We start from the raw sequence: 72,089 nt of genomic DNA on the forward strand, positions 1-72,089 counted from the left end.
AGGGGAAGTTGTATATCGGCGGTAGTAGGGTGGACAGGGGAAGTTGTATTACGACGGTAGTAGGGTGGACAGGGGAAGTTGTATATCGGCGGTAGTAGGGTGGACAGGGGAAGTTGTATATCGACGGTAGTAGGGTGGACAGGGGAAGTTGTATTACGACGGTAGTAGGGTGGACAGGGGAAGTTGTATTACGATGGTAGTAGGGTGGACAGGGGAAGTTGTATTACGATGGTAGTAGGGTGGACAGGGGAAGTTGTATATCGGCGGTAGTAGGGTGGACAGGGGAAGTTGTATTACGACGGTAGTAGGGTGGACAGGGGAAGTTGTATATCGACGGTAGTAGGGTGGACAGGGGAAGTTGTATTACGACGGTAGTAGGGTGGACAGGGGAAGTTGTATATCGACGGTAGTAGGGTGGACAGGGGAAGTTGTATTACGATGGTAGTAGGGTGGACAGGGGAAGTTGTATATCGACGGTAGTAGGGTGGACAGGGGAAGTTGTATTACGATGGTAGTAGGGTGGACAGGGGAAGTTGTATATCGGCGGTAGTAGGGTGGACAGGGGAAGTTGTATATCGGCGGTAGTAGGGTGGACAGGGGAAGTTGTATATCGGCGGTAGTAGGGTGGACAGGGGAAGTTGTATATCGGCGGTAGTAGGGTGGACAGGGGAAGTTGTATTACAACGGTAGTAGGGTGGACAGGGGAAGTTGTATTACAACGGTAGTAGGGTGGACAGGGGAAGTTGTATTACGATGGTAGTAGGGTGGACAGGGGAAGTTGTATATCGGCGGTAGTAGGGTGGACAGGGGAAGTTGTATATCGGCGGTAGTAGGGTGGACAGGGGAAGTTGTATTACAACGGTAGTAGGGTGGACAGGGGAAGTTGTATTACAACGGTAGTAGGGTGGACAGGGGAAGTTGTATTACAACGGTAGTAGGGTGGACAGGGGAAGTTGTATTACAACGGTAGTAGGGTGGACAGGGGAAGTTGTATTACAACGGTAGTAGGGTGGACAGGGGAAGTTGTATATCGGCGGTAGTAGGGTGGACAGGGGAAGTTGTATTACAACGGTAGTAGGGTGGACAGAGGAAGTTGTATATCGGCGGTAGTAGGGTGGACAGGGGAAGTTGTATATCGGCGGTAGTAGGGTGGACAGGGGAAGTTGTATTACGATGGTAGTAGGGTGGACAGGGGAAGGTGTATATCGACGGTAGTAGGGTGGACAGGGGAAGTTGTATTACAACGGTAGTAGGGTGGACAGGGGAAGTTGTATATCGGCGGTAGTAGGGTGGACAGGGGAAGTTGTATATTGGCGGTAGTAGGGTGGACAGGGGAAGTTGTATTACAACGGTAGTAGGGTGGACAGGGGAAGTTGTATTACAACGGTAGTAGGGTGGACAGGGGAAGTTGTATATCGACGGTAGTAGGGTGGACAGGGGAAGTTGTATATTGACGGTAGTAGGGTGGACAGGGGAAGTTGTATTACGATGGTAGTAGGGTGGACAGGGGAAGTTGTATATTGACGGTAGTAGGGTGGACAGGGGAAGTTGTATATTGACGGTAGTAGGGTGGACAGGGGAAGTTGTATTACGATGGTAGTAGGGTGGACAGGGGAAGTTGTATATTGACGGTAGTAGGGTGGACAGGGGAAGTTGTATTACGATGGTAGTAGGGTGGACAGGGGAAGTTGTATATTGACGGTAGTAGGGTGGACAGGGGAAGTTGTATATTGACGGTAGTAGGGTGGACAGGGGAAGTTGTATTACGATGGTAGTAGGGTGGACAGGGGAAGTTGTATATTGACGGTAGTAGGGTGGACAGGGGAAGTTGTATTACGATGGTAGTAGGGTGGACAGGGGAAGTTGTATATTGACGGTAGTAGGGTGGACAGGGGAAGTTGTATTACGATGGTAGTAGGGTGGACAGGGGAAGTTGTATATCGACGGTAGTAGGGTGGACAGGGGAAGTTGTATATCGACGGTAGTAGGGTGGACAGGGGAAGTTGTATTACAACGGTAGTAGGGTGGACAGGGGAAGTTGTATATCGACGGTAGTAGGGTGGACAGGGGAAGTTGTATATCGACGGTAGTAGGGTGGACAGGGGAAGTTGTATTACGACGGTAGTAGGGTGGACAGGGGAAGGTGTATATCGACGGTAGTAGGGTTGATAGGGAAAGTTGTATTACGACGGTAGTAGGGTGGACAAGGGAAGTTGTATATCGACGGTGGTAGGAAATACAGGGGGACAAGGTGAAGCGATGGTTACAGTTAAGAATGGGGACATTGTGGCATAACATAAAGGTTCTCAACCTTGAACCTTTCTGAGAAAGACCCACTCAGATTCTGTGTAAGTTGCGGGTCCCCTATAACAGTCTTTACCCTTTAAAATGCTATATAACCACATTTTTTGTAAGAATGGTACTGTTGAATCCCACAATGTTTTCCACAGAAAAAAATTAAGCATGGCTCAAGGATTTTCTTAAAAGTAGCATGTCGAACAAGTAATTTTTTTTGCATAAATTGTAAAACTTTTTGCCTTGCTCCCGCACATTACTTTAAAAAAACAGCTCATTTTTTCTTGTCCTTGCCATTTCATTACCACTTAATTAAAAAGGACACATTCACTCCATATCTATTAACACAAATCAAGCCGTAAATGATGCCCTTATGTCACAATACACTGTCCCAACTCAAACATACAATGGTCTTTGATAGAAACTAAAAAAGACTAGAAAAAACAGGGGTGAAAGTAAACCTGTACCGTCCGGCAGAGCGTCCCGGCAAAATAAATAGTAGGGGTAGCCTACGCCGTACCGGTAAAACATGAGCCTATAACAATAATTAAAACAAAAGGACACTGTAGGATTTTACAACATTATTTATCATTATCATGTCAGCCACATGAAACATTTGCGAATGGACTTAAACAGGTGGTAGCCTATACACTCCAAAATGTATTGTGGTTAGATAAGAACACTGAACATTTTCCAAGGCAGAGCCCAGCTAGCGCATTTGGTTCATTGGAAGTTATGCGAACATATGTTTTTGGTTTCCCATTGGTTCTGCGAACGAAGCCATAACTTTTCTGATCTGTAAAACAGAATTTTTTTTCAATGTTCTGAGAACGGAAGTGAAAATTGTACCTGTTCTGGTAATGTAAATGTTTAGGTTGCAGGGAGGTTCTGAGAACGTTTTACTGTGATTCCCTGAAAGTTTTCCTGGGAGTTTATTTATTAACACAGAACAGAAATGATAGGTTATTTGAAGGTAATTTAATAACATTCTGAGAACGTTTCAATAAGATTTTTAATAATTGCTAGCTTAGTTTAACTGTTTTGAACTCCAAGTACAGATAGGACACATTCATATGCTTAGGCAATAATCATACAAACACATTTCTTTATTATGGCAGTGAAATTCAGTGAAATTGAAAACAATGAACTTCTGTCCTCTATCCATGGAATTAGTCCACCATGCCATGTTTTTTTAACTCATGCAAAGCTGTTCATTTGAGTCTATTCATACAGATCCCTTTCAAAGGAAATAAGGCCAACACACTTAACAAGACAGAGGATGAAGAGAGTTTTGTTGATGCTGAGAATGGAATGTATATGTTTTTAAACAACATTCTTAGAACGAAACATTCTTAGAACGAACGTTACTAATGTTGGGTTTTGAGAACATGACTTTAAATAGAACCATGAGGAAACCTATAGGAAACGTTATGCTGAAGTACTGAAATTCCCACAGAAGAATATTCTCTGAACTATTTGAGAACATTCCCAATGTCAAACCAGTTGGAGAAGGTTCCTAAAACATTACGAAAATTGAAATGAAATGTAACCATGTTTGAACTTGTATGAAACGTTCTGTTAAAGTAATGAAATACCAAGAAGAAAAAAAGTTCCTTAAATATGCTGAAAATGTACCAAAGCTAAGAAAACTATCCTGCACCATTCCCAGAAAGTTGTGGGAAGGTTGTATGCAAAATAACCATAGGACAACCATGCTCTCACCAAGCTCTAAGAAACATATGGTTCTCAGAACGTTATGTGCTGGCTGGGAGATGACTGTCAGAGACTGATGCACATGGACAGCAGTAGACACATCAATTCAGGCTACAAGTGTAGGCATAATGACAATCGCTAAAATGTCCTTACACTTTTTAGTGTTTGTTTCATCAAATGGCAGGTGCACAGAGCACTTTTTGTCTGCTGGAATTAATTTGTGAGTGGACAAACGTGTGCGGGTAGCCTACATCTCACTGGGCACAGACGTCAGTTCAACGTCTAGTTTAGATTTACATTTGGTTGAGTTGTCAAATAATGTGAATTCAAAGTGAAACCAACAAAACATTTCACCATGTCATTGGATTTAGGTGTGTGTGGGGGGGGGGGGGGGGGGGTATGAAATGCTTTTATGTTGACGACTTTTTGCAAATCCAATCAGTTCTTACTACTTGGCCCACAGAGATCCTTTTAAAATGATAGGTTTTCTAGATGTAATTCTAATTGGCCTTTCAAAAAATATTCACAAGCACATACACACATAGGAGGTCCTGTACCGGGAAGAAATTAAATCTACTTTTGGCCCTGAGAACAAGTAATACAAACGTACATCTGTAAAGAGACCAATTTTAGTCCACAAAAGGTCCACGCGTTTAACATTAAAACAGTGTGCGGACAGTATTCTTACAGAAAAGTCGGTCCCCACTGGGCAAAAACTGGTTGAATTAGTTGTTTCCACGTCATTTCAACCCAAAAAAATGTGACGATGTTGAATCAACGTGAAAAACTGTTCGGATTTGAAAAAAGTCATCAGCATAAGGGAATTTTATATTTTTTCCAACAAACTTTTAACCTAAATCCCATGACACGGTGACATTTTTTTGTGAAATCTTTGATAACTCAAACAAATGTAAATCAAAAGTAGACGTTGAACTGACGTCTGTGCCCAGTGGATCCTCAGTGTTGCGCATAAACAAGCAAAGGAGCCTTTTAAGAGTCTGTGACCACTCCTAGGTCCTCCAGCAAGTGTTTAGAGGACGGGTGTAATGAGGGAGAAAAAAAGAAAATAAGCAGAGATACCCATACAAACACGGGAGGGGAAAGTATTCAGTGCAAACTATGTGCTGATTACTGCTGAGCTCAACCAACGGACCTTAATTCTACCCTTTGTAATGTGAGACGCATCATAAACACTGCCAAACTCAGCAGGATTAGGCACACCTGGCTACTGATATTTACCTCAGCCTGTCACTTAGTACCTGCCTGGCCGACACACTACTAAAGCTAAATGTCAATGAACTCTGGGCAATGTGATTAATTTTGTGATTAATTTTCATTCAGACATTTTTTTAAGTCATTAGATTTCAGTTATTATATTGTTTAAAGGCCCAGTGCAGTCAAACAATGTGATTTATATATACTTCCACACTATGAGGTTGGAATAATAGTGTGAAATTGCGTAAATTATGATAATGCCTTTTTAGTGTATTAGGTGTTTGAAAAGACCGCCTAAAATTTCTGCCTGTTTTGGTGGGATGGAGTTTTGGCCTGCCTGGTGACATCACCAGGTGTTAAATTAGTTAATAGACCAATAAGAAAGAGTTCCAAACCTCTCTGCCGATAACAGCTAGTTCTCAGTTTTCCTCTCCCCACTCAGACCACTTCCAGACAGTCCTAACTAAGTTCTTGCTTGAGAAATTGCTATTTGCTAAGAAGCTATTTTAGTACATTTTTTACAATTTTAATTGAAAACGATTACATCTAGTTTAGGGGTAATTTACAGATTCAGAGCTGAACTAGGACACCATTGAAGTATCTCCCGGGTGGCACAGCAGTCTAAGGCACTGCATCTCAGTGCAAGAGGCGACACTTCAGTCCCTGGTTCGAATCTAGGCTGAATCACATCTGGCTGGGATTGATTGGGAGTCCCATAGGGGGACGCACAATTGGCCCAGTGTCGTCCGGGGTAGGACGTAATTGTGAATTTGTTCTCAACTGACTTGCCTAGTTAAAAAAATTATAATAATACAGATATTCAGGAATAAATGTTTCCGAAAGCAGAAATTAAAATCTATCCTAAAACATCACTTCTTATGCACACAATAGCATTCTCAGTTTGTCCTTACAAAACGGATCTAAAATTGTAGCGAGAGGTATAGTAAATCCAATGTTTGATAAACAATGACTGTGTGAACCAGTGACACATAGCTACTACAGTCACAGCCATGTTAGATATGGGGGTTTAGAGGTCAAACGGAAAACGCCTCGGGATATAGACCTTGAGAGCTCTATTCCCACGGGTGTGTGTTGAAAACCCACTAGGATCAGCGCTTTTGGATCCAGTCTGACACGCACTCACAAACACACATATTCACTGACGCAGTCACACACACTCACACAAAAAGCCCCACGCAGCTGTGGAAGGCCCACTACTACAGGCGGGTGGAGGAACTGGGTGATAGATAAGAATCGGGCGGGGGCTATTCTTCACCACTGGTGTGTGCTGTCAACTGCAAGCAGAGGCCTTTGAGCGCTGTAGAGTGTGAAGTGCTTGTCACTGAGCCCTGAGAGTGCTTCCCTTGTGGGTAATAACACGTATCTCAGGTGTTACCCTCTGCAGCGGTGATCTTTACCCCTTTACCCCAAAAAACAGCCCCCCCAATCTCCCTCTCAAGTCAAAACCTTTACTTTCTTTCATCTTTTTGGGGGGTTTCAGCGGGTGAAAATGTGGTAAGTTTACACTTAAGTTCTTGTCACATATGGAGATTAAAGTGGGAGAAATGTCCACCTATTCCAAACAATCTCATTGTTAATGTATTCGTCAACCGTCTTTATTTTACTTGATGTCCCTCAGACCATTACATTTGAAAGTGCCAACATTGGGAAAGTTGTTTTTTGGGGACAATTGTTCATTTTTATTATGATCCGTCCTGTTCGTTATTCACTGAGATGGTGGATAGATAACCTGTTTCTGGGGTACTGCAAGTCAAACACTTCTTGCGGAATATGCACTAGGCCTATAGGCTGTAAAATGCAGACACCTTCTCACTGCATGACTTTTGTTGGGGAAACAAACGTGGTCCATTTCATGCTTGGAGATGTTGACTTATTATGAACCAAACACCAAACACTGTTTGCTTTGCTTAAGGTGCTGTACCTGTTGCTTGAAAGTCATCCAGGTCAGTGACCACCTTGCCCCGCTGGGTGTCAAGTGCCGTTGGAATCACTCCGTCTCCTCTCCTATGCAAGTGCAAAAATCACCTACGGCAACACATCATTACTTTTACTGTGACAGTAAATAAATACCCCACCAGATTTCCACTAGTCTAATTATTTATGGTCATGTGTGATGCCTTTTTTTTAAATAAGAAACACAAGAGTTAACCAATTAAATAAATCCAAAATAATTTAGTGTAAGTAAGTGTTATTCACCATTAGAAGACTTTAATCAAATTAGTAATACAAACACTACTAAAAACTATTTTCACAGACTGTCCCTTTCCCTATTTGTCATCCAATCCAGATTTGTATAAGCTACAGTGAATTTACATGTGAGTTCATCTGATCCTTTGAGCATGGAAACAAAAAAGGGAACTGTAGGTTCCATGTAAGTCATGCTAAGGTTACGTTGTGTGTGTGGCCCTTAAAACCCCAGTGTCTCATGGAGGTGCCCAGGAAAAGTATGCCCCTATGAAACCCAATCCTCACATCTGCAGGATATCCCCCCCTTGACTGTAATGGTTAATGAATACCAATGCAAAACCAAATCATGTTGAACATTTCCCCGATTGATGGATTACTCCTGCATAGAGAAAAAGCAGATGAAAACGTGCTCATCCTTTTATTCACCCCATGCAGCTCCGGTGTTTGCCAAATTGCATGCTGGTTAATAGAGTGTTATGGAGGCACCAGGCTTATCAGAAGACAGATTAATCAACTGTTTAAGTAATCTAATATATGTTATTAGTTAGTACATATGTAGGATCTTAATTTGAGCCAGTTTGTTACAGAAGGAAAATAATCCTGAAGCAACAGGAAATGTGAATTATTACGTGGATTATAAATAATGGACATTTTTGTAGGGGTTGCTACATTTTTCTTAATAAGGGAAAATCAAGTGTGAAATGTCAAAGTGTAAATTACAAACTGAAGCCTTTTTAAACCTCAAATACACTACATGTTTTCAATTTCCTGCATTGCAGTAAAGTTATGCTGCAACAGGGTGATCAAATTAAGATCCTACAGCTGTAGCACTAAGTAGAATTCACAGGTGTATGCTTGCCAAGTTGTAATTTAAAAACCATGGTAATAATATCTTTGAGAGAGAATAGTTTTTGACTGCACCCCTTTAAATTTGAACAAAACTTTCTATACATATTTGCCCATGGTAGAAGTGGTCAGAAAGTTACTTTTTGGACCTGAATGCCCAAACATAATAGATAAAGGTGCTCAATGGTGACCCATTTTACATACCCCACCATACCATGAGACATCCATGTCTTCATCACTTGAAAAGATGAACTGTTGAGTTTTATTTCATTTAAAAGCTTACAAACAAGGTTGTCAAACAATTTTATAATTCCATGAAAAAAATATTTTAAAATCAAAATTAACATTTTTTACCTCAAATGTAAATTATCTAAAAACATGTCAACTAAAACACGCATATGTTGTATCTTATGTCGTAGTTTAGACCCTATTTAATATAATCTGAGGTGTTTGTGTTGTGCCCGCCATCAGTTGAGACACAGCATACTCTTCAATATAGGGTGGGTGTCATGTTTTGGCTGATAAATGTACTAAAATGGGGATACAATTTCAATTTCAACGTTCAAATGGTAGCACAATGAGGGTTGAAGACCCACACATCAGAGAATGTTGACATGAATGGGAATATAGGAGTCGTTTTACATTTTTACTGTCAATCTTCCATAGGAATGATAGAAATATAGATCATCGATTTTTATTCAATTTGAATAATGTCCCAGCTAAATTGTAGTGGTCTGAAGGGATATGTCCATTTCTATTTATTTGATTGAAATGACACCCACCCTTTATTCAAGAGTATGCTGTGTCTCAGCTGATGGAGGGCACAACACAAACACCTCAGATTATGTAAAATATTGTCTAAACTACAACATATACCAGGGGTGTCAAACTCATTCCATAGAGGGCCTAGTGTCTGCTGGTTTTTGTTTTTTCCTTTCAATGAAGAACAGCAGGTGAGGGGAGTTCCTTGCTAATTAGTGACCTTATTTCATCAATCAAGTACAAGGGAGGAGCGAAAACCCGCAGACACTCGGCCCTCTATGGAATGAGTTTTTTCACGTGACACATGTTAACCCCCAAAAAATCGGAGTTTATGCTTTTTTATATAATTGACGTTTAAGGTTAAGACAACCCTGTTTGTAAGCTTTTAAATCATATAAAAGTGATGAAGACATTGATATCTGATGGTAGGGTGGGGTATGCAAAATGGGTCAACTTTGAGTACCTCTATCACGTAAATGTTTTTGCATTCAGGTCCAAAAAGTAACTTTCTGACCACTTCTACCATGGGCAAATATGTATGGAATGTTTTGTCCACATCGAACGGGGTGCGGTCAAAAAGTGATTGAAATCAAATGGAACAACCCAAATAAGTATTTAAACTTTTCTTGAAATCCAGGATATATCTTGTTATTATAGATGTTTAAATTCGATTACATTTTTCACTTTGTTTCAAGCATATAAGATGGAAATAATATACAAGTGAATAGAAAAACTAACAACACATGCTTACATAGACACCCTTATCAGAGGTGTTGTTTCATGGGGGTGGATGGGGAGTGAGGGAAGATTTCTCCTAGGGGAAAAAAGAATATCAGGGGAGTTATACACTGCTAATAAATGTTACGAAAGGTATCATAATACTCAATAATAGCTCTGCACAGGTATATTGTGCCAAAAGGAATAGATTATCAACAGTAGGCAAAAATATTTTTAGGTGAGGATGACCCATGACCATCTCTCCCAAGAAGTGTTATTACAACAACCTCATTAAATCAACAGTTTGAACAGCATTCATCAATTAGTGTCAGTATGTGACACTTATTACAAACACAGAGATACTGAAGTGTTGCGGAGTTACAACAATTCTCCCAATGTCGCCTTGACCGGAGAACCAGTATAGAGGGGGACTATACACTGAGTGTACAAAACATTAGGAACACCTTCCTCATATTGAGTTGCAGCCTCTTCAGCCCTCAGAATAGCCTAATTTCATCGGTGCATGGACTACAAGTTGTCAAAAGAATTTCACAGGGATGCTGGCCCATGTTACCTCCAATGCTTCCTACAGTTGTGTCAAGTTGGCTGGATGTCCTTTGGGTGGTGGACCCTTCTTGATACACACGAGAAACTGTTGTGAATGAAAAATCCAGCAGCGTTGTAGTTCTTGACACACTCAAACCGGTGCACCTGGCACCTTCTACCATACCCCGTTCAAAGGCACTTAAATATTTTATCTTGTCCATTCACACACTGAATGGCACACATACACAATCCATGTCTAAATTGTGCCAAGGCTTAAAAATCCCTCTTTAACCTGTCTCCTCCCATTCATCTACAGTACACTGATCGAAGTGACTTCAATAAGGGATCATAGCTTTCACCTGGATTCACCTGGTCAGTCTATGGCATGGAAAGAGCAGGTGTTCCTAATGTGTTGTTCACTCAGTGTATGTCCACTGCACCTGAGTCTTATAATAAAAAGGCAGACACTCCATCTCCAACCACTAGTCAAATAAAGGATGAAACTTCAATCAGTAGAGTGCTGCTGGTAGTCAGCTGGTGCTTCTTACTCAGAGAGCTCAGTCCATGCTAGAATCACTTAGAGGATGGGGATGTTAAAAAATCAATTTCCCTGTGCCTTTCCTCCTTGTCCTTTTTGACTGGTCTGTCTGAAGTGTTACTTTGGACACTAAGTGCCTCAGCCTGAGACAATTGGGTCCCTTGCTGCCACTGTCAGAGCCGTGTTACTCTGTTTTGCTATGATAGGTGAAAGAAACAATGGAATAGTGGACAAATTGATAAATATAATGTGACTGAAAATGAATGCTTTTCTAGAGGTTCGTTTTGAAAAGTATTATAGGAGGGTCAATATTTTCTTTGTTAGATTAGACATTTTAAATTATTTATATTGGGTCAGGAAACTGGCTCCTGTATTCCTTGTATTGGAAAATGTTACTGTGAATTTCAATTTGTGTATCACAAACCCTTGTGGATTGAGAAACAAACAACCGGTATACATTATTTCAGTACAGTTCCACTCCATGCCAACGACTGTATAATTATTTGGGTCCAAGCACAATGACTAATGATGTGATTTTTACAAAATAGTTGTTTAAAGCTAGAGCCCTTAATTGAAACAATAACAGTCGTCACCCCACCTTCGTTTCAGGTAAAAGCTGAGGAATGGGCCTGGAGAAATGTAACCACTTTCAAATTCATAGACAATCTATGATATCAAAATTATAGTTTTAACCATTAGGCTATAAAGTGTTTGTTTACATTTGCATTGTTTAAAAACAAGCTTAGGTTGGGTTTTGATGAGGTACGACAGTTGAACTAAGCACATGAGGCATTTCTAAGTTATATTCTTCAAGAATCAATGGGTAGGCCTACCTATCATAAATTTAGAAGTCCAAAAAATGATGTAGCAACTAAGGATTTAAGGACTCCGATATTGCGATGAGCGAGGTGCAGTACTTCGCTTTCACACAGTATCTGCGCAGGTACATGGATTTGCTTCACGCTGTAGGGCGTGGTATGTACAGCACCAAAACAGCTGATAAGTTTAGCCTTGTGCGTCAACGTTCTTTAGTTGTTGGTGCATTGCCGCGTTGAAAACAACTGGGAACTCGGAAATCTCTGACTTCCGACTTCAGTGTGTTCAAGACACATGGAACTCGGAGAAAGCACCAACTGGGAAAAATCGTTTTCAGCGTTTACTACAATTAGGAAGCTGTGTTTTAAAGTTTAGAAAAGTTAATCATCATTGCTTTCAAAACGGCGTTCGAAAAACATATGAAAAATAACGTGCATATCAGAGAAATAATCTTTAAAATAAAAAATACACACGTACTGTGGCAGTTTTGCACAGATCCACAAGCTGCATGCCTTCAGTTGATGCACTACACTTCCTCCCCAGTTACACTTACACACAGTTGTTCGGAGAATGTTAGATCGCTAATTAGCACAGGTGGCCGCCACTGAGTAGGTCTACATGCCCACTAATAATTAGATATCGAACTGACTTTGGTAGTAGGCAGATTATGCAATAGTCATGTAAATGCCTTTCTCTTTCTGAGCAATCTTTAGAATTATTAAGACAGTAAACACCTTAATCGGTGTTCCAGCAGTGTATTTGATCTGCGCATGTGCTAGCACCAGCCGAGCTAGCCTCCCTCTTTAGCTGCGTTTTAAAAATAATTTTCACACGCAAACTTTATATGTCCGAACTCCGAATCAAATATACTTCAGAAAAATAACATTTTCGCTGTGGTAGAATGTTTATTTTGATTGGTGATTTTCTGCATTTATCAGGTTGCCTGATTTCAGAGGTGTCCATGTAAACAGGATTATTGGGAAATTGTTATTCTTGCAAAGCATGTAAACGTTTTAAATGGAACTATTATATAATCTGACAATACACAATTATCACATTATTGTGTGCATGAAACCGCACTCTGTCTTCCATCTGTATTCAGTAAACAAGCCATGTAACATGGAGATATGACCCTGTGGGAAGACTAACCCTATAAAGGTGTGTAGTAGTTTAACCTTTTGTTGAAAAATATATATTTATTGCTGATCTGAAATATACGTTCCTTATGTTTCCAAAAACGTACAGAAAATTTTAACAAAACTCCCCAGGTCAGGAGATAATTTCATCAATAGGTGCTAAAGAAGTTAGCCTACAATAATGCAGTAGCATCTTTCTAAAGCTCAAAAGATCACTGACGTCATGATTTGACCTCGTTTTTTTCGACTTCCCAGTTGTCTTGAAAGCACCAATTGACACACTGGGAACTCGGAAGAAAACGAGCTCCGACTGGGAAAAATAGTTTTGAGCGGTCATCCAACTCGGAATTCCAATTCGGAAATTCGGGCATCTTTCTAGAGGTCTGGCCTGAAGATCAATGACGTCATGATTTTACCTCGTTTTTTCTGCAGAGTTCCAAGTTGTCTTGAATACGCCAATATAAATTAAACAGCATCTATGCGTCTAATTGTAAAACACCGTGCATGATGAAGCCTACAGAAAATAATACGGCCTTCTATATTCTTTCTGAATATTGGCATTATTAAAAATAATTCAAACGTCGGGAACGAACTACACTTTTGTGCGCAATGGCTGGCAATACTTACCCGAGGGAACTGAATGCGCAGAGATAAGCCTGCAAGGTTGCCTACGTATCCTGCTCTGCTGGTGACAAAATATGTAAAGAATAATAGCGCCATCTGGTGGCAGCGAGGCTATGGTGAGGACTATTTTACTGGTATTTGGTTGACTACTTGTGTACTGTGTGCCATGGTTGACAAAAATAGGAAACTAAAAGCTAACGCAAATATAGAAGCCTATGGTTTTGTCCGTCCCTTGTTAGCCTTGGTGGTAGGCCTCGACTCTGAAGACACACTCAGGCACGCGACAATAAGTCCCACAAACCATTGCGTTTCCACCTGACATCGTTGGTCTGTGTACGTTGCCAAGGAGAAGCGCCACACACCTTATCGGAACACTAATGACGCAACTTGCATTTTATCTCAAGAAACTTCAGTGCTATCTACAAGCTCAGAAAACAGTGGGAGGAACAACACCCTAAAATGGTGAGTTCCGAGAAAATATTTAAAAAAGAACGACAGGCAAGAAGAAACGTTTTGCCCAAGAAAGAGGGACAGTTGAGAGGACTGTTATTATGGGCATATGTCAACACATGTCCACACATGACAGAACATGTAACGTTACTGTTGTGTAGGTTAATTCTAAGCCAAAAATAGACCTGTATAATAGGCTATAATAATTAAGAGACAGAAGTTTGTCAAATCTAATATTATTCAAGGCCTAAATATTCTTTAATCATAGAAATGTGAAACACTTGATATCAGCATAGCTTCAATTTAAGGTTAGGTTCTAATATAATTTGAGTTTTATTAATTTGAAATGTAAGGCATCCTGACATATTGGGCCGGTGTCCAATTTTATCATGTCGTTTTTTACCCAGAAAAGACTGTCTCCCAATTCAAAACTCTAATTCCCCTGTGGTTGTTAGGTTATCCTAGCACTTTTGGTATCATAAAACGTGTGCGTATTTCAGCTTCATCATCGACCTTCAGGAGCTTCTTAATGTCATGTGGCCTTAATACATTTTTGTAATTCCTCCTAACCCCCTCTCTAACAGATTACAATACTGTGAAAGCTTAGTGGACTCCAGCAATCTGTTACAGAGGCCCTTCCTTGCTCACCATTCCCTGCCTACTTTAGACTGAGGCATATGGTCTTAAGAAAGGGAGTTTTGTTATAGACTGGAGCAAGTTATTCAATTATAGAGAAGATAGAACATAATACTTTTATTCAGTTTTCTCTGTTTTCAGTTCTTTTATAAAGTGATTTATGGCAGACATTTGTCTACTACAAGAAGAGTGCAAAGTATTTTCAAAATATTATTTTCATATTTGATGGAGAGCAGTCTCTTTCCTGTCTTGAAATTCAATTGAGTGGACCAGTCTTATTTAATCCTAGAGAATAATCTAATTCCGTGGCCTTGAATCGACTAGCCTAAATACAGACAGTATACACATATAGTGGTATTATTATTTACCCTAGATGTGCCCATTTTATTGTGCAAATATGGCTGTTTAGAAAGCTGTTGGCGATATGAGTATTCAAATTTCCACTCAACAATGATCACCTAAAACTGCATTTGAAATCAGAATTAGCCAAAGAGACCAAATGGCTTCGTCAAGTCTGCATTGTCTAATCCAGATAAGAAATCTGCTTTGAGATGTCCGTTTTAGTCTCCTTTATTGAACAAACTCTAGTTTGAGGTAGACTTATAGTATAGCCTCTCTGTCATTTTAGTCTTTTGATAATGGTTTGCTATATTTAGACTATATTGTATCGGCCCCTCAGAATATAACACAAAGCAACTGGGGTCATAGCCTACATGGGCAATGCTGTGTCCCTGTCGTAAGCATGACATGACATGTTTACCTCAAACGAACCTCTGTACTATAGCAGCCAACACTCTGATTACTGTTGCTGTGCCCCTTGAAATCCAATTGCCAGTCATGCAGGGTTGGGAGTTGGGAGCTTGGGATAGAGTGAGTGCTGGTAAGTGAGCATGGTGGTGATGTAATGCCCTATTTATATCCCAGTGGACCTAATCACCGGCAGGCCACGCCTGGCCACGGATGTGTCATGTCCCTGGGTAGTGTGACGACGGCGTCAGCTCAGGCTCAAGCCCTGCTGTCACACACTTAATCCACCTCCTCACCTCTTTCTCAATGAGGAGGAAGAGAGGACGTTCTCTACTTCTTTACTTTCATTTAACAGCCCTTTCATTGAGATATTTAGGACTATACTTTGGGAGCTTCCACTACTGAAGTCCTGTTTTGTTGTTGTTTTATGATTTCCTGTAGGCGACTGGTTACCTTAAAGTTGACAGTATTGTATTTTTTCCTGTGTTGTTGAAGATATGCCAGCATCAGGAAGGAGTGTAACATTTGGCTGACCTCCAGTGTGGCGATCAGGAGAGAGCAATGGCACTGTTCCTGTGTGACCTATTGTGAATCCCACCCATGAAGAACGTCACATATTGACATAGTGAGCGAGAAAGAGAGGACTGGTAGAACTATCATTTAGGAGAGAGAAGCACCCTGCAACTCCCCCAAGCTGATGATTCTGAGACAATGAATCGCTACACGCAGCTGAAGCAGTTGGGAGATGGCACCTATGGCAGCGTGCTGATGGGGAAAAGCAACGAGTCGGGAGAACTGGTGGCCATCAAGAGGTACGTATAGTCCTACACTGGTGGCCATCAACAGGCACGTATAGTCCTACACTGGTGGCCATCAAGAGGTACGTATAGTCCTACACTGGTGGCCATCAACAGGTACGTATAGTCCTACACTGGTGGCCATCAAGAGGTACGTATAGTCCTACACTGGTGGCCATCAAGAGGTACGTATAGTCCTACACTGGTGGCCATCAACAGGTACATATAGTCCTACACTGGTGGCCATCAACAGGTACGTATAGTCCTACACTGGTGGCCATCAACAGGCACGTATAGTCCTACACTGGTGGCCATCAACAGGTACGTATAGTCCTACACTGGTGGCCATCAACAGGTACGTATAGTCCATAGTCCTACACTGGTGGCCATCAACAGGTACGTATAGTCCTACACTGGTGGCCTTCAACAGGTACTTATAGTCCTACACTGGTGACCATCAACAGGTACGTATAGTCCTACACTGGTGGCCATCAACAAGTACGTGCGTATAGTACTAATAAACTAGTCTGGGTGGTTTGTTTACTCACATGGCTTTGTTCTGAGAGGCTAAAGGTGTCAGTATGCTTCAGTTTGGCTTCGGCTAGGCGAAACCGAACGAGTGTGCTCACATACTCCCTTAAAAGACTTTCGCTTGAAAAACAAGAAAAATGCAGCAATAGTACTGTTTGTCAATTTTGAGACTCCATAGCCTATATACACTTCCTCAAAATAGTCAGAATTAATCTAATATAACTCAAGAAATCTGTCATTAATTTTGACGTTTTTGCAGAGGAGATCTTAGTCGCATAATTTTACATTAAGATGTTTGGTGCAGTATTTCTCAATTAAAAAATGTGCATGAAAACGAGTCGTCTCTTGTTGAAAGAATTTATTGAAGAATCCTTACTGTTGACCTATCACTGACGAAGGGGTGTCGACTTCGGCTACCAACTACAGCCTGCCTCGAGAAAAAATGTTGTGTGCCCGAACAGCTGAAAAAACCCTTACCGAAGTCTAAAACTAACAAAAACGTCATCATAATATATGCACAAACTCTTCCGTACTGTTTCGGCAGGGAAGCATGCAGACGCCTTAAGTGTTCTCACAAGCAGCCATTTTGAAGCACATAAGTGCACTACCATCCTAAAATACACCTTCATGATGACTGAAACACCTTCATGCCTGGCACAACGTAGTAACAAGGAAGTGTATATTCAGCCAACAGAAAGGGAAGGGTTAAGCATAGGGATCAATATTGGTTAAGTTCAGGATTAATGTTAGGCTTAAGGTTAGGTTTAAGGTAACCACACTCCGGAACCATGCACAATTCTCTGGCTGTATAATGCCTAACTACAAACAAATCCGGCTGAAGTCTCAATTTAGGTTTCCCCATGTCTAAGGCAAACCAGCTTACAACTCTGCCTTTCATCATGGAGGGTAGGTTGAATAATGGATACGGGGAGGGGGGTGAACACTTCGTTACCATGCAAAGTGATAGCCATGGTGACGGTGAAAGGAGTGAAAGTAGTCTGCAGTGTTGTGTTGCCGCCGAGAGAGGCATTGGCGATGCACGGGAGGAGGAGGAGGAGTGTGATATCTGCAGGTCCCAGTGTCCAGTTACATAATATCAGATGGGAGTGTCAGAATAAAGGTCCTCGACGGATTAGGTTGTACTAGAGTGTCAGTTATACCAGGTGGTGGACCTACTATCTACCAAGCATAGCAACATGTATTAGCTGACACGTAATGGACACCTCCAATGTTAATTGGGAATAAGGTTTCATTTCATGTACAGTACATCTGTAAATGACGCCTCGACGATGCATTAACGCCTTGTTTTACAGTCCTGTTTCAGTTAGTGTTTACCTAGCATTTATTGAAAAGATGTGGTCACTATATAGATAGATACATTTTTGGCACTTTTACTTAGAATTAGGCCTAATAATAATATCTTAGGATTACAAATTTAGTAGTGGTGCTTGTATAGATTACAAAGAAACTGAAATGTAACGATTAGGATATTCTTATGTTATATATTAGTGTGGGATTTCTATGTAAATAGTGGGCTGCAGAGTGAATAATAAATATAGGATAGTATGTTCTTGTGTGAAAAAATGGTATTGAAACTGTAAACACCATGTCGTTTGTCTCGTTTACAGAATGAAGAGGAAGTTTTATTCGTGGGAAGAGTGCATGAATCTGAGAGAAGTAAAGGTAAAGATTGGTACACAACACATGATTAACAGAATGTTTTAGGTACATTTCATGTTTCGTACGGGATGGTATCAGCACCAACTGGAAGTGCTTACAATTATCACTAACAACAATGCCATCCGTGTCTTGCTTATGGAATTCAATGATTCAATTTCAGTTTATATTTTATGATGATTATATTCTAGAGAATGTTTGTCACTATATTTAATTTAAAGACATGATCATATTTCATCATCTCGGTCCATCCCATGATGTATTTCCACAGTCCCTGAAGAAGCTGAATCATGCCAACGTGGTGAAGTTAAAGGAAGTCATCAGAGAAAACGACCACCTGTACTTTGTCTTTGAATACATGAAAGAAAATCTCTATCAGCTCATGAAGGACAGGTAAGGGCGACGAAACCCTGAAAATGGTTTAATAGATAATGCTTGTTGGGCAAGTAATTTATTTAAGAGTGGGAAACAACAGGATTGTGTTCATTAGGCACCAAACTGAAGAAAATGGAAAAGGCCGTATTTTCGTTTTCCGTTACAAAACGTTTTAAAATGTTTTTCGTTCCGTGCCCTTATGAATACAACCCAACATTTATTTGAAGTTTCATATAGAGTCTTATCAGTTGACAATTCTATCAATTCTTCATTTGCAGAAATAAATTGTTCCCTGAATCAGCGATCAGAAACATAAGCTTTCAGATATTACAAGGCCTATCATTTATCCATAAACATGGTAGGTCTCCCGCATAAGAACCACTTGACTCTGTCCTCTGACACACCAAGGACAACTGGGGCTACAGAGGTCTCTGCTGTCACGGGCACTCCCATCATTCATAGAGTTGGCTATTGTCTGTAAACACTGACAAATATTTAGCTTTTCACACGCTAGCTAGCTAGCACCTGGCTGGCTGTCACCCTTGGTTAGACCTCTGTTGTCTTGCTGTTTCGGTGAACGGACATGTGGATACCTCACTTGTGCAACCCAGCGTTGAAAAGCACTTTAAACTCTGAGGTAAACAGGTTTCTAGTCCATCTGGCCTGTTAGAGCGTGAGTGACTTGGCAAGAGTTGTTATTTTCTCACACCACGCTAACTCAGTCTGTGCTTGTCCAACACGGCCACGGTTTCCACTAGTCCTATGGGCTGCATGCATCCTGGGGGCTGTCTCCTTATCTCCTCTCTCTCTCTCTCTTCTTATTTTGTCTCTTCTCCTCCCTCCTTTCTTTTTTCCTCTTGTGTGCCTTTCCTTTGCGCTGCCAGGGAAAATAAGGTGTTCACTGAGAATGAAATTAGGAACATCATGTTCCAAGTGCTGTCTGGTATGGCGTTTGTGCACAAGCATGGTAAGATGCTTTGTCCTCCTGCTGCTCTTTTGTCTATTGTTTGCGTGACATTGCTTTTTGTAAATTAGCATACTACTCCATGTCGCAAAACCCCATATGATGAATATTAAAGAGATGGTTCACTCCATTGTCTTGGGATTAAAGGGATGGTTGGTTCAAAGTTAGTCTGATATTTTCCTCAAAAGTGGTCTTAAGTCAAGCAAAATCCTTATTGTATGCTTGTTGTGTGTAGATCCCAGTATATTAGAATCAATCTATAGATCTCAATCCCAAATAAATGTACTGAACTATCAATTTAAAGCCATTTGAATCTATTTTTACTGAATGATTCATGTAAAACTAAAATCCATAACAGTAATCAAGTATGAAATGTGGTCTTCACCTAAACACTCCATGATCAATATAAATATTTAAAACGTCCTTCTGGATGACTTGTGAAGAGGTTGAGCTGAGTGTTCGCCATGACCCCTTGCGTAGGATTCTTCCACCGGGATATGAAACCTGAAAACCTGCTCTGCATGGGCCCAGAGCTAGTCAAGATAGCCGACTTTGGATTGGCCAGAGAGATCCGCTCCCGCCCCCCATACACGGACTACGTGTCCACAAGATGGTGAGGTACCCTCCATAGTCTAGTGGGAACATTTGGTCCCCTCTTATTTTAAACAATGCATAACGAAGTTGAAAGAACGCTGCGCTGTCGTCGTGTCCAGGTATCGCGCCCCAGAGGTGCTGCTCAGGTCGTCCATCTACAGCTCTCCCATAGACATGTGGGCAGTGGGCTGCATCATGGCTGAGCTCTACACACTTAGGCCTCTGTTCCCCGGGAACAGCGAGGTGGACGAGATCTTCAAGATCTGCCAGGTTCTGGGGACAGTCAAGAAGGTAAGAGAGGGAAGAGCAACCAATCCTCTGTCTACAGAGAGATATAGTACTAGTGTGTTATAGTTTAAATGATGGCCTGGTGAAAATGTGTGTGTTGGAAGTAATCCAGTAAACCAGCTATTCATGCTCATTTAAACTGATTAGAATAATACCGTTTTCTATTAACATTTGTGTAATGGAATGTGTTTCTAATCAAAATCTATTAGAATTAGCTCTAATGGGTATGAATAGTTGACATACTGTATTGCTTCCAATATACACAGATATTGTGAAGCATTGAGAGAGTTCATGAAACGTCATACAGTATTATTTCTCTAAATTAACTTTCCTCTCCTGTTCTACCAGTCTGACTGGCCGGAGGGATACCAGCTGGCCTCGGCCATGAACTTCCGCTTCCCTCAGTGTGTGCCCACCCACCTGAAGACCCTCATCCCCAACGCCAGCACAGAGGCCATCGCCCTGATGAAGGACCTGCTCATGTGGGACCCTAAGAAGAGACCCACGGCCGTGCAGGTATTCAGTCATCACAGTGCTGTAGCCTGGTCCCAGATCTGTTTCAACTCCTATATGTAACTGATGGGGCATGATAAAAACTCATTCCTCAGCTTGAAATGTCTCTATCCACGCCACCGGATTTCTAGCTTTTTGGTGGCATAGCTGGCTAAGATGTTGTCAAAAGACGGAGGTTCTGAGTTCCAGTGTCTGTGTTAGCTGGTGAGGAAGGAAGAGGTACGGTTAAGCAGCACCGTAATGCCTGTTACATAGTCGTTGGCTAGGTGTGCTGTGAGTCATGCCCTACAAAGAATGATTACCCCAAGAGCCTCATGGGGCTCTTCTGTGTGCTGCTTACCCAATACCTGTTTATGGCTGGTCAACATATTATGTTCCGGAGTCATTAATGATAAGTAATTCATCCTATTCATATCCCCATTCTGTGTTCTAGGCTCTGCGGTACCCTTACTTCCAGGTGGGTCAGGTGTTGGGGCCTCGGCCCGGGAGTGAGATACGCAAGGCCACGGTGAGGACTCAATCCCGAGGCTCATCAGAGCCCAAAGGTGAGCTGCAGTCCTCTTCAGGAGACTCTTCTGCCCGGACGTCTCAGGGCAACCACCCCAAAGCTTCCAGCAGACACCACCAGGCCCCCCAACAGCCCCTCCAGCAGACAGACCATCAGATTGACCAGACATCTCCACATGGCCAAGTCACTAACTCCAACACGGTGAGTGGCAGAACTGTGTCCATACAAAGAGATCTGAGGAAACATGGAATAGCTGCTAAACATGTTAAAAACAGTAGAAGTTATATAACATTTGTAACATTATTACACAGTCCCCCCTTGAAATCAAACTCTGAGACGTCTGTGTATCTACTTGGACTTGGACATATACAGTTGAAGTCGGAAGTTTACATACACTTAGGTTGGAGTCATTAAAACTCGTTTTTCAACCACTCCACAAATGTATTGTTAACAAACTATAGTTTTGGCAAGTCGGTTAGGACATCTACTTTGTGCATGACACAAGTCATTTTGCCAACAATTGTTTACAGACAGATTATTTCACTTATAATTCACTGTATCACAATTCCAGTGGGTCAGAGTTTACATACACTAAGTTGACTGTGCCTTTAAACAGCTTGGAAAAGTCCCGAAATGGCTTTAGAAGCTTCTGATAGGCTAATTGACATAATTTGAGTCAATTGGAGGTGTACCTGTGGATGTATTTCAAGGCCTACCTTCAAACTCAGAAACTCTTTGCTTGACATCATGGGAAAATCCAAAGAAATCAGCCAAGACCTCAGAAGATAAATTGTAGACCTCCACCACAAGTTTGATTCATCCTTGGAAGCAATTTCCAAATGCCTGAAGGTACCACGTTCATCTGTACAAACAATAGTATGTAAGTATAAACACCATGGGACCATGCAGCCGTCATACCGCTCAGGAAGGAGACGCGTTCTGTCTCCTAGAGATGAACGTACTTTGGTGCGAAAAGTGCAAATCAATCCCAGAACAACAGCAAAGGACCTTGTGAAGATGTTGGAGGAAACAGGTACAAAAGTATCTATATCCACATTAAAACGAGTACTATATCGACATAACCTGAAAGGCCGTTCAGCAAGCAAGAAGCCGCTGTTCCAAAACCGCCATAAAAAAGCCAGACTACGGTTTGCAACTGCACATGGGGACAAAGATTGTACTTTTTGGAGAAATGTCCTCTGGTCTGATGAAACAAAAATAGAACTGTTTGGCCATAATGACCATCGTTATGTTTGGAGGAAAAAGGGGGAGACTTGCAAGCTGAAGAACACCATCCCAACCGTGAAGGACAGGGATGGCAGCATCGTGTTGTGGGGGTGCTTTGCTGCAGGAGGGACTGGTGCACTTCACAAAATAGATGGCATCATGAGGTAGGAAAATTATGTGGATATATTGAAGCAACATCTCAAGACATCAGTCAGGAAGTTAAAGCTTGGTCGCAAATGAGTCTTCCAAATGGACAATGACCCCAAGCATACTTCCAAAGTTGTGGCAAAATGGCTTAAGGACAACAAAGTCAAGGTATTGGAGTGGCTATCACAAAGCCCTGACCTCAATCCCATAGAAAATCCGTGGGCAGAACTGAAAAAGCAGGTGCGAGCAAGGAGGCCTAGAAACCTGACTCAGTTACACCAGCTCTGTCAGGAGGAATGGCCCAAAATTCACCTAACTTATCGTGGGAAGCTTGTGGAAGGCTACCCGAAATGTTTGACCCAAGTTAAACAATTTAAAGGCAATGCTACCAAATACTAATTGAGTGCATGTAAACTTGTGACCCACTGGGAATGTGATGAAAGAAATAAAAGCTGAAATAAATCATTCTCTCTTCTATTATTCTGACATTTCACATTCTTAAAATAAAGTGGTGTTTCTAACTGACCTAAGACGGGGCATTTTTACTAGGATTAAATGTCAGGAATTGTGAAAAACTGAGTTTAAATGTATTTGGCTAAGGTGTATGTAAACTTCCGACTTCAACTGTAACTGAATGACTCATGACCTATGAAATGTATTGCGTTTGGCAGAAGCCATCTGTCGTGGTGGGGACTGGGAGTGAGAACAGTGCAGCGGTGGGTCTGAAGAGCGGGCGGAGGCGCTGGGGCCAGACAGTGATAAAGGCAACAGAGAGCTGGGATGAGTCAGAACCTTCTGAGACCTCCGTGTCCCACTCCAAGAAACCCAGCCTGGGATCAGAGGAGGAGAAGGGCCCAAAGGACCATAGTAATCCACAGTAAGATCAATGATTATATTACAGCAGGGGACCATTTCCCCTTCCTCCCTGCATAGACTTCTCCTTGTATTGATTTACCTGTAACCTTATGTTTACATTTCATGTATTATGGCACAAACCAATTCCCTTTCTGGGACAACCGTTATACTATTTGTGCAAACGATGAGAAACAAAAGTGGCCTTTACAGTTAGCTACCCTATTATAGGTTGATTTACCTGTAGGAGGTTCATATTCAATCTAACTGAAATATTCATTGGCTGAGATGAATCGTCTGAGTTGTTCCTACTGTTTGATTTTCTGCCTTTCTTATATATCAGATCCAAAGAGCAAAAACCGATATACTCGTTCAGCACTGTTACTAAGTTACCAAGCAATATTAAGAAGGGCCAAATGGACTCCAGTCTCCCGGGCTCCTCAGCAAGACAACATTACCTTAGTCAATCAAGATATCTGCCTGGTAAGACCATCTGAAAATTTGCTTATTTGTTTGTTTGTTTTAAACAAGAAGAATGTGTGATAAGCAAGTCATTTTTAGGACGTATATTTTCTCATGTATCAACTGGTTCCTCTTATGTCGGTTTCAGCTATCCACATTTTCAGACCCAGCTCTTCTTTCCTTTCAGGGTTGATCGGCAAGAACTCTGTAGACAAGGAGCCCGGTGGGCCGACACTTCGAGATCTGTGGGACAACACCACCAATGTCAACAGTAAACCCCTCGGCCCCATTGGAGCTGGTTTGTCCGTCACCAGAGTCAACGCAGGTAACCCTTTGTCGCTTTATATTACACGCTTGCCCTCCTACTCTTATGCCCCCATATCACAAAGGGCCTAAACGTCATATGCTTTAGTTCCACAATGCTCATTTCCTGATTCGCCCTGATCTTTTAGTGTTGGCTCGGCACAAAAAAGGCAACTGTTTGGAGTATGCTACTGTGCTTAAGCGTCTGGGCCACTTTGGAGACGGGAGCCTCCATTATTCATTTGTCATGTAGACAGACACACAATATGTGCCTCTGTGCTCTCCCTCTGCCCCCCACTTTCCTTATTCATGAGATTAGAGGACTATTAAGACAGTTGCTTAGGATCAAGTGTCTCCAAGCCCACCCTCCCACCCTGCATCTTGAGTTTATGGACTGGATGGCCCAATTTCTCGCAGAAATCTACAGCAGCCTTCCTCATCTTCCTCTCTATTTCTGACTTATATTTCACTGTGCTTCTCTAATGACTCGATAAATTGTTGCTTCATTTCACCAATTTCTCTCCTTTCCGCTCTCTCTTTTCCCTCTGCTTGCATGTGTGTATTGTCTTATCCCCCTGTCTTTAACTGTGGGAGCAGAAGACACTGATAACCCTTCTGATAAATCTACGGATAAATCTGTTCTAAAAGAAAGAATATCTGATTCAGCTAAAGGTACTTTAATTGTAAAGACTTTTAGAGTTGAATGTTCATGGATTCCTACTGTTGACCTCTGCTGACCTCTAGCTAAGATCTATAGTAAAATTAATTGAAGTGGTTTATTATTAAGTATAATCAATTTTCATAAACATTTAGTAACATGTTGTTACGTATCTGTTTTATGGTGGCTATACTAAAGTTAAATAAGTGTTTCTGCTTATGCAACCATTTTCCTAATACTGTGGGTGTGGGTTAACATGTTGATGAGCCCAGCCAATTATGACACAGCAGGAGAGAGAGCCCAAACACACACTGCTACACGAGAACCACGCTCCAGATTACTAAATAGATTAAGGTTGCTGGAACCATGGTCATTTTTATGACCAAACTCTAAATAACAAATGAACTGCTGCTAAAGATGTACAAGTGAAGCGTTATTTGTTATGAATAGAGTTTGTCTGTATTAAATCATTGTGATGAATAACATTTGTCTACATTTAAATCAATGAGTTTTTTTGTCTTTCAGGAAACTTTGTCAGTACAAAGTACAATCTGTCTGGAGGTTATGTTCCCTCCTTTCAGAAGAAAGAGGTCGGCTCTGTGGGTCAAAGGATCCAGCTTGCTCCTCTTGCCGGCCAGCACACAAGTAAGATCCTATAGTTACCATTTTAATTGGCATAAAAATGCTCCGGTCTTTGGACTAGATGGCACAGCAACCAGCAGACACAGATAAGGCCACTTGGAAGGGATTGATACCATTACATGCTTTCTCTTTTTCTGCCATTTCATCATTCTTTACTCTTTTTCTATCCATTTGTTTTTGCATTAAACTCATCTCTTGCTGTCCCTCTCAGTTGATCTTGCTACTCCTGATAACAAAAATGTCAAACCAAAACCTTCAAAGACAAAGTCCACCTCGCCCATGAGTGAAAACACTGAAGGTAATGCAGTGTTTCAGTCCCAGGCTAATAATATCAAATACGCCACTTAGCAGAGGCTTTTATCCGGAGCAAATTATACTACAATGAGTGCATACAGTTTGTGTGTGTATGCGATCCCTCTGGGAATTGAACCCACTACCTTGGTGTTGTTACCACCATGCTCTTAATACCGACCCACACAGGTACTGATGTAGGTGCCATTTGAAGTCTATTTATTTTAGCAATCCTTTGTTCGTCAATAGCCTGCCCTTAAACCTGATAAGAAGCCTGTGATTCTTTGTTAGGCCACAGTTGGAAAGGGAGCCCAAATACACACCGTGAACCGGGGATCTGCATTGCTAAAGATCTGAAGCACTTAATCAACATTTACATTAATCTACATTACATTAACTAGAGCCATTCTGATGCATTGTTATGAGCACTTATTGGGCTCAGTCAAAGTGACCAGATGGTCTCCCAGGGATATCTGTCTCAAGTAGACAAGGGAGGCGGTTACATTGAGGCTGGTGTAGACACGCTATATCCCTGTCCAGAAACACCCCCTCATACCAGTAGACACTATATCCCTGTCCAGTAACAACCCCCTCATACCAGTAGACACTATATCCCTGTCCAGTAACAACCCCCTCATACCAGTAGACACTATATCCCTGTCTAGTAACAACCCCCCTCATACCAGTAGACACTATATCCCTGTCTAGAAACAACCCCCCTCATACCAGTAGACACTATATCCCTGTCTAGAAACAACCCCCTTCATACCAGTAGACACTATATCCCTGTCTAGAAACAACCCCTTCATACCAGTAGACACTATATCCCTGTCTAGAAACAACCCCCTCATACCAGTAGACACTATATCCCCTGTCTAGAAACAACCCCCTCATACCAGTAGACACTATATCCCTGTCTAGAAACAACCCCCTCATACCAGTAGACACTATATCCCTGTCTAGAAACAACCCCCTCATACCAGTAGACACTATATCCCTGTCTAGTAACAACCCCCCTCATATCAGTAGACACTATATCCCTGTCTAGAAACAACCCCCTCAAACCAGTAGACACTATATCCCTGTCTAGTAACAACCCCCTCATACCAGTATACACTATATCCCTGTCTAGAAACAACCCCCTCATACCAGTAGACACTATATCCCTGTCTAGAAACAACCCCCTCATACCAGTAGACACTATATCCCTGTCTAGAAACAACCCCCTCATACCAGTAGACACTATATCCCTGTCTAGAAACAACCCCCTCATACCAGTAGACACTATATCCCTGTCTAGTAACAACCCCCCTCATATCAATAGACACTATATCCCTGTCTAGAAACAACCCCCTCATACCAGTAGACACTATATCCCTGTCTAGAAACACCCCCCTCATACCAGTAGACACTATATCCCTGTCTAGAAACAACCCCCTCATACCAGTAGACACTATATCCCTGTCTAGTAACAACCCCCTCATACCAGTAGACACTATATCCCTGTCTAGTAACAACCCCCTCATACCAGTAGACACTATATCCCTGTCTAGAAACAACCCCCTCATACCAGTAGACACTATATCCCTGTCCAGTAACAACCCCCTCATACCAGTAGACACTATATCCCTGTCTAGAAACAACCCCCTCATACCAGTAGACACTATATCCCTGTCCAGTAACAACCCCCTCATACCAGTAGACACTATATCCCTGTCTAGTAACACCCCCCTCATACCAGTAGACACTATATCCCTGTCTAGAAACAACCCCCTCATACCAGTAGACACTATATCCCTGTCTAGTAACAACCCCCTCATACCAGTAGACACTATATCCCTGTCTAGTAACAACCCCCTCATACCAGTAGACACTATATCCCTGTCTAGAAACAACCCCCTCATACCAGTAGACACTATATCCCTGTCTAGAAACAACCCCCTCATACCAGTAGACACTATATCCCTGTCTAGAAACAACCCCCTCATACCAGTAGACACTATATCCCTGTCTAGAAACAACCCCCTCATACCAGTAGACACTATATCCCTGTCTAGAAACAACCCCCTCATACCAGTAGACACTATATCCCTGTCTAGAAACAACCCCCTCATACCAGTAACAACCCCCTCATACCAGTAGACACTATATCCCTGTCTAGAAACAACCCCCTCATACCAGTAGACACTATATCCCTGTCTAGAAACAACCCCCTCATACCAGTAGACACTATATCCCTGTCTAGAAACAACCCCCTCATACCAGTAGACACTATATCCCTGTCTAGAAACAACCCCCTCATACCAGTAGACACTATATCCCTGTCTAGTAACAACCCCCTCATACCAGTAGACACTATATCCCTGTCTAGAAACAACCCCCTCAAACCAGTAGACACTATATCCCCTGTCTAGAAACAACCCCCTCATACCAGTAGACACTATATCCCTGTCCAGTAACAACCCCCTCATACCAGTAGACACTATATCCCTGTCCAGTAACAACCCCCTCATACCAGTAGACACTATATCCCTGTCCAGAAACAACCCCCTCATACCAGTAACAACCCCCTCATACCAGTAGACACTATATCCCTGTCTAGAAACAACCCCCTCATACCAGTAAACACTATATCCCTGTCCAGTAACAACCCCCTCATACCAGTAGACACTATATCCCTGTCTAGAAACAACCCCCTCATACCAGTAGACACTATATCCCTGTCTAGAAACAACCCCCTCATACCAGTAGACACTATATCCCTGTCTAGAAACAACCCCCTCATACCAGTAGACACTATATCCCTGTCTAGAAACAACCCCCCTCATACCAGTAGACACTATATCCCTGTCTAGAAACACCCCCCTCATACCAGTAGACACTATATCCCTGTCTAGAAACAACCCCCTCATACCAGTAGACACTATATCCCTGTCCAGTAACAACCCCCCTCATACCAGTAGACACTATATCCCTGTCTAGAAACAACCCCCTCATACCAGTAGACACTATATCCCCTGTCTAGAAACAACCCCCTCATACCAGTAGACACTATATCCCTGTCTAGAAACAACCCCCTCATACCAGTAGACACTATATCCCTGTCTAGAAACAACCCCCTCATACCAGTAGACACTATATCCCTGTCTAGAAACAACCCCCTCATACCAGTAGACACTATATCCCTGTCTAGAAACAACCCCCTCATACCAGTAGACACTATATCCCTGTCTAGAAACAACCCCCTCATACCAGTAGACACTATATCCCTGTCTAGAAACAACCCCCTCATACCAGTAGACACTATATCCCTGTCTAGTAACAACCCCCTCATACCAGTAGACACTATATCCCTGTCTAGAAACAACCCCCTCATACCAGTAGACACTATATCCCTGTCTAGTAACAACCCCCTCATACCAGTAGACACTATATCCCTGTCTAGTAACAACCCCCTCATACCAGTAGACACTATATCCCTGTCTAGAAACAACCCCCTCATACCAGTAGACACTATATCCCTGTCCAGTAACAACCCCCTCATACCAGTAGACACTATATCCCTGTCTAGAAACAACCCCCTCATACCAGTAGACACTATATCCCTGTCCAGTAACAACCCCCTCATACCAGTAGACACTATATCCCTGTCTAGTAACACCCCCCTCATACCAGTAGACACTATATCCCTGTCTAGAAACAACCCCCTCATACCAGTAGACACTATATCCCTGTCCAGTAACAACCCCCTCATACCAGTAGACACTATATCCCTGTCTAGAAACAACCCCCTCATACCAGTAGACACTATATCCCTGTCTAGAAACAACCCCCTCATACCAGTAGACACTATATCCCTGTCTAGAAACAACCCCCTCATACCAGTAGACACTATATCCCTGTCTAGAAACAACCCCCTCATACCAGTAGACACTATATCCCTGTCTAGAAACAACCCCCTCATACCAGTAACAACCCCCTCATACCAGTAGACACTATATCCCTGTCTAGAAACAATCCCCTCATACCAGTAGACACTATATCCCTGTCTAGAAACAACCCCCTCATACCAGTAGACACTATATCCCTGTCTAGAAACAACCCCCTCATACCAGTAGACACTATATCCCTGTCCAGTAACAACCCCCTCATACCAGTAGACACTATATCCCTGTCCAGAAACAACCCCCTCATACCAGTAACAACCCCCTCATACCAGTAGACACTATATCCCTGTCTAGAAACAACCCCCTCATACCAGTAAACACTATATCCCTGTCCAGTAACAACCCCCTCATACCAGTAGACACTATATCCCTGTCTAGAAACAACCCCCTCATACCAGTAGACACTATATCCCTGTCTAGAAACAACCCCCTCATACCAGTAGACACTATATCCCTGTCCAGTAACAACCCCCTCATACCAGTAGACACTATATCCCTGTCTAGTAACACCCCCCTCATACCAGTAGACACTATATCCCTGTCTAGAAACAACCCCCTCATACCAGTAGACACTATATCCCTGTCTAGTAACAACCCCCTCATACCAGTAGACACTATATCCCTGTCTAGTAACAACCCCCTCATACCAGTAGACACTATATCCCTGTCTAGAAACAACCCCCTCATGCCAGTAGACACTATATCCCTGTCCAGTAACAACCCCCTCATACCAGTAGACACTATATCCCTGTCTAGAAACAACCCCCTCATACCAGTAGACACTATATCCCTGTCTAGAAACAACCCCCTCATACCAGTAACAACCCCCTCATACCAGTAGACACTATATCCCTGTCTAGAAACAACCCCCTCATACCAGTAGACACTATATCCCTGTCTAGAAACAACCCCCTCATACCAGTAGACACTATATCCCTGTCTAGAAACAACCCCCCTCATACCAGTAGACACTATATCCCTGTCTAGAAACACCCCCCTCATACCAGTAGACACTATATCCCTGTCTAGAAACAACCCCCCCATACCAGTAGACACTATATCCCTGTCCAGTAACAACCCCCCTCATACCAGTAGACACTATATCCCTGTCTAGAAACAACCCCCTCATACCAGTAGACACTATATCCCCTGTCTAGAAACAACCCCCTCATACCAGTAGACACTATATCCCTGTCTAGAAACAACCCCCTCATACCAGTAGACACTATATCCCTGTCTAGTAACAACCCCCTCATACCAGTAGACACTATATCCCTGTCTAGAAACAACCCCCTCATACCAGTAGACACTATATCCCTGTCTAGAAACAACCCCCTCATACCAGTAGACACTATATCCCTGTCTAGAAACAACCCCCTCATACCAGTAGACACTATATCCCTGTCTAGAAACAACCCCCTCATACCAGTAGACACTATATCCCTGTCTAGAAACAACCCCCTCATACCAGTAGACACTATATCCCTGTCTAGAAACAACCCCCTCATACCAGTAGACACTATATCCCCTGTCTAGAAACAACCCCCTCATACCAGTAGACACTATATCCCTGTCTAGAAACAACCCCCTCATACCAGTAGACACTATATCCCTGTCTAGTAACAACCCCCTCATACCAGTAGACACTATATCCCTGTCTAGAAACAACCCCCTCATACCAGTAGACACTATATCCCTGTCTAGAAACAACCCCCTCATACCAGTAGACACTATATCCCTGTCTAGAAACAACCCCCTCATACCAGTAGACACTATATCCCTGTCTAGAAACAACCCCCTCATACCAGTAGACACTATATCCCTGTCTAGAAACAACCCCCTCATACCAGTAGACACTATATCCCTGTCTAGAAACAACCCCCTCATACCAGTAGACACTATATCCCTGTCTAGAAACAACCCCCTCATACCAGTAGACACTATATCCCTGTCCAGTAACAACCCCCTCATACCAGTAGACACTATATCCCTGTCCAGTAACAACCCCCTCATACCAGTAGACACTATATCCCTGTCCAGAAACAACCCCCTCATACCAGTAACAACCCCCTCATACCAGTAGACACTATATCCCTGTCTAGAAACAACCCCCTCATACCAGTAAACACTATATCCCTGTCCAGTAACAACCCCCTCATACCAGTAGACACTATATCCCTGTCTAGAAACAACCCCCTCATACCAGTAGACACTATATCCCTGTCTAGAAACAACCCCCCTCATACCAGTAGACACTATATCCCTGTCTAGAAACACCCCCCTCATACCAGTAGACACTATATCCCTGTCTAGAAACAACCCCCTCATACCAGTAGACACTATATCCCTGTCTAGAAACAACCCCCTCATACCAGTAGACACTATATCCCTGTCTAGAAACAACCCCCTCATACCAGTAGACACTATATCCCTGTCTAGAAACACCCCCCTCATACCAGTAGACACTATATCCCCTGTCTAGAAACAACCCCCTCATACCAGTAGACACTATATCCCTGTCCAGAAACAACCCCCTCATACCAGTAGACACTATATCCCTGTCCAGTAACAACCCCCTCATACCAGTAGACACTATATCCCTGTCCAGTAACAACCCCCTCATACCAGTAGACACTATATCCCTGTCTAGTAACAACCCCCTCATACCAGTAGACACTATATCCCTGTCTAGAAACACCCCCCTCATACCAGTAGACACTATATCCCTGTCCAGTAACAACCCCCCTCATACCAGTAGACACTATATCCCTATCTAGAAACAACCCCCTCATACCAGTAGACACTATATCCCTGTCTAGAAACAACCCCCTCATACCAGTAGACACTATATCCCTGTCTAGAAACAACCCCCTCATACCAGTAGACACTATATCCCTGTCTAGAAACAACCCCCTCATACCAGTAGACACTATTTCCCTGTCTAGAAACAACCCCCTCATACCAGTAGACACTATATCCCTGTCTAGAAACAACCCCCTCATACCAGTAGACACTATATCCCTGTCTAGAAACAACCCCCTCACACCAGTAGACACTATATCCCTGTCTAGTAACAACCCCCTCATACCAGTAGACACTATATCCCTGTCCAGTAACAACCCCCTCATACCAGTAGACACTATATCCCTGTCTAGAAACAACCCCCTCATACCAGTAGACACTATATCCCTGTCTAGAAACAACCCCCTCATACCAGTAGACACTATATCCCTGTCTAGAAACAACCCCCTCATACCAGTAGACACTATATCCCTGTCTAGTAACAACCCCCTCATACCAATAGACACTATATCCCTGTCTAGAAACAACCCCCTCATACCAGTAGACACTATATCCCTGTCTAGAAACAACCCCCTCATACCAGTAGACACTATATCCCTGTCTAGAAACAACCCCCTCATACCAGTAGACACTATATCCCTGTCCAGTAACAACCCCCTCATACCAGTAGACACTATATCCCTGTCTAGAAACAACCCCCTCATACCAGTAGACACTATATCCCTGTCCAGTAACAACCCCCTCATACCAGTAGACACTATATCCCTGTCCAGTAACAACCCCCTCATACCAGTAGACACTATATCCCTGTCTAGAAACAACCCCCTCATACCAGTAGACACTATATCCCTGTCCAGTAACAACCCCCTCATACCAGTAGACACTATATCCCTGTCTAGAAACAACCCCCTCATACCAGTAGACACTATATCCCTGTCCATTAACAACCCCCTAATACCAGTAGACACTATATCCCTGTCTAGAAACAACCCCCTCATACCAGTAGACACTATATCCCTGTCCAGTAACAACCCCCTCATACCAGTAGACACTATATCCCTGTCCAGTAACAACCCCCTCATACCAGTAGACACTATATCCCTGTCTAGTAACAACCCCCTCATACCAGTAGACACTATATCCCTGTCCAGTAACAACCCCCCTCATACCAGTAGACACTATATCCCTGTCCAGTAACAACCCCCCTCATACCAGTAGACACTATATCCCTGTCCAGAAACAACCCCCTCATACCAGTAGACACTATATCCCTGTCTAGAAACAACCCCCTCATACCAGTAGACACTATATCCCTGTCCAGTAACAACCCCCCTCATACCAGTAGACACTATATCCCTGTCTAGAAACAACCCCCTCATACCAGTAGACACTATATCCCTGTCTAGTAACAACCCCCTCATACCAGTAGACACTATATCCCTGTCCAGTAACAACCCCCCTCATACCAGTAGACACTATATCCCTGTCCAGAAACAACCCCCTCATACCAGTAGACACTATATCCCTGTCCAGAAACAACCCCCTCATACCAGTAGACACTATATCCCTGTCCAGAAACAACCCCCTCATACCAGTAGACACTATATCCCTGTCCAGAAACAACCCCCTCATACCAGTAGACACTATATCCCTGTCTAGAAACAACCCCCTCATACCAGTAGACACTATATCCCTGTCTAGAAACAACCCCCTCATACCAGTAGACACTATATCCCTGTCTAGAAACAACCCCCTCATACCAGTAGACACTATATCCCTGTCCAGAAACAACCCCCTCATACCAGTAACAACCCCCCTCATACCAGTAGACACTATATCCCTGTCCAGAAACAACCCCCTCATACCAGTAACAACCCCCCTCATACCAGTAGACACTATATCCCTGTCTAGAAACAACCCCCTCATACCAGTAGACACTATATCCCTGTCCAGAAACAACCCCCTCATACCAGTAACAACCCCCTCATACCAGGGCACTTGCCTAGATCTGAAAGGATTGGACAGGTATAAAAATATATTTGTTGCTCCACCTTGCCAACTGATAAGTTGCGTAGAATATTGCATATACCTGCACAATACTCTGATCTACACACGTGCCTATATGGGTGGTAGGGGTGTTGTTTCAGGATTGTACCTGGGTGTCTGTTAATAGAGGGAGTCCTGTAAATATGGAATAGTAAATTCAGCACATGGAGGTGTCACTCACTCAGATCTTTTTTCTTTTCAGATTATGACGGCTGGAAAAGAAGGGCGGACAAGCCTCAAATGAAAGGCCAGGACTACTCTGTCCTGGGGAAAACCTCTGGCAACCTTCTGACTAGAGGCCCACCTGTACAGCCAGTCCATGGGAGGGTAGACTGGGCATCCAAGTACGGAGGCAATCGGTAGTGCATCAAGAGATGCTATTAAACCAACTCACAGGTTTAGCCAGTCTTTGCACTGAGAAGGAAAACCTTTTGTAGCTCTGCTCTGAATTTTACTACCCTCAGTGAATGTACTTCTGAAAGAACTCCAATACATTATTAGAACTAAGTAACACATGTACTGGGATGTTCAAAGAGATACATGTTGTTTGTTTTATACTGGCATCATTGGGTAATGTATGAAGGCAAGACATACGCCAGGAGGCCTGATCCCTGTAACTTCAACAGAAGACCCGGCGCCATCTATTGCAGTGTTTTCCAACTCCAGTCCTTCAGTACCCTCAACAGTACATACTGTTGTTGTAGCCCCGACAAAAATACCTGATTCAACTTGTCAAGGGCTTGATGATTAGTTGACAAGTAGAATCAGGTGTGCTAGTCTTGTGCCACAACAAATATGTACTTGAGGAGCAGAGTTGGGAAACACTGATCTACTGTATGGTAATTGATGATAGACTGGCTGATAGGGCTGCTCTAAAGTATCCCTCAAAGATAACCATGTCCTGATGCCCATTGGGTGTTGTCTGGATTGAGTCTGATGCCGAAACATGACATTCGTCTTACAATCGGTTTTATGATACGATTAGAACCAATAATGGTGGATTTTGTATTTTAGATTTTTATAATGTAGTTATATTCTGTTTATTTTTTAACTTTTGTTTACATTACTCAAATTAAATTATATAAGGAAATGTTTCCTAAAACTTATTGTAAAGGTTTATCACTCATTGTAATCTCTTGAATAGCCACTTACTGTATCAGTGGCTAAAGAAGTGTTGACTTCAGTTATTATGACAATCCACGCTTAAGATGCAGCTATTAAACACTGGCCATTTTTTAAAACCTTTTACACAACTTCACGGTTCATTCATCTCTCGTAACATGTAATGACAATCTGTGTAACAATATGAACAAAAACGCATGCCATCCTTGTCATTTTACAAACAAGATATTATAATCAGTGTTCAATTATACATTTTTACAAAATAACATCCACATATGACTGATGACCGGTTGTTCCTGAATAATACAAGACAATGGAAAAGAGAGAGGATAATGATTTTTACATCAGTGTCTGAAAGTGTTCAATCAGTGTATTATGACTCCTGGGGCTTCTGCAGCAGCATTCCAACACCGAGGTTTCCCACCATAAGGATACTAGACAAAGTAGAGAAAATAACACGTTAAGTACTGTAAGATCATGTACTGTATCATCTACATGCATACCTATGACAAAGTAAGGAGTTGGTCATCTCAGCTACCTTGCTGCTGCCATCATTCCAGCAGGCATAATCTTCCTGGAGCCGTAGAATCTCTTTCCCATCACACCTGCCAGGGCTCCTGATGTGACTGTGATACAGGGGGGAAATGACTCTCAGTACAGTATAGTAGGCCTATTGTAGACCTACTCAATAGGGGACCATCATGCTTGGCTGGTGCGCAAAACCCGCAAATGCAGACAAACAAAAGGTGTAATGGGTCCACACTCAAAGATGTTGCACGTCTGTGTATGCTATCCCCGACGTAGTGAAAATTACAATTGAAAAGTGAAGTAAGCTTTAGGTAACATCTTTTTGAGTGCGGACCCATTACATCTTTTGTCTATTGTAAACCTAATCATCATGAGTATCTAGAAGTTGGTTAGCGGTGATCAAAAGAGGTCTGGGCGATGGGAGGCCTGTTGCAAGCATGCTTTCACATTCATAAAACAGTAGGGGCCAACACCTAAGTTCACCAACCTAGTGACACCCAAATATTTTTGGGATCTTGTGATATCTGGTAGGCACCAACCCCAGCAAGGCCCCCAAATAGAAGACCTGCTGCCAAAGAGGGGACACTGCCTGGAGACACAAAAAGAAGTTCAGGGTGAGTGGTAACATGGTTACCAGTTCATTATCAAGTATGGGCAAGCACAAGAGTAGAAATATGATAGAATGCATTAAACTCACCTGTAAATGGCTGCATAACTATATAATTGAGTAAACCCGGACGGCACAATAATACATTTACCTGCTTTGACATAGCCCATCGTTCCCCCGGATGCAATGAGGGCTGCATACCCATATCCAACCCAATCAGTCATCTAGATTAGAACACATAACGAAGTAATGAGGGAGAACGTTACTATCGCCATTCCCCACACACCCACTGCAGAACAATTGGCAATGGGCACGTGCCGACGATACAAATGTAGCAAATTAGTAATAGAAGATTAAACGATCATTCCGTTGCGCTGTGCATGTCATTTCTTTTTACATAGTTGCAAAACACATAAAAGTACTGTACATACAGTATGAATGTTGTAAAAAACAAAACATGGGCAAATAAATGTTATCTGCAGCTAAACTGTTCTTCCATTCAATAGCCTATCCTAGTTTAGCTGAATTCATCAGGGGAACACCGTGGTTCATTTCCCCAACGTTACTACAATGTTTCCCATTTCAACATTGATCACATATTTGACTTTCTTCGGTACATTTTGTGTGTCGGTTGGGTAACTAGTAGGCTAAGCCAGTCCCACAAGAGTAAGTCAGAGCAACATAGCCTAGCATCAATGTTATGAGAGCAGTGCACCACAGTAGCCTACATGCATACTAGAATCTCGACAAGCATGTATGTTTCCTACCGATATAAATTTATATGCAGATACATTGTTAAACTTTGGAAACATTTGGATACTAAAACACTCGTTTGTGTACAACCTTGCTGCTTTCGATACGTCCTTTACCGCTGCTTCGTAGTGACAACCGAGCCACCAATGATGGCGCACACACAACGTAAATCGTAGCAATGACGCGTTGTCAAATAACTGATGGGAAGTGAAGTTTTTCTCAACATGGTAGCCAGTATACCGTCAGCTGTCTGGCACACAACTAGAACTCGTATCCCATTTACCCAAACCCAAAACGTTTTAAAATTGACAACATAGAGAATGATAGAGGCCTCTGGTTGCCAAAAGGCCAATTTAGCATGGGCAGCGCCATTGAGGGCATCCACCATGCTTCCGCCATTTTAAAGTAGTCAAAGTAGTCAACTGGGTGAAGATTCCCGTTGGTTGTAGCCTCAATGGAGCTGCCCATGCTGTCACAGCCGCTATAATGGCACAGATATAAAGATGATGCTGCGTTCACGTGCTAGTCGGAACTAGGAAACGCTGAAATTTACGACTTGTAAACTGGTTGTAGTAATACACGTGCCACGTTCAACCAGATAGCAAGTCGAACATTTCTGAGTCCCGACTAGCATGTGAACGTAGCATAAGTCCTCTTCTATCTCTAAGACTGACACCCTTTCAAATGGGAGCATTTGAGTTGTAAGGCTAAAGCAACCGATGGTAGATGAATGTGGAGGAGTGAAGTCGGGGGAGGTTTTCCAACAGCAAGGCTCAGATCCAACATGGCAGTGTTGCCATTGTTGATAAAAGTTTTTCTTTATAATGTCGAAATAAACATGTCTCCAACCCCCATATCACACACTCACAAACTGAAATCATACAATATGTGTGCACATTGTACAATCAATTAGTGAGAGAGCCTCAAACATCACATTAATTTGTATGTATCCACTGTATACGTGATTCACAGCAAAGTTGGTTCATGTTTCAATCATGTCTTTGGTCACGTTCGTGTGAGTTAAAAATACAATAAAAATTATTTGTTGACAATAAAGCCTCCCACAATGCAGGCAATGGCTGCAGGATGACATTGAAGAGCAACTGCAGAAACTTGCAGTAGATGCAAATCGGACAAATTTTATACCCATAAAGCAACACACTTTGAAAGGTGGTGACTGACCAGGGCCGGATTACCGGCCCAGATAGCATATGACAGCAAAATTTGTAGAATTGCAGGAAATTTGCTTTAAAACTGCAAAATTGTCTCAACCTCATGGGAAAATATGTAGAATAGCAGGAAATTTTCTTTGAAATTGCAAAATGTTTTCTCAGCCTATTGGCAAAATATGAACAAAAGCAAGAGATGAACTATAAAACCGCAACAACAAAAAATACCTGCCCCATGGCAAAAAGTGTAGAATTGCGGAAATGTTCTTTAAAACTGCAACATTTTCTCTTAGCCTTATGACAAAATGTGTAGAATAGCATTTTAAAACTGCACATTTCTCTCTCTTCACTATGAGTGGGCGCCAAATGCAGTAGTCCGACCATGTCACCGACTTGACAAAAGTGATCTGCCGGAATGCGCCCAATAGCATTAAAGTCACACGAGCTCTGTTAAAAGTCTACAATGAATTGTGAAACCCTACAATGAAAGGACTGTAATTAATTGATGAAAAACTACTGATAGTAGATATATATGTGGGACCTTATTTTCAGTGAATGTATTGTGACACATTAGGCCTACCACTTGTATTTAACAATGCTATGTAATGAATGTATTACTTTTCATAAATATAGGCCTAATACTGACAAGAGTATCCTCAGTCAGAGATACGCCTAATATGAGTTGAATTTGAGTGTTTGTAAGGTGTTTTAGATTGACATATTTTCAGAATGGAGCACTATAGCCAACTAGGTCTTCTGCCAAAACAGAATAGGTCTATCAAGTACCTAAGTGAAATATGTATTAACTGTCCAGGTGAATTGACTACATTTTAGTTTGGGAGAGATATAGTCCCTTTAAATTGTATAATTTCAGCCACAAGATGGCGCCAGAGGATCAATTAAGATTTATGCCTGTTGACGTCTGTGTCCACATTGGGCCAAATCTGAGATGATTATCATTATGAAGGATTTTAGGTTGAGATCAAAGGGTTAATTTGAAAGAAGAATATGTGTTCGATTCCAGTATAACGCATAAATCACTCTTATAGGTTATTGATATAACATAAAGTCATTTTTGGCATATAGATTATTATTTATTTTTTAATTGTCCTTGCAGTGATATGCAAACTCATGTTGCGAACTGCACTGCACAGACATGGTAGACTTTTGGCTTACTATTTCTTCCTGTATTTCCATTTCAATACATTTGGTTTCAATTACAGTTGAATTTGAAACTTTTTTGCCTTTCTGCAGCGCTTTTCTTTCTTTTAGAACTTGATGGCGCCAGACCACAGTTTATTCTTCTGGGGATCATAATTTAAAAACCAACGATTGTTTCATCACTTGAAACGCATAGGGTAGGCCTACACGACCAGAAATCCAGAATTCATAACATTATGTGAGAGGCCTCTCTATAGATTTGCGGAGGAATATAATATAGGCACATTCTGTGTAAATTATGTTTTACTCCTGGATAATGGTAAATACCTTGCAGCGGAGTGATTTTATAGTGATTCAAACCATTAGATATTTCTTTACTTAGCTATACGGCTTAGCGTTTCATCACTCCTAACTTTAAATAATGAATAAAGTAATGCGCCAAAGTTTGGACAAATAAGAATTACGCACGAGGATGCGTTTCTCTAGCCATTGTAATATTTTATGACATGTCATGTTTTGAAGTAGACCATTTATTTAGCATAGGACTAATATTTCAGTAAACATCTGAAATACTACTACTACTACTAATAATAATAATAATACATTTTAGATGTTATTGGAAAAATGCATTGAGCATTATCCTTGCTAAATTGTGAGATATATCAATGCCCAAAAGGTGCAACCAGTCGTTTCAGTATCGTTGCCTATTAAACATCTTGTACGGTTTTATGATGCTTAACTGAAATTGTGCCGGGGGCTCCTGGCAGGGGTGGAAGTGGTTGAAACCAAGCCTTAGACAAACAGGTTGGATATTCACATGGAAACGGATCCTGTCCAGAACTCTTTAACACACTTGCTCGCGTTCCCTGTGCACAGTACTGCAGTAAGCTACACCTTGTTGCTCTGAATATATGTTTTAGATTGTTCTATTTTATCTCTATTCCTGCCTGCACTTTTATTATTTTCAAATCGATTGTCTTTGAAGACAAACATTGAGGGAATATTAAAGTTTCCCAAATATAGTACAAATATGTATAGAATACAAGTTTATAGACCGCACAGTTGCCAAACACCACAGTCAAATGCAAGACAAAAACAAATATGTAATCTAAAATATTTCAATATTTGCCCAATTGTGTGACTGTAATTCAACTGAGCTGTGTTTTCTCAGGAAAAGACCTGTTGTTTAAAATAGGCTATATATCTAGACTATATAGCTTATAATTCACTGTTGAATTTGAAAGGGAATACTTATCGTTATGGTTTATTTGTCATATTTTTATCAACTAAATAATACATCATAATTCAAGCCAGCTATATCTTTCCATTCTGCAATTGACAGTGCAGTGCAACCATGTTGTTGAGCGCCCCATAGGTAGAGTAGACATGCGTGCCGTTAGAATTAGAAAGAAAATACCTTTTCGACCATCATTACCATTAACACCTCGGTGAGCGCACGTGTTGCTCTTTTTATTTTTTGGTGTGCCTGGTGAAGAGCTGAGCTCATTCATTTCTGGCCTGAGGCGTCTTTATAAGTATGTATTAGAAATAAACAGATGATAAATAAACCATGACCCCAATACACGTAAGGGAACCTGGTAGATTGTGTTTAAGTAATGATGTTACAGTTAACCTTCAGATTTTATCTTGACACAGTTTCATTTTTAATGTGAATAAATATTTTATAATCAACTGATATAGCCGACTAATTGACATGATATTGATATTCAATAATATATAGATTTTTCATTTACTTTTGTATTTTACATATATAAATGGCATGCAAATTATATTGTTATATTGTTGTATTCACAACAAACTTTCGTCCACACACTTTCCAGCCATATGTTAATTCACAATTGAACGCAGTAAGCCCCAAAAGCATATTCACAAAAGAGCATTACCTCTACTTCAGGTAGGTTAACACATCCGGTCTATTGCGCATGTGCAACCAGGTGGCCCAGAGGGTTTTTATGGCCAGGTGAGCTGATCTCGTTCACCACAAGTAAAAGCAAAAATTGGCTTATGGACGGAAGCCTCAATGAGATAACACGACGTGTGATCTACCATATCCAGGCAAATTGAAGAAACAATGATGTCAATAATGGGCAAAATGGGGGATTGGCAGGTATGTGCTGTTTATTTCAAGACAAAGAACGTGTAGGCTACTAACTAGTCTACAGGAGTGTAATATATGTCGAATATATGGCCACAATTGGTAAATGCATTGCCATCAACTTTTCATTGTAGAATTAGTAGGCAAGCACTATATTTAGCCTAAATATTATACAGTTATTCAATAGTTTTAATTATTTTTACTTTGACAGTGTTCTTTTTTCTCGCAAAAGTCGATAATGTTCCTATTTACGCCTGATTAACAATAGCGCATTGGCTCTCGTAATAACTTGAGGAAAGCAGGTTTAACTTGCATAGAAGGCTACATCACTTTATATATCATGCAATTTAAGACTATAGAAAACCGTTCCTTATATAGAAGCAAATAGTATCCTTTAGGATATAACACGTATTGTTTTGCTATAGGCTAGTGTTTATTGAAATGTGAATAAAATCAATAAAAATAGAATAAATCATACATAGGATGCTCCAACTTATCATTATAGATGTTAATTCGTCTATGATATGATAAATGGCAGTTATAGCTCGCCCGGAAGTTGTGGTTCTTGTCATCTAAAATGTCAAAACAAATCTCTCCGATGTAGGCCTATTACTTTGGAGGGGCATGTTGGCCTAATGCAATTGATTTTTAAAGAATCATTTCATGTCGATTGTAAAACAGAACTTTCTAACGCGGTGAAACTGGAGTCGGTGAAACAATCCAAGCCATGGTAAGATTGAGCCTTTTGGTTTCACTCTCCAAAAGCACACAACCTCTAAAATCCACACAGCAGCATATAGAAACACATACAGACCCACACACCCCACGATTTATTTTTTAAGGCATCTTTACCCCGCTGATAGTTGTCATTGTGATCTAGATTCATGGGCCCTCTCATTAATAACAACCGGTTGTAAAGGTACCCCACCAAAAATGTAAATCTGAACTAGGAGAGGCCAACGCCTAGGAGTTGGCGACCTGGTTCTTGACCCGCCCAAATACTTCAGACCCTCATTCACATTAAACAAGCTATGTTGTTGTGTTAATTATTTACATTCCAAAAACGTCGCTCTTACATGTCGTCAATGGAGCTGTATACCTACTTTAGAGTGTTTCTTATTTTGCATGACAGTGACAGAATAGCCTTTCATGGTCTCAACTCTCAATACGTCTAAAACAACAGTTTTACGAACATCAGTTTGGCAACAAAGTATGAAGAGAGCACTAGATAGAGTATTTGCGTGTGGCACGCTCTTCAGAGCAAGTTAACCATCCTAAAATGTAAGCACAGACAGATTATACCATAGGCCCATATAGGGTGTGAGATGAGGGAACTTGTTTTTATGAAGCTGTTACATAAACAGTTGTTTTTATGAAACCACGTTTCCTAAAACGAATATGCACGACAAAGGAAGCAAATGAATAGATAACATGTATTATCCAATTATTTGTTTTATCATAGCCATCAAATGAACGTTCACACCCCCAGGTGCAGGGTGTGTTGTTGCCTTTTTGTCATAGAGAATGCTTATAAAATGTACGCTCAATTCCTTCTGTATATTCTCATTGAATGTGGGAGAAGTAAATACATGTGGAATCTCGCTCCAGTGTTGTTACCTGTGTTGTCCATTGGTGTTGGGCAGATGGGAATCAAGCGGCTGTTGATATGCTAATGAGGGAATGCGAATGTTATTACAGTGGTGCGCGAGCCTTTTACTTTCACCATTAGAGGGAGATCTCAGAGCGCAGACAGCCAAGCTCAACTAAAATAGTTTCAGCTAGAGCACAATTCACGGTGTAAAACAAGGAAAGGCGCTCTCAATACCCACCACAACCCATGAAAATGCTTTGGAAATTAACTGATAATATAAAATATGAAGATTGCGAGGTAAGAGGCTCATATTTGATTTATTGCTGTTTTCATGTAATTAATGGGGTATACTGCTTTATTTTCATTGTCAAATCTCAAATTGTTTTGACAGTTGTCTGGGAACATATTTAATTCATTGAAGGATATACAGATGCATACTGGTTTATTTCATATGTTAGATATTTTGCTATTTTGATATGGAGTAATGCAAGTTTTAATTGTGTAGAAAAATACATTTTACACAGTTTCAATATTAACAGTGCAAATAAAGTAATAGTAATAATAATAATAATACATTTTCACATCAATAAATTAAAGTAATACATGGCAAACCCATAGGAAAATATATATATATTTATATAATTTAAAACGTAATTGTATAAAATAGGATTTATCAAAACTCACTGCTGAAACATGCTAAATGTACATAGAATGTAAGAGAATGTACTTAGGGAGACATACCCAAAATGCATGTGTTGACTGTATCATCGAAAAAGAAGTATGTTTAAAATAATGTGTTTAAATAATAGGATGCCTATCCCTTACTTATCAAATAAATCGGTGCATTTCGAGCCCTTAGTGGTGTGTGTGCACTGCACACGCTGTGTGATTGTTATTATAGAATAGAAAGTTTGGCAGTCATATCAGGGAGTTGTTTAGGAGTGGCGCAGCCAGTTGAACGTGTTTTAACCGCGTTTGGAGAATACGCATGCAAAGAGCAGGGGAGAAACGCTGGGCTGGATTTCGCTGCCCGTGTTTGAATGTGTGATTCTCTCATTCATGTTAAGTTTACGGTTAGGCTAATAGACCTGTTTCTGTTTTTATCGAAATCAGCGTTAACCGTGTTTTCATAATGGTTACTCTTTTGCTGTTTTGTCAAAATGGTCGCGTGCAAATAGGTTAGAAGTGGAAAGTGGATGTCTTAAGCTTGCGTATCCCTATAATAACTTTTGAATATATTTGCTCGGAGTGAAAGTTAGCTCGGCTGGCGTAGTTTGAATTCAAATAACCGTGGATTAATTCATTCGAGAGACTCGGGAAGGGCCATGGAAAGCGAGGCGTCGGAAACTGAAGTGAAAAACAAAGGGACATGGCGAGCAGACAACCGCCCTCTGAACAGTAAAAATGTGCCAGCCGAGATGCCCTCAGCGTTTGCTGGATTTTCACACGAATCAGAGGTGCACATTGTTTCCTTCCATGGCTCTTCCTCTATCTCTGGTCCCCCCTTCATTCTGTCTTTCTTTCAGTTGTGCTTGCCTTCGAACCTTTTAAAATGTTCCCCCCTCTCTCTGATTCGTCAGACGCAAGAGAATGTCCCTCTTTTTGTCTCCCTCTCTCTCTCCCCTCCTCACTCACTCCCTCTTTCTCTCCCCATCTCTGATTAGATAGATACACTGATTCCTCATTCAATGGACGTCATTTAGTGCAGACTCTGCCTTGAGTTGCTTCCTCGCTTCACGCTCGATTTCCGACCATTCTTCCCTTATTAAGAATTCGTGTAATATTAATAGTCATGAATATCTGCTATTAGGAGTCCAAGGAAAGAAGCAGCTCTTTGCTAATATGAGCTCAGTCGAGGGAACAGCACAGTGATAGAGACAGAAGACGGAACAGGGATACAAGAAACTTTAAACATAAATCCGCAAGACCAAACATTGCATTTTAGAATCGAATGAAGGGCAGTGGGAATTTAACCAAATTCTGATGGATTATCGTTCTTCGGTGGTGCTTATCTGAACATTGGGCTCCGTGATCTTTCAATAGTGTTGTTGCTGGCATTATTTTGTTTCCTCGTAAATTTTCGTTGTTTTATCAACGTTTTTCTTCTGAAAATTCTCTTTTGAATCGCTCGAAAATCTTCGCAGATGTTAGTGCACAGCTTTTCCGCGATGGTAAGTTGGACTCGGTGGCAAAGACTGAGTTATAGCCTACTTCGTGCAGCAATCAGACTCCGATTATTGCCTTTTTTAGTCAAATAGTTTTGCTAAACTATCATACAAAAAAGAATGCAAGATTGCTCTCACATTTCATTTCAGTAGGCCTATCTAAATATTTCAACTGTAATCATTTTCCCCCTGAAAATGATGAAATAGGCCTACGGGTGTGTTATTAGCCTACAGTAATTATCACTGTTAGTATTGTTAGCATTATTATTATTATAATTATTAGGCTATTATTGCTGCGTTCAACAGATAAATGCTGTTGATTTTATTTCAACCAACGACTTTGAATAGACATTCAATTATGGTAGGTGACAGTCCATAAAAGCCCCGGTGAAAACGGGTAAAATGGAGGGTTGGTGTATAGGTTTAATTTCTCCGATTCTTTTTTCCTGCAGGATCGTCACGACGGTACCAGCAATGGGACAGCCAGGCTACCTCAGCTGGGAGGCGTGGGCCAGTCTCCATATAGCGCCCCTCCACTCTCCCATACCCCAAACTCCGACTTCCAGCCACCGTACTTTCCTCCGCCCTACCAGCCAATCTACCCCCAGTCTCAGGACCCATACTCGCACGTCAACGACCCCTACTCCCTTAACTCCCTGCACGCTCAGCCGCAGCCACAACACCCTGGCTGGCCGGGCCAGAGGCAAAGTCAGGAGAGCAGTTTGCTGCACCAGCACCGTGGCTTGCCCCATCAGCTCTGTAGGGAGTACCGTAGAGAAGTGCTCCTGCCGTCGGGCCACGGAATCGATACCGGACTCTCAGATTCTATCCCAATCCATGGAATACCTCACTCTTTAGAAGATGTTCAGGTAATTCAGCATTATTTGGTAATTATATTATTATTACTATTACATTTTTACTATTACATTATTGTTGTTATTATTATTATAATAATTGTTGTTATTATTTTCTTATTATTATTTTCAAATTATTATTAGGCCTACACACGTAGCCTTCTATAGCCTAAGTGTTTGCTGCTGTAAATTGGCAGCTCTGTATGAAATGTCACGGCCTACATTTAATGACTCAGTGCATGGCATGCAATTTTATAAATGCAGAAATGGTCAAAGATTATGGCCATAACCATTGCATTTAATTGACAGAGCCCTTTTATGTAAATGTTCTATCAGAAATACAATTTTACAAAAGGCTCTGGAGTGAAACACTGTATAAAAGCCTATTTGCATGGATTGTTCAGTCTATATTCTCGAGCTGTGTTTGCACTTTATTCGCCGTATTATTTTGTTGACCCCCTCCCTCCACTGAAAAGATGCATAGTGTTATAAACACTTGCCCTAAGCAAACAGATCAAAGCTGAAGCTCTGAGAACTATAATATGATCTGCAACCCCTCTCACAAAATGGATGGTAACCGCGCTTGTTGATTAATATTGCCTGTCATTTTTGGACATGATTCTGGATATCCTCCCTTCATCTTTAATTTAATTGTGCTCATTGAAAATACTCAAGTCCCGATATGAGCGGGAGGCTGAGAGCAATAATAAAATGTCCACTCGGGAGTTTTGCACATGCAGGCACACTATGAGCACCATGTTTTAGATTAAGTTCCATCGCTCCGCAGGTAATACGAATACATCGAATAAGTAAAGGCCTGTACAATGACGCGTTTGTTTTTTTTCTAAAACAAATACCTAATCCCCAATTAGCGTGCACGACGTGTAATACCACCTTTATTCCGAATACAATTTGGTTTCATAGTTATTCGTAAGTATCCACTCTGCGGATGGAATGAGGTCACGATTATTGGGCGACAGAGCTTCATTATTTAAGTCTGATATGCATGACGCGCACTGCCCACCAGCTATAGCCAATATCACCCTCATTGAAAATAATAACAGGCCCATCATATATATTTGGATTGTGGGCTTACATGCCAATCTTTTGCAAACAGCATGACATGTAAATTAATTCCATTGTATTCTATATCAAATAGTGTATTTTGCATCTGTGTGTTGCAGCATGTTGAGGATCAAGGAATTCACATCCCAGATCAGACTGTAATTAAAAAAGGTAAGCAATTTCCTTCGAGATGCCATGTATGTTCCCACAAGCTGCACACCACACCACCACTCTGCTCCGGAGCTTGTGCGGTAGTCAGCGCCTCACTGAACCAAGTGGGTTAATGCGCAGTGTTTTTTATTACGTGAGCTCGAGTGCATCAAACTAACTGCATGCACCTTTTCATCAATTAATGCCAATGTCAGCATTTCAGAGTAGGCCTAGTCAGATGCGAATATGCCCTATATAGGCTATGCTGTTTAGGCTAGTGGTTTTAATGTGTTGACGCATCTTTTCGCTATATATCGTAAATATAGGCCCGTTCGCGAGCAGATCTAACATGGCAGTTGGTAATGCTCTATGTATTAAGTATCAGGATGATACCAGATCCTGCATCAAAGGTGGAAAAAAATATAGGCTGCAAAAATAGGCTAGGTCTTTAAACCATTTATAGAGTCTCATTCCATCAGTGTTTGGCTTCGGTTGATTATGGAATAATGCGTTCAGTGTTGCATTATCATATATGGGCCTAGCATAATTGCGTGTGAATTCGATTGTTTACTCCTATAAGAGCATTTCTGGCGTGCTAGGCCTACTTCATGGTCAGGTTGAACGTTACTCCTCTCGCCATGTGGAGTCTTTTGTCAGTTCAAATTAGATGCGCAGGGGATAAATCTTGAGAGATGCTCTTTCCGCATCAACATGATAATTGGCTCTTATATTAGTAATCTCAAGAGTTCGTTTAACTCCTATCGTCTCTATTAGCCTCCCCTGGGCTATTAATGTCACAAGTGATCTATCCAAAAGCGCTAGTCCCTTTGTCTCCGGTTACTGCACACAAAACGGTAACCCCTGCAAAGTGAAATCACACGCGCGACTGTATTTTTGTGGAGACCATGGATATTTAAAAAAAGGCTTCTCTTCACTTGCTGTGTGTGTGTTTTATGTATTGCAACATGTGTGCGCGCGCGTCTGCAAAAGCTGAGATGTGAGATGTTTCAGAGCTCAAATTGCATAGATAGCCTACCCTAAACAAATATTGGGCCTATACGAGGCCTACAATATTGTACAACATTTAGCAATGGTTAGGCCTTTGTGCGTAGGCCTAATAAGAAAACAATAAATAGGCCTATATTATCATTATTAATGTTTATTATTCGTGTTAATATTATTATTATTATTTGGCCTGTCATACCCTATGCCAATTGTTTTAATTGTGTGTAGGCCTCTACACCCACACCGCGTTTAATATGAATCTCATCTGATTAACGGTCTACATTGAATAATATTCACAGAACTTGTTCTCTTTCTTCCCTAGGTCCAGTTTCTTTATCCAAGAACAACAACGTCTCCGCCATTCCGATAAATAAGGATGGTCTTTTTGGCGGTGTGGTAAACCCCAACGAGGTGTTCTGCTCTGTTCCGGGTCGTCTGTCTCTGCTCAGCTCCACATCAAAATACAAGGTCACGGTGGCGGAAGTGCAGAGACGCCTTTCGCCGCCTGAGTGCCTCAACGCGTCACTGCTGGGCGGGGTGCTGAGAAGGTGAGCCGGACTTTAATGTCGCTCCTCATTCTTTATCCCAGGTATAATTAAAATCGACCAAGCGTGACACCTCCTGCATTTAAAACAGCCCAAAAGGCAGACTGTTAAATTCCATATTAACTTTACACTCACAATGTAGCCCACAAATGAATGTAGGCCTTTTGGCCTTACCCTCAACCCTGTAAGACTAGTTTACGCACATCATATATAGGCCTACACCAACAACAGTAAACTACGTCAGTGTTTAGTCTATAGATTCCAACCTAGACACAAATCCAGTATTTTGGGTATACACTGTGCATTCAAATAAAGTAGTTTCAGTGATTTGAAAATACATCGCCTATATTGACACACACATAGGCCTGTAGACACCGATAGTGTTATATAAGTGTATGGAAGGAAGACGATGCTATTATGGCATTGTTATTTTTAAAATCAAGATAGCTACCTCTTTGATTCAATAATATGATTAATAACATACTTATTCATTCAGACCTTTTTGGATCAGATAGTGTGTAACAATGATAGTAATTTAAAAAAATACATGCCATTTTACAAATTAGCCTATTCATACAACCTATTTTTCTGTTCTTGTCACAGGGCCAAGTCTAAGAATGGCGGAAGGTCCCTCAGAGAGAAATTGGATAAAATCGGATTAAATCTACCTGCAGGTAGACGCAAAGCCGCAAACGTTACCCTGCTGACGTCACTAGTCGAAGGTAAGTTGCGTTGTAAATGATCTGAGTTCCGGTTCCCGGGATAGCAGGTGCTTTGAACGGTTTCAGGGGCGACATTCGAAATCAGTATATGCGCTCATCCATGTAATTTGGACTGACTTTACCTTGCAAACCAGTCATGCATGAAGGATATATGTGTGTTTTTGAGAGAGAGGATGATGGTAATACTTTTAAAAGGCTTTTCGCAACATTGGCCTGTGTATTTAGCCTTCATGTGTGCAATCCTCTCGTGAAAGTGGTCCTAGAATAGGCTACTACAGTGTGAGGTGGGAGTCGGTTAGCCTGGCTGGCCTAGTTTGTGCCAGATGAACTAGGCTCCTTGTTGAAGCAGGGTTATGGGCATTTGCTTATTTATTGTCTAGCGTGAGTGTGGAGCTGTTTCACCTCTGGCAGAGGTGGATCGATTGATTTATTAACCCTATAGTGGCTTGTTATCATGATCATTATTATAAAGCCTATATTAGGCTAGTAGTAGTAGTCGTAGTAATAATCATAGTTATAGTAATAGTAGTAGTAGTAGTAGTAATAGGAGTAATAGTAGTAATAGTAATAATAGTAGTAGTCGTAGTAATAATCATAGTAGTAGTAGTAGTAGTAATAATCATTGTTATAGTAATAGTAGTAGTAGTTGTAGTAATAATCATAGTTATAGTAGTAGTAGTAGTAGTAATAATCATTGTTATAGTAATAGTAGTAGTAGTTGTAGTAATAATCATAGTTATAGTAGTAGTAGTAATAATCATAGTTATAGTAATACTACTAGTAGTAGGCCTACTAGCCAACAGCTACTGCAACTGCTATTAGGCTTCTATTATTTACACATGCAGGGACACTTTCTGTTTCTCTGTGATTCAAGTGGAAGTGACCTATGGAAGATCTATATGTTGTGAGACTATTAAATAATAAATCAGGTAATTGTGGCACACTATGAGGATGCCATTGCTATTGAATAAATCCATTTTGCTTGCAAAGTTGAACCTTATTATTCAGTGCTGTGGTATTTGGTGAGCTGTGGATTTTAAAGGTGAAAGCCTGGGACGGTTCATTGGTTCCTGTTAATCATTACAGCCGTAGAGCGAATGCAATATTCATTGTACTTCATTGAAATTGGGTGCTGTATGGTAATGAGGTTGAAGAAATATATGATTCTTTGCGATAAAGTGTGTGTGTGGGGGGGGGGGGGGGGGGGATATGAAGACACTCGGTTATTTAGCGAAGAGACACTGCGTTTTTCTGAAGTGCTGTTATTGTTTATGATCCGCTCCATTTTATGGAAACGAGTTTACTGGACTTGAGCTTTGATGCTAATTGGCGCATGCGTTCTTCCGGAGTTGAGGCTTATGGCAGGAAGCCCCGCAGTAAAAACCCAACTGTTTCAGGAAATTAAAACCAAATATTTGAAAAAATCTACAAAAAAAGGCAGACCTCAATGGAATGAACCTATAATTCTCATGGTTAAAGTTTGTAGGAGCGAGATTTGCATATAGCCTTTTAAAATTGCTTTCGTTGTATGATCTGCTAGACTTTCAATAATGTTTAGGGATGGCTAAGCAATGACATGGTGATATGCATGACGCTACTTATGGCATTTTATATTGCTTCCCTGATATTTAACTATTCTCACGGAATGGGGGCCTGACTCTTATTGATAACAGGTAGCCTAGCGGTTATGGGCGTTGGGCCAGTAATCGAAAGGATGCTGGTTCGAATTCCCGGGCCGACAAGGTGAAACATATGTAGATGTTCTGTTGAACAAGACACTTAACCCAAATGTCTCTCTGGATAACAGCGTCTGCTAAATGACAACAACAAAAAATACAAAAATAAAATAAGGTACAAGGCTAGCCTATAGCCTACTGATTTAGAAGTTGATGCAAAGACAAGGCCTTCTCTTTGGCGGAAGACGTTCATTAGATGAATCATGTGTTAAATGGAAGTGTTAATTGGTCTATATTTGATGTCCAATTTAGAGCAATATAGTATACACTCAATCCATTCTTTCCTTCTCAGGCGAAGCCGTGCATCTTGCCAGAGATTTTGGTTACGTATGCGAGACTGAGTTTCCAGCCAAGGCAGTAGCTGAATATACAAACCGTCAGCATTCCGACCCAAACGAACAAGTCCAGAGGAAAAACATGTTATTGGCAACGAAGTAAGTGCTATATTATCACATTTCATATGTACATAAAAAAATAAAAAAAAGTAATTATCGTGTTTACATCGACAGTGTTTACAAACACAAATGGATGGTCGTGGTCAATTCTATAAATTCGTTTATATATATTTTTGTAGGCTTTTAGTTAGGTCTATATATTTCACATGCATTTCTAAAGTGTTGATTTATGAACTCATTATTTGTGTTACATTATAGTAGGCTATTGAATGGATGTGACATTAAAACTGACCAAAAAATAATTGGATACAAATTAATCGACTAATGTCAAATTATTTGTCCTTCTAATAAGCCAGATAGGGCATCAGGTGATGTTATGCACACGACAAAATGCCACAATGAACAAACACTTCTTGAATTCGACACTTTCAACTAATATTAGGTCTACTGAATTTGATATCCATGCTCTGTATTCGATTCATGCCAAGCATTTTCGCGTTGCGTAAGCATTGAATAAAACACGTGCACGAATAGCCTATCTGAGACTATCCAATATGGAGTTTACTGTTATTGGTCGATTGAACAGGCCTCAGATTCATCCATATGCAACCATTTTGTTTGCTGTGATTGGGATTGCATTGAGACATAGTTGGTTTTACTCCAACGTCAACCTTTCCCCACTGCATTAAAAGATTTAGACATAGTATGACACTATACTTATACGTCCCTTTGAGCAAATATGTGATAGGCCACATTCTAATGTTGTAGTACTAACTATATAAAATTAATAGGATCTTTGAACATGTCTTGTATAGGCCTATACGTCATATTAGGGGCAGACTGGCATTATGATTGTAATTAACATATATATTGTCTCCCCATTTTAGGCAAATCTGCAAAGAATTCACAGACCTGCTTTCCCAGGACCGTACGCCCTTGGGGAATTCTCGACCACAACCTATTCTTGAGCCAGGGATTCAGAGTTGCTTGACCCATTTCAGTCTCATTTCTCACGGATTCGGGACCCCAGCCATGTGCGCGGCCCTCACCGCTCTCCAGAACTATCTGACCGAGGCGATTAAAGCCATGGACAAAATGTACCTGAACAACAACAGTCACTCAGACAGCGGCACTAAAGGCGGAGACAAAGACGAGAAGCACAGAAAGTGATTCCCACCTGAAAGCCCAATATAAATATTATAAATACATATAAATACTATTGATCAAGTAAACGTGCCACTTCCTGATCTCGCGATGATTTGACATGTTTGTTTTTAATACCATTCAACTTTGGATTCACGGGAAGTGATGCGCAAGATCCCCACAATTATTAAAAAGAAAAAAAATGCTGAAAGGCGCAAAGGAACAGATCCAGAGAGGGAAAGATCTCTGCCACATCTATGACTTTTTATGTACTCCCTCTTTTTATGAGCTGCAACGGACTGAAATCGAGCGACCCTTATATCTCTCAATTTACGATTGTAGCCATGTGACAAAAAGAAGCTAAAAGAGGATGAATTATTATCAGTATTGTGAATAATAAACTTGAAAAAAATCCACAGAGTTCCATGTCATGACTTCAGTTGTAGACTCTCACTCCAAGCGACCAACTTGAACTTTGAATTTCAACACGATTCACGGTTATATAAGGGAATCTGTGTTCATGTATGTATATATTTATTTATGTGTAATTTAATGGGAATTGTAAATATGGTGCGTCTGTTGAAACTTCTTTTTTATTTATCTGGTGCCTCCTGTTTTAGTGGGTTTAAATATTCGGTTAGTTCTTCATGTGGTTTTATGGTTCTTAGAAAACAGAAGTTTGGGGTATTTTTTCTCTGGGATATTTCAATTCAGCCCTCTTGTAGCATGTTGAGGCGACATTGAAGCAAGTAAACAAATTTAATAGAAATAAACATCCATTTCTCTCTAGCTATATCATCCTTATTCCATTCAGTTTTTTAATTGAAACGTGCATAATCGAGACCCCGAAGAGAACTGTTTTGTGTTTCTACTTTCTTGTTTTTATACAAGCTTTTATGTGTTGTGCCAATCAGAATACGTTTCACTTGTTCTTCCCTTGAAGCACCATAAAAGCAATAAATGGATATTGTCTTTTGATTATTTTTTTTATGTTCGAAGTAATTCTAAGCATTTGGGACCATCTGATATCTTGTATGTCCAATGTCCAAATTGGAGGCGGTTTTAGCTGTATTGTATAGACTTGTGCTGGCAATAGTTCCCATGCCTGTCAATGTATTATAGTCCTTTGTTGCCCAGAAAAAAATAAACATTTGATACGCTTCATGTTGATTTTTATTCATATATTTTCATTTTTTATTCAGTGGTTGATACGCCCGGGTGTATTTTCGTTCTTGGCAATTTTTTCTATTCAGCACGGTTACAGTAATTGAGTTTAACTCTCCCCTGACGAGTGTTCCTTGCAATAAGCAGCTGAACCCATTGTTTCCCTCAAGTATAATAAAACAACTTATACTTTCAACTCATAGTTCAGAGCACAGGATCATTCAAAACCGGAGCCGAGCTTTTTTACCATGCCAAATGACACAGAAAACAATGAATTCATTGGTGTTTGAAGTGTGTGTGTGAAGCGCCAGCCCTCAAGCAAAACCGTTCTTTAAAATCAGTGAGATGTATATGGCTGTGTTGAAGGTTATTACATTTGCCTTTCCCTACCACTCTATTGTTTTCTTTATTTCGTTTTTGTTAAAGCTTTTTTAAGACATGCATCAAATATTTGTTATTACTAGCCTGTCTGTAATTATTGGTGTTGTTTGACAGCATTCAGTTGGAATAAAATGTGGGAAACCTATTTCAACTGCATTCAGTTAAATGATATGACAAATAAGTTGGCCTGTGGATATCTCTTATATTTGCTCACATCTCTACCCATAGGCTTCGTTGTAGTCATATCGATGCAAATGATCATGTATGCTTCTAACACACCTGCTGTAGCCTTGTTTTGCGTGCCCAAAGCCACGGGGACGATGCATTACATAAGCGAATTCAAATGGAGTTTTGATTGTGTATTGATGGCATGCACCTCGAAATCAATCTCTACTGAAGCATGGTGGAGTGGAGTCGGTGGATGTATATGCATATCCTGTGTCTGTGCTCTGTTCTATTTTCCACTCTCTGGTTCTAGTCGAGAGCGTTGTGGCATGGGGATGTTGTGACATCGAGATAGATTTAGGGCTACTGAGCAACTTTCAACACGATTTTCAACACAACTTTCAACCCCCCCCCCCCCCCCCCCCCTTTTCTTTTACATTTTCCAAAATAGCGGTTATTTATTATCTGCATATTTTAAGCCCAGATGGTCTGTTTTATTCCGAAGCAGTTGTTTTCAAATAAGGTGAATGAAGCCTAACTGTACACGTCCTTGGCATAATTGCGGTGCAGTGCTGTAGCAGGTGAAGCGAGCCATTGTCTGTCAGGGCTGTTTTTGTTGGCTGCATCTCAGATTGTGTGTGGGATCCTAACCCCAGGCACAATAGCTCACTCATAAAGAGGAATACCCGGCTGCTCCTTCCATTAAAAAAAAGCATAAATAGTCACTTTAAAGGAAACAATCGTATTAAATAGCATTCACTGGTATTAGGAAGCCCCTCACGTGTGTCATTAATGCTAATGTTATTTAATAAATGTATCGGGGGTAAATGAAAGCGTTTTTTGAGAGCGAAACGAAAGCATTATACATGTCTATCACAATGGCAGCTATCGAAAGCACGTGAAGGCTATAGGCCTATCAAGGAATGAACATGCATTTCTGAAGAAAAAAAAACACATTTTCTTTGGTTTGTTTACTTTGATACAAACCTGTAATTTACATAGTCTACTGTTTTAATACGACATTTTTAATTTTGCCATAATTTGATCTTAAACAGGTAGAACTAGTTTTACATAATGCCTTACAGCTAAAGTAATTTGCAACAACGAAGAGGCCTGAAATTTGAAGAGCCAGTCAGCAATACCCAACTGAATTTGGCTAATTCAATCCGTAACCCCTGGTTTCAGCTACATCAATTACACTTGATTCCACTATAATAATTAATACGTGCGTCTGTTGTGTACTGTTCCCCGAGTTGTTATTAAATAGCCTATTCTTAAATGTTAGGCTACAATTTACTTTAAAAAAAAATCTGATCTTCCCATGCATCAGCATACCCTTGATTGCATACACACGAATATGCAGAGATGCATGCGCTCAGGCACGCATAGCCTACACTCCACACGCTTCATTATCTGATCGTAGTCAGAAACTATTTTGATGAGATGTTGTTGGGAGCCATTGGTTGGTGAGTTGACTTCACTACACCACGATCCGTTCTTCAAAATAGACAAGACCAAACTCACAACATCCAACATTTTTAATGGCAATACAATACTTTGAGCTGGCAGATTTGGCAATAGACTAAAGACTGTTACTAGTGGCTATATATAGCGTTGGTTTGATGTGCAGTGCTGGGTCAATTCCATTTCGATACCAGTCAATGCATGAAATAACAGAAATTTAATTAATTGACCCTTCAAGTGTGAATGGCCCCAAATACAAAGTCAAGGGTTAACAAAAATGAAAAATTATGAAATAGACTAACACAGGCCTAAAATTATAAAAAATTAATTTAATGCCATTGCATCAGAATGGCTAGCTAACTAAAAAAAAACAATTTAGTCACGTGCAACTATAGCTTTGAACCGTGCAGTTTCCATAAAGATGGAATACTAGATAGGTTTTTGTCATGTGCTGTGTACACAAGTAACCTTATAATATTGACCTCCGGACTGAAAACCGGTTGTGTCAAGCATACATACAGTGTAACCTTCCATCTGCAACATGCAAACGATGTATAGGCTATTTGGAGAGTATACCATGTAAATCTATTTCTTTATTGTATTCAAGCTACTTTTAGTTCCTCCATGGACACATCTGTTTACCAAATTGCTAATTTCTTTATATCTTATTAATGACGAATTGAAAACTGCAGGAAATTCTACAAGTAGAGAAATATGTGTTCGATGCATATAGGGTTCACTCAAATGACAATTGAAACGCGGACCGGTGCAATCGAATTATGTGACTCTATAAGATTGCAATGAAGCGCAAAATGGCTAATTGTCGTCAAGACTGACATCAACCCTCATTTCGGTCTCGACACCCCTCCACTGACCTCACCCCGCTGTGCGAGCCGGGGCTCAAAAGCCACGAAAGGTCAACGACTCCACCAAATCGTTCTTGATTACTTGGGACATCAGGTAATCGATTACAAAACATTAACTGAATAAACAAAAGGACTCACAAGTAAGCTGAGAAGTCGATAATTCCAACGCGATATGGGTCATTCCGAAATAATGATAGGTGTTGGATGAGTCTTGGGGTGACAACTTTGGAACCACACACACCCACATAACATCTGAAGTATATAGATATATAGGCCTAGGCTGTATGTGCACAGGCTACCACTGATTTCTTATTTAATGTGAAGGGAAAACATCTCAACCAGAATTAGATTATCCAATTAATTTACGTACACAAAATTGTCAGAGATAACATCAATATAACATCAAAAGACAATATTTCGACTAGATGGCCTTATCTTGGCTTATAAACATTAATGTTGTTTTCAGACCAATAATAGCCTAATAGGCCTACACGATATTGATTACGTTTTGTTAAGTTTAAAATAATATAATGTTTATATGGTGTCATCTGGGCATGTATTTACTTTGTATCTTAAAATGTTAGTGGTGTGATGACTGCTCGTGCTCATCTCAATTCATAGGCTGCAAGGTTGTTTTCCGATCATTTCCATCACCTGTCAAAAGCGGAGGTCGACTAATTTCATGGGTTTGTGTCTCCCAAATATACAAAAAGAGGGGATTAAAAATGTTGTTAATGTTTCCCATGTCGGTTTATATAGTTTATATTCTAGTTTCAGTCTCTCTGTCTCTCTCTCCCCCCGCATTCTCTGAAGGCAGCCGGGGGGAGTGTCGCCCCGGGCCAAACATATGCTTCTTTCCATTGCACTAATCCAAATTCAGCGTGGAGGAATAATTGCTCGAGTGGCCATGGCTTCGCGGGGCTTTGTCCCTCGCTGGCTCCCGTCAGCCCGGCACACGCCATTTCAATCAAACGCCTTTTGAGGGCTGTCTCTTTTCTATCAAACATTAGACCTCGAAAATGATGCGAACATTTAACCAAACGGCTTCACGCTCCATAAACAAAACCCCCAAAAGACTATTCATTTTTTTATTAATTTATTAATCTATCCATTTATTTATTTATTGGTCTCATGCAGTCTGTTCCCCTTTAGTTATTGTGTCATTATGTTGGTTATTCGATCACATGACGTTCGTTACAGATTTTTGGGGACCCGTAGAACGACTTGTCTGTGTAGGTCACCTAGTTGGTGAACTTGGTAAAAGTGGGGAGTGGTAGGCCTATCTATTTTATTGCGCATCTTAATTATGCATTATACATATAGAAACCTAGCCCACAATGTATATTTATGTGGTCAATGGAAAATTTGAATTTTATCACACTCAACGAAATTAGATAACACACACGAAATTCCATCAATTTGCCTCATAAAGTTCTGGCTTCAGGAGCATCAGCTATTGGGTTATAAGTAAATATTAACATAACATTAGAAAAAGCTACGAATGGTTTGTATTGAGAAACTGTTTTAACCCAAACGAACAGTTGCACCAAGACTTGGATTGTGCAATCTGAAGATATACAACTTTTGAAAAGAACCAAAGCTTCAAGCCATGCTGACCCCATAACATGCTTTGGGGTTCTCGCTGGCTTATACCATGGTAACACGTCCTATATGTCCAAAACAAGTGGAAATCTTTCTCATGCTCAAAACTGCTTGCTAAAATTATACCCTATGATCGAAGTTGGTGTTATTGGTGTAATAATATTAATAACAATAATATCAGGCAAAATTACCTAATAATAATAGAATAATGCTTACATGTGTTAGATTTTTTTCATACCAAAAAACGAATATGCCTATATCGAAATCAAAGTAATAGCCTATTGGTGTAATTTTTTATGGAGTGAAAAAAAATCTAATTTCATTGCGAAGCAAACTTATTTAAGACTATAATATTACCATAGTGACATTACTACGAAAGTATATAAATAAAAAAAATACTATTAATGCTGTATAACTATTACACCTGGTTTGTTGATCATATTGACAATTTACAGCAGCAACGTCAGCCTACATCTATTAATTGAGATACATGAATTCACAAGAGAACTAGGTTATTCGATAAGTACTCTCTATTGCCTATTTTTCTGTGATGAATTTATGGCATAGCCTTCAATGTGAACGAGTCCAGCAAATTCGAAAAGATAATGACAAAATGCATCATATGTTTTGTTACAGTTTAAAGGCCCCCTGTACTGTGCCTTCAACGAAGCTGCCCTTTTTTGAAGCTCACACCCCCCAGCCTTATTTTCTGTGAATCAACGATGAAAAATTACTTGAGTAAAATGGACCATTTGCTAGAAAATCGCATATTTTCACGGATAAGGAATGGAATAAGAGAGAGAGTGGAAGAGAGGGGAGAGACTCTGATGTCTGACTGAATTAATAGACATGATTATTTCACACCAAAGAAGAACACTATTTCATCTAAGCTGCTATCGGTTCCATCACAAAGGGTCACCGCGCAGCTGTGGCGAACCCAGCGTTATTATGAAGTTTGATGATAGGATCCCGTTTGCTATCCTAGTACCTTGCTCGAGGCAAGCAATAGCTCGAGGCAACGCCAGTGCCGCCCGGTGATAAAGGACTTACTCTGTGCGCAAAGAAAGAGAGCAGCTTTCACTTGAGACTAATCAACTCGCAGGCTTGGCCTATACTGCTTTTCGGTTTTTCCTCCCTCTATCCTTTTTTCATAATACAGCTAACTTTTGGCTTATTGCACATTTCCTGGATATTTCCTTATTTATCCTGCTAAAGAAAGGAGTGGATTTGAGGGACATATAAATGCTGTAAGGGTGAATTTGCTCACAAATCGTTAGAATCCACAACAATTGTTTTAAAAAACATTTATTTAGAATTACAATAATGAAATAGTGCAGTTGTTAAGCAAGTTACAAGACACACGAAGACTTGATGGTAGGAACGGAACCATTCTGTCTACAGCTCATTTGAGCATCTGCCTTTAAGGTTGATGGTTTAAACTTTATCCACTAAGGTAGGCCTATATCACTTTTACAAAGTAATTTCCACTCTAAATGCCAATAAGAAGAGTATATTGATGCATTGCACTGATGTTTTCCCCAATTGTCTTTTTCCACTTTTCCAATGTATTTTATTTCCTGCTGTTTGGAACATTTTTATAAATGTTTGTGTGTCTGTGATTGAGCCAAAGATGAATTCCCACTTTAATCTGAATGGACACTAAAGCTGTGAATTGCAATGCACTGACACTCCAAATGTTTCTCTACCTGGGCTGTCTGAAGCGGTGGACTCTAAGCCCCAGGTGTTGCAGTGTGTGTGTGTGTGTGTGTGTGTGTGTGTGTGTGTGTGTGTGTGTGTGTGTGTGTGTGTGTGTGTGTGTGTGTGTGTGTGTGTGTGTGTGTGTGTGTGTGTGTGTGTGTGTGTGTGTGTGTGTGTGTGTGTAGCCCTCCCATGTGTATGTTGTGAAGACTGAACTATGCTGTCTAAATAGAACCTGTTCACATTAACACCTTCACATTAACACCATATTCATCATCAGCATCACTATCCTCATCATCATCATCATGCTGATCATCATTCTCATGGTCATCATTATTAATCCTGTCTGTACAGATAAAGATGCTATGGCCGTCTAGTTCCCTATAGGCAAAGGATGTGGTCCTGTGTGGCTCAGTTGGTAGAGCATGGCAACGCCAGTGTTGTGGATTCGATTCCTCTGTGGGACCAGTACGAAAATGCATGCTCTGGATAAGAGCTTCTGCTAAATGACAAAAAATGTAAATATAAAAAAATTGATGCACAGTAGACTAAATGTTTAAAGGAGGCCAGAGTGAGTCACTTGGATAGTAACGTTTGATAACCTACTCCTAAAAATCCCTTACGATAATAAGAAATGTACTTATAACAAATTGCAATTGTTTATGACTTGATATAAATATTGCCTGAAATGTCATTTTTAGTACACGGGAAACTGGTAGATCATGTGTAATAACTTTTGATGATGAATTGCTACATTATTAACTTATTAGAGGAAACCTATAGGGGAGGGGAGATTGCTTCGACCTCTCGAGTGTGAGAAGAAACGGTTAGATCTAACCACAGGCTAAACACTTCCAACAGGACTTGACATTGCAGAACAATTTCCCAATTACCTTTTGACATGCATATTGACACAAACGTGCAAAACTGTAATTTTCTCTCTGAATTTGTTAGCTTGAGGGGATCGCTTTCATGCCAGTGAATTGTCAGATGTATTTCTTCCTTGCTCCTGCTAGTCTGACTGACTGTGACAGTCAGAGTTCCCTGACAACCATTGCTAAAGGGAGAGGCCATTTTCAAAATGGCGGAGATTTATTTTTGCAAACAACTGACAACTTTGATTTTCCCATTCTTTAGATGGAGGAACCCCATGTCAATACTATTTTGAGTGAAACATTGAATATGACTGTAGGGTAATCAAGGTAACGAAAAAATACCATTTACCATGTAAACAGAAAGGGTAATCACAATGAATCATCAAATTGGATGTGTGTATTGTGTTTCGTTATTAAGAAATGTTGTTGTGTGCTAATAGTGTGCTCTATTCTCTGTCCTGAAAAAGGAAGTAAGCTTATGCGACATCTTTTTGAGTGCGGACCCTTTTGTTTGTCTGTTTCACCCCTACCCAATAAACTTCCCAAACTTCATAAAAAATTGTTGTCACAAACACGTGCTGTTGTCTCAGTCAATCATGCACTATCCAACCTAGTCTGCCAGTTGACATTGAAATGCCATGGCCATCGAGACATCATCCTGTCTTTGACATAGCCAGGCAGTGAGAGGAGAGGGAGCTCTCTAGCCGTGTCATCACAAACTTGTCATCCCATCCGGGTTGATTGGCACGTGCTAACCCAGATCACGGTAGCTAGCATTGACGGAAGAGGGTTTCCCTGATTCCCTAACAGACCCAGGAGCCTCATGACAGGATCCTCAGCAAAGTGGGTCAGTTGGGCCTCGCCTGGCTCTTGGGGCCCCCTGCTTCGGCTCCAGCCCCATACCCAGCTTCAGCCCCATTCCCAGCCCATGCAGATTCATACTCAGCCCTTGCCCGCACATGCTCCAGTCACAGCCCACAGCTCCAGCATTATGAGTGAGAGGCTGGAGGTAGCCTAGTGGTTAGAGCGGTGACCTGACCTGACAAGGTAAAAATCTGTCGTTCTGCCCCTGAACAAGGCAGTTAACCCACTGTTCCCTGGTAGGCCGTCATTGTACACAATAATTTGTTCTTAACTGACTTGCCTTGTCAAATAAAGGTTAAAAAATAAACATTTCATTGCCAAGCCTGCATCGCCACCCTCCTCAAAGTGTGAGGTGGGCTGTTGGTGTGCACAATCTGTCACCAAAACCTGTTTTCTACTGGTTGGTGGAAGGTATTGAGTGGAGAAAGGAGCTGAGTGGGTATGGTCTGATGCTAGCTAGCTAAACCAGGAAGTACTCATGTTGTCAGTGGGACTGGTGGACTAGTGTCAATCATTCAGTCAATTCAATCATTCAGTTAGTTAGAAAGGGTTCAAACTGTTCATGGTACGTGAAACTAGATAGGTGAAAATGCATGTTTGGAACTGGTCACAGAAGGTCAAATGCTGGTCTCCACAGCATACTATACATTCAAAACCACAGAGACAGTATCTGACGACAGTTCGACTACTCCTGCAGCCTTGAGTTTGACCGATGACACAGTGACAGAACGGTGACACCATCCGTGGTTGTCCTCATTCACATACCGTCACTCCTCTCGTCACACGGTGGCCATATATCTCATACCACACCACAGCCTCCAACCACATTCACCACAGCCTCCAACCACATTCACCACAGCCTGCATTAACATTCACCACAGCCTCCAACCACATTCACCACAGCCCCCAACCACATTCACCACAGCCTCCAACCACATTCACCGTAGCCCCCAACCACATTCACTACAGCCTCCAACCACATTCACCACAGCCGCCAACCACATTCACCACAGCCTCCAACCACATTCACTACAGCCTCCAACCACATTCACCACAGCCTCCAACCACATTCACCACAGCCTCCAACCACATTCACCACAGCCTCCAACCACATTCACCACAGCCTCCAACCACATTCACCACAGCCTCCAACCACATTCACCACAGCCTCCAACCACATTCACCACAGCCTCCAACCACATTCACCACAGCCTCCAACCACATTCAAAAGTCGTTGCGGCGAAATGAGCGAAATGAGCCTCCGCTCCTTCTAATCACCCAAATTAGCATGGCAGCCTCAACTGGTGGGGACGAAACGCCAGCATCTAGCGAGCAGCAGCACTGTGTTTAACACAAGTTCCATTAAAAGAGCCCATTACTATTACTGAGGGGAAACAGTGCCCCGGGGTTCTCAAAGTGTTGCAAAAAACCTCATTGATAATTAAGTGTTGGTTACCCCGGTATGCATCGCTTCCAAACGTTGCTTACCAATCACAGGTCTGTCTGTCTGTCTCTCTCTCTCTCTCTCTCTCTCTCTCTCTCTCTCTCTCTCTCTCTCTCTCTCTCTCTCTCTCTCTCTCTCTCTCTCTCTCTCTCTCTCTCTCTCTCTCTCTCTCTCTCTCTCTCTCTCTCTCTCTCTCTCTCTCTCTCTCTCTCTCTCTCTCTCATTTATCATAGAATCACGTGGGCCCTCTAATAAGCGTCAATTAGAGCGACGGGAGGCCGGGGTTAATTATGCCTCAACACATTTTGATTGAACGTCATTAGAATGTACAGTGTTTGGGAGGAACGATGACAAGGGGTAACGGTAGATAACACGTTCGTCTTCATGTGTGTACACCACTCACTTCCTCCCCCCCTTCCTGTCGCATTGGTAAATACTGACACGTAAAGGCCCCCATGACAAAACCACTGCTATTTATTTGATCAAGCCCTGTGGTATTGCACGTGTTATTCAAAATGAGTGCTTTGCATGCACACAATGGCTGGTACCTTTGTGTTTAGTGTTTATGCAGACTAGATAGCAGGAAAAACCCTGTTGGATGATGAAAGACAAGCAGTTGCTATTAATCATTTGTGTTGTTGATAGAATTACTCACAAGTTACCAACCCAAATGCCCCCTAATGTGGAGGCTTTTCTGTAGCCAAACAAACAGAAAAATCATTGTCTTTACAGAGATGTGCTTTCAAGTGAAACAGATTCCACCATCAATAATATAACACAATATGTGCCTCAATACACAAATACAGAGTCAAGGAGGGAATCATCATTCCACTCTAAACACTTGCAGTGAAAGAAACTTGAAAGACAAAACGGCACAATGAACGCTAGGTATCTTGATTGAAGCCCAGCAAATGGATAGCAATCATTATCCCAAATAATAACGCTTCGTTTGCGAGACAGCGAAGCAAAGACATAAAAGTAACTTCAAAATTAAGCTCTTGACAGCCCGTTAATGGATCGCTGTAGGCCCATCTGGTTCATTGCAAATAGAAATGGGGTTTGATTTCGTGAACTGTTACCACTGTCACTGTAAACAATAATTGTCAAACATATTTACCCGCAATCGCTTTAGCAGATGTTCCGGTTTTTGTTTTGCTCGGCTTTTGTGTATCTCCCCTCTGCAGACGCGCCACATGCCCTCCCCTACCCCCCTCCCTATCCCCTCTGTACTAGAATATTGAGCAGGTATTTGCTGAAGGTGCTTCAGGGCACAGGGGGAGAGGGGTGAGGGGAGGAGAAGGAGAGATTATCTGGCCCCCTCATCAGCGGTGCTGGGCCCACTCCCCTCTACCCTCTGCCCGGGGCCTGGGAGGGGGGGGGGGGCTTGCCTCGCAGCCATGCAACCTCTTTATCACCCTAATCTGTTAATTGTAGGCGCTCAATTGGCACATGGTGGATTTTTATTAGAGCTTCCCCACATTAACTAGACAGAGAATGCAGACAAGCTGGTGTGGCCCTCTGTTTCTTCTCTGTCTTTTTTGTTAACCCCTTGATGTTTGGCCTCATAATGGAGACCGGGCCCTTTCAGTAGCTACAGAGACGCCCCTCACTGTAGCCAACTGATCTGATCTCAGGTGCTCTCCATACCTTCTCCCATTTATTCTCCTCCCTCTGTCTTTGTGGAGCTTCTTACTGTCAACCAAGCCCTTCATCTAAAGGGCTATAGCGGCCACCTTCCCCATTCAGGCTAGTTTGTGGACTGCTCTTTTCTCTCTCTTTGTCAGGCCAGCCTGCGTCCTATCACATTATTTACACACACACACACACACACACACACACACACACACACACACACACACACACACACACACACACACACACACACACACACACACACACACACACACACACACACACACACACACACACACACACACACACACACACACACACACACACACAAATCCATTGCTGTGCCTTCCTGTCCAAAACAGACTGTGTTTGTTGTCAAAAGAGTGATTAAGAAAAATGACCCCTCCCTGCTTGGAGTAGCAATTAGAAAGGTCAACAGAAGTTAAACTCAGATTTTTTTTTAAAGCTGGTGGTTTTGTTTAGCATAAATGAATCACACTATCAAACTCAAACTGCAGCAAAAAGGAGAACTCGTGCAAGAGGGCAAATTCAAATGAGATTGAGCTGGGGTTAATCAGCTCTCCAATTATTTCAACGCACTCAAAGATGAGTGAGATGTGACTGCACGGTGATCATGACAAATGCAAAACGTGGCATCTTCGGGAAAAACAGAAGCAAAGTTTTTAACTGAAAAAAAATGTGGACCTGTAACTTGGTGGCAGGACAATAGAGTGAGTGATTTATGACAGGCTATTAAAGGCTCCTGCTCTCAGCCACGGCAAACAGGTGTTTTACGAATCAGTTCAACATTTTTTAGACAGTAGGTACACCTGAAATAGTAAGTAGTCAGAAAAAGAGGTCTGTATTCTCATATTAAGGTCAAATCATTCCAACATCGACCCACTTTTCATTTCCTTTCTAAGGAGAAACCCACACTCAGTCACATTTAGGGTCACACTTAAGTCGCACACAATCAAAGGCCACCTTGTGTCCAGACTCCAGATTTTGTAATGTCCCTGCGTCAACATTTGTGTCACATTTACAGTACTGATCTTGATGAACGTGTGAAAAAAAGTGGCATGATAACAAATTCAATTTGGCTCGAGATTGAGTTTGTGTAATTTATCCCAAAAAATTAGATGGAGTGATTCACACCCTGCAGGTCAATGAGATCTTTGTAAACCGGCAGCTGCATGTCGTGAAGTGCATTTTTTTATGGCGGAACAGGGTCAGAGGGACTGTCACTGTCCCGGGATTTGGGTGCTTGCAGAGCAGGCTATGTACCAGGAGCTGCTGACTACCAAGGGTTGTTATCTTGATATCTTCAGAAGGCCTTAGTCACAAGGACTCATGTGGTGCCTACAGCAGTCCAGACAACAAAACAGATGCATGAGAATGAAGCATGGATATATCTGTAACAAGTATGCCACACTCACATTGGTTAGCTCTAAGTATCAACTCAAACATATCAACAGTTACAAAAAGGCTAAGGATGACCCATTTGTTTGGATTTTAGAAGTCGGCTTACTCTAAAGTTTTAGGCTTACTCTAAAGATCTTCAGTTATAATCACATGCAAATACATATGCAAAGTTTAAATAAGTCAAGATACCATTTTCTTTGCAAATGTGAGGGCAGTGTATGCTGAGTTTGGTAGCGGAGTTGAATTTTGATGCAAACACAGGCATCCTCCAGAATAGTTGTAGTTATCTAGCTAACATGCAGACAAGATCCACTGCCCCAGTGTTGCCTCTGTTCATCAAAGCAGTGACAGACCCAACTGAGCATCGCTGCTAACGCTAATGTAGCACGTTGAAGTAGCCTGTTCTTGTGTCACTCAGGACCTGCAATCTCTGCTTGTTTGACTTGTTTGGTGGGGAGATAAACATGTCTTCACTCTGTGAGCTTAGCCTCTGTTAGCCTCTGCTAGCCTAGCGCATGGCTTTTATAGTGACTTTTCATCAGGGTAAATGGGGATACATTTTATCATAATGTTTGGGGGAGCCCTCAGCCCGGGTGTTGAATAGGCCAACACAAGGCAGTACAGGGGCTTTACAACTTAAATAAGTATTTTACCCGGGGCTCTGTTTTATTACGACTACTGTTTACATCTGACAATACATCCTAAGTATTCTATTATTAAGTTTGGACAAATCATTTGCCCCGGGTTGAAGGTAGTATGCCATTGAAATGTAATCCTTCTGTTGATCTTATTACTGCCAAACCTAACAAGAAGAAATCAATTTCAGGGGGAAAGGAAAAGGGGGAGAAAAAAAACAGGAAAGGAAATTAGATCAAAAAGACAGGGTGGTGGCAGGAACAAAATGTATATGCTCCACTGTGAGTCTGGTTGACGCCCCAACAAGTCGACAAATAGTGCCTCGTAATTTTTCGAGACGTTAAAATATGGTGCCTCTCGACACTTTTTCCTCTTGCCCCCGAGGTGAAAGCAGACACCTCGGATTAGTTCATTGTGGAGCCCACATTGTTTTAGCACTTACTCCTCAGCGTGAGAAAGTGTGCAGGAGCAGCTTTGAACGTAACACTACCTGCAGCCCTATACCGACTTCTCTGACAGACAGGCAGTGGGGTTTTCAAGGTTTTTATACCAATTCATCGATTGAATTCAACTGAAATGTACTAGTCTACCATTGCTGTCTTGAATGTGCCCTTGTTATTTTAAGGCAATGTTGAGATACTCTCTCCAGACATCTCAAGTATTAGCACAACTATACATTGTTATGGATAGTTTGTTAGTATGAACTCAGACAAACTAATCCCAGATGAATTAGAGATATTTCATAAAGACCAATGATATAGAAATGGATTAGACACCATAGAACTGCAACTGAAGCAAACCTTTACAGCGTGTAGTAGGCCTATCTGTAACTCAGTCCGAGTAGCAAAGGCACTTGGTTGTGGTGTACAGTATACTAATGTAGCTTAGTCAGCGTGCCACGAGGTCCACAGACACTAAGGGGTCACCAAGCATACTACCACTGAACTCTACCCCACTACCACTGTACTCTAAAACACTACCACTGAAATCTACCCCACTACCACACTACCACTGTACTCTAAAACACTACCACTGAAATCTACCCCACTACCACTGCACTCTACCACACTACAACTGAACTCTACCACACTACCACTGTACTCTAAAACAGTACCACTGTACTCTAAAACACTACCACTGAAATCTACCCCACTACCACACTACCACTGTACTCTAAAACACTACCACTGAAATCTACCCCACTACCACTGCACTCTACCACACTACCACTGAAATCTACCCCACTACCACTGCACTCTACCACACTACCACTAAACTCTACCACACTACCACTTAACTCTATCCCACTACCACATCACCACTGAACTCCACACCACTACCACATAACTCTACCACATCACCACTGAACTCCACACCACTACCACATAACTCTACCACACTACCACTGAACTCCACCCCACTACCACAGAACTCTACCACACTACCACTAAACTCTACCGCTCTACCACTACCCCACTACCGCATCACTACTGAACTCCACCCCACTACAACTAATCTCTACCACACTACTACTACACTCTACCAGACAACAACTGAACTCTACCACACCTCCACTGAACTTTGCCACACCTCCACTGTACTCTACCCCACTACCGCATCACTACTGAACTCCACCCCACTACAACTAATCTCTACCACACTACTACTACACTCTACCAGACAACAACTGAACTCTACCACACCTCCACTGAACTTTGCCACACCTCCACTGTACTCTACCACACCTCCACTGAACTTTGCCACACCACCACTGATCTCTACCACACTACCACTGAACTCTACCACACCTCCACTGAACTCTACCCCACTACCACTGAACTTTGCCACACTATCACTGAACTCTACCACACTACCACTGAACTCTACCACACTACAACTGATCTCTACCCCACTACCACTGAACTCTACCACACTATCACTGATCTCTACCCCACTACCACTGAACTCTACCACACTATCACTGAACTCTACCCCACTACCACTGATCTCTACCCCACTATCACTGAACTCTACCACACTATAACTAAACTCTACCCCACTACAACTGAACTCTACCCCACTACAACTGAACTCTACCACACTATCACTGAACTCTACCCCACTACCACTGAACTCTACCACACTACAACTGAACTCTACCACACTACCACTCTACTCTACCACACTACAACTGAACTCTACCACACTACCACTTAACTCTATCCCACTCCCACATCACCACTGCACTCTACCCCACTACCACTAAACTATACCACACTACCTCTGAACTTTACCACACTACCACTGAACTCTAAAACACTACCACTGAACTCTACCCCACTACCACACTACCACTGAACTCTACCACACTACAACTGAACTCTACCACACTACCACTGATCTCTACCACACTACCACTGAACTCTACCACACTACCACTGATCTCTACCCCACTACCACACTACCACTGAACTCTACCACACTACCACTGAACTCTACCCCACTACCACACTACCACTGAACTTTACCACACTACCACTGAACTCTACCACACTACCACTGAACTCTACCCCACTACCACACTACCACTGAACTCTACCACACTACCACTGATCTCTACCACACTACCACTGAACTCTACCACACTATCACTGAACTCTACCACACTACCACACTACCACTGAACTCTACCACACTACCACTGTACTCTAAAACACTACCACTGAACTCTACCCCACTACCACACTACAACTGAACTCTACCACACTACCACTGATCTCTACCACACTACCACTGAACTCTACCACACTATCACTGAACTCTACCACACTACCACACTACCACTGAACTCTACCACACTACCACTGAACTCTACCACACTACAACTGAACTCTACCACACTATCACTGAACTCTACCCCACTACCACATCACCACTGAACTCCACCCCACTACGACTGATCTCTAGCATACTACCACTGCACTCTACCACACTACCACTGCACTCTTCCACACTACAACTGAACTCTACAACACTACCACTTAACTCTACCCCGCTACCACTAAACTCTACCCCACTACCACTAAATTCTACCCCACTACTACTAAACTCTACCACACCTCCACTGATCTCAACCCCACTACCACTAAACTCTACCCCACTACCACTGAACTGTACCCCACTACCACTAAACTCTACCCCACTACCACTGGACTTTGCCACACCACCACTGAACTCTACCACACCACCACTGATCTCTACCACACTACCACTGAACTCTACCCCACTACCACTGAACTCTACCACACCTCCACTGAACTCTACCACACTACCACTGAACTCTACCCCACTACCACTGAACTGTACCCCACTACCACTAAACTCTACCCCACTACCACTGGACTTTGCCACACCTCCACTGAACTCTACCACACCACCACTGAACTCTACCACACCTCCACTGAACTCTACCACACCACCACTGAACTCTACCACACCTCCACTGAACTCTACCACACTACCACTGAACTCTACCCCACTACCACTGAACTGTACCCCACTACCACTAAACTCTACCCCACTACCACTGGACTTTGCCACACCACCACTGAACTCTACCACACCACCACTGATCTCTACCACACTACCACTGAACTCTACCCCACTACCACTGAACTCTACCACACCTCCACTGAACTCTACCACACTACCACTGAACTCTACCCCACTACCACTGAACTGTACCCCACTACCACTAAACTCTACCCCACTACCACTGGACTTTGCCACACCTCCACTGAACTCTACCACACTACCACTGAACTCTACCCCACTACCACTGAACTGTACCCCACTACCACTAAACTCTACCCCACTACCACTGAACTGTACCCCACTACCACTAAACTCTACCCCACTACCACTGATCTCTACCACACTACCACTGAACTCTACCACACCTCCACTGAACTCTACCACACCTCCACTGATCTCTACCACACCACCACTGATCTCTACCACACTACCACTGATCTCTACCACACCACCACTGATCTCTACCACACCTCCACTGATCTCTACCACACCTCCACTGAACTCTACCACACTACCACTGATCTCTACCACACCACCACTGATCTCTACCACACCACCACTGATCTCTACCACACCACCACT

At 41.6% G+C, this 72,089-nt stretch overlaps 3 protein-coding genes and 1 long non-coding RNA gene across 6 annotated transcripts; 2 read left to right on the forward strand and 2 right to left on the reverse strand.

Moving 5' to 3' along the window:
- Positions 1 to 7,078: 7,078 nt before the first annotated feature.
- Positions 7,079 to 13,662, reverse strand: LOC120051040. Its single transcript, XR_005477220.1, has 3 exons — positions 13,420 to 13,662; positions 9,791 to 9,853; positions 7,079 to 7,269 (listed from the first exon to the last, which is right to left on the reverse strand). It is a non-coding gene; the product is annotated as an uncharacterized LOC120051040 (long non-coding RNA).
- Positions 13,604 to 36,116, forward strand: mak (male germ cell-associated kinase). Its single transcript, XM_038997647.1, has 14 exons — positions 13,604 to 13,878; positions 15,745 to 16,061; positions 18,206 to 18,260; positions 18,526 to 18,647; positions 18,908 to 18,987; positions 20,074 to 20,206; positions 20,307 to 20,478; positions 20,824 to 20,991; positions 21,422 to 21,697; positions 23,542 to 23,747; positions 24,066 to 24,205; positions 24,372 to 24,509; positions 25,671 to 25,790; positions 35,076 to 36,116. Exons 2-14 carry the CDS (start codon positions 15,961 to 15,963, stop codon positions 35,234 to 35,236), a joined length of 1,872 nt encoding a protein of 623 aa, XP_038853575.1. The 5' UTR covers positions 13,604 to 13,878; positions 15,745 to 15,960; the 3' UTR covers positions 35,237 to 36,116.
- Position 36,117: 1 nt separating this feature from the next.
- Positions 36,118 to 38,089, reverse strand: tmem14ca (transmembrane protein 14Ca). Its single transcript, XM_038997648.1, has 5 exons — positions 37,974 to 38,089; positions 37,282 to 37,354; positions 37,011 to 37,112; positions 36,534 to 36,621; positions 36,118 to 36,429 (listed from the first exon to the last, which is right to left on the reverse strand). The coding sequence occupies exons 2-5, from the start codon at positions 37,352 to 37,354 to the stop codon at positions 36,369 to 36,371; spliced, it is 324 nt and encodes a 107-aa protein (XP_038853576.1). The 5' UTR covers positions 37,974 to 38,089; the 3' UTR covers positions 36,118 to 36,368.
- A 4,207-nt stretch (positions 38,090 to 42,296) lies between these two features.
- LOC120050362 (transcription factor AP-2-alpha) lies at positions 42,297 to 53,727 on the forward strand. Of its 3 annotated transcripts, none has more exons than XM_038996948.1 (7): positions 42,297 to 42,341; positions 46,538 to 46,954; positions 48,124 to 48,175; positions 49,482 to 49,707; positions 50,308 to 50,426; positions 52,455 to 52,596; positions 53,445 to 53,727. In XM_038996948.1, exons 1-7 carry the CDS (start codon positions 42,306 to 42,308, stop codon positions 53,725 to 53,727), a joined length of 1,275 nt encoding a protein of 424 aa, XP_038852876.1. In that variant the 5' UTR covers positions 42,297 to 42,305. The 3 variants fall into 3 exon arrangements, with proteins under 3 accessions (XP_038852876.1, XP_038852875.1, XP_038852874.1); XM_038996947.1 differs by lacking the exon at positions 42,297 to 42,341 and adding an exon at positions 44,164 to 44,217; XM_038996946.1 differs by lacking the exon at positions 42,297 to 42,341 and adding an exon at positions 46,065 to 46,091.
- The last annotated feature ends 18,362 nt before the right edge of the window (positions 53,728 to 72,089 follow it).

This window comes from Salvelinus namaycush, chromosome 7 (genome assembly GCF_016432855.1).
Source record: "Salvelinus namaycush isolate Seneca chromosome 7, SaNama_1.0, whole genome shotgun sequence".
NCBI classification, from domain to species: domain Eukaryota; kingdom Metazoa; phylum Chordata; class Actinopteri; order Salmoniformes; family Salmonidae; genus Salvelinus; species Salvelinus namaycush.

Coding starts and splice junctions, on each gene's coding strand:
- mak (XM_038997647.1), top strand. CDS start 15,961: ATGAATCGCTACACGCAGCTGAAGCAGTTGGGAGATGGCACCTATGGC. Junction 18,261..18,525: donor TGAATCTGAGAGAAGTAAAG/GTAAAGATTGGT, acceptor GTATTTCCACAG/TCCCTGAAGAAGCTGAATCA. Junction 25,791..35,075: donor TCTTGCCGGCCAGCACACAA/GTAAGATCCTAT, acceptor TTTTCTTTTCAG/ATTATGACGGCTGGAAAAGA.
- tmem14ca (XM_038997648.1), bottom strand. CDS start 37,354: ATGACTGATTGGGTTGGATATGGGTATGCAGCCCTCATTGCATCCGGG. Junction 37,113..37,281: donor GATGGGCTATGTCAAAGCAG/GTAAATGTATTA, acceptor TTGTGTCTCCAG/GCAGTGTCCCCTCTTTGGCA. Junction 36,430..36,533: donor GGAATGATGGCAGCAGCAAG/GTAGCTGAGATG, acceptor TACTTTGTCTAG/TATCCTTATGGTGGGAAACC.
- LOC120050362 (XM_038996947.1), top strand. CDS start 44,167: ATGAAAATGCTTTGGAAATTAACTGATAATATAAAATATGAAGATTGC. Junction 48,176..49,481: donor TCAGACTGTAATTAAAAAAG/GTAAGCAATTTC, acceptor TTTCTTCCCTAG/GTCCAGTTTCTTTATCCAAG. Junction 49,708..50,307: donor CTGGGCGGGGTGCTGAGAAG/GTGAGCCGGACT, acceptor TTCTTGTCACAG/GGCCAAGTCTAAGAATGGCG.